The sequence below is a fragment of the Hyla sarda genome, chromosome 8 (assembly GCF_029499605.1).
Source record: "Hyla sarda isolate aHylSar1 chromosome 8, aHylSar1.hap1, whole genome shotgun sequence".
Taxonomy (NCBI): Eukaryota; Metazoa; Chordata; class Amphibia; order Anura; family Hylidae; genus Hyla; species Hyla sarda.
Genome location: NC_079196.1, coordinates 198634258 through 198706346, shown reverse-complemented (window position 1 = coordinate 198706346; position 72089 = coordinate 198634258). Strand labels below are relative to the sequence as shown.

The following is a 72089-nucleotide window of genomic DNA, read 5'->3' as shown; positions in this document are numbered from 1 at the left end:
ATCAGCTTCTTATCCCCTATCTTGTGGATAGGGGATAAGTTAGTTTTCGCTGCACAACCCCTTTAAGTCCCAGATGGCAAGGGCGTAGAGGTACACCCTGTGTCATCTAGGGGTTAAAATCTGCAGCAGATCTGCCGCGTGTGAATGTACCCTAATACTCTAACAGTAGCGATCTCCCCAATGCAGCGGCAGTAGCTAGACAGAATGTTATCACGTAACCCTCTATCTTTGTGAAGGAGCTGACTTGGATTCTTTCTTTCGTGATATGTTGATCTAGATGAGAGCGAATGCAAAACCCCTGTGAGCTACATGCCTCAAGATATGGAAAGAAAATCGTTCCTATTTCATATATCTCTTTGTGGTATTCTTGTAGTTAGTGGAATAAAACTGAAATGACTATTGGCACCAAACTTGTGTTATTCTTCGCGAGGTTGAGGGGTGTCCCTGAGCGGCACAATTATCATTACGTCAGTCGTGTTCTTGGAGCTTAGTTTTATATCAGAGACTAAGAACACCTCTTGAATTAGAACAATGGCTTCTGAAATCATTTCTTTTCAGTGAAATACGAGAATCTCAAGCACCTTGAATTTCCCCTGCTACTAAGCGAACAGAAATAGAAGACCATACGCCATCCTTACAGCGAGACAAGGTCCATATGGACATCTTTTTGAGGCATCTTTCTTCCTCTCTGACAGACTAAAACGGAAACAATGAATATGTTGATTCCTATGGTAACAAGAAGGTTCTATCAAGTAAGTGAAAACATCATGTTGCATGCACTCTGGTCAGTGAGGAGTTACAGGCCTGGACCAATCAGCTGCTGAGGAGGGGTATTTAGATGCCTCTTCAGCTTTCTGGCTGGGCTCTTCACTTGTTTGATTTTCCAGCTTGGCTTATTTTTTTGTCTTGTCTGTTTCACCTCCATCCACCCGGATGACCACCATTTTTTTTTTTACAGCCATCTTGCCTGAGCTGTTCTTAACATTATTTAGAGCTATACTTCACCACAGGTCCCACAGACATAGGCAAAAATAGTCAGAAGCTGCCCCATTGACTAGTGTTGAGCGGCATAGGGCATATTCGAATTCGCGAATATTCGCGAATATATGGACGAATATTCGCGTATTCGAAAAAAAATTAACATATCCAAAAATTTACATATACAAAAATTCGCATATACGAAAATTAGCATATGCAAATATTCGCATATGCGAAAATTCGCACGCCAGTCTCACACAGTAGTATTAGAGCCTTCTTTACACCACACAAGCTGGAAGCAGAGAGGGGTGATCACTGTGATGTTTACTGTGAAAAAAAAATACGAATATTCGTAATTACGAATATATAGTGCTATGTTCGCGAATATTCGCGAATATGCGATATTCGCGAATAAAATTCGTATTGCGAATATTCGCGAGCAACACTACCATTGACATTCATGGAAAAGGATATTCGTGTATATGTTTAAAAGTGAATAAAAGGGGGAAAAAGGGGGAAAAAGGGGCGAATAATAGTACATGAGGCCCAAAGTGTCCTCTAATTCTTGTTCCTGCTTCTTGACTGGACAGTAAACTGCAGCAAGATATGGGACGTGTTTGTTCCCTCTCAAAAACTATGTTAGTTGTCAGTTATTTTAATTCAGTGGTCCCCAAACTGTGGCCCTCCAGATGTTGCAAAACTACAACTCCCAGCATGCCTGGACAGCCAACGGCTGTCCAGGCATGCTGGGAATTGTAGTTTTGCAACATCTGGAGGGCTACAGTTTGGGGACCACTGTTTTAAATGGTAGTAAAGTGCAGCGGTATCCAGCTGTATCCTATCCCCTCCCTCATATCAGTATTTAACTCTTTCCTACATTCTCTGTAAATTAATTAAACACCTGAACTGGTCCCTCTAGCAGTAAGGCTGCATTCACACTGCATTTGTAATGGAGGTCAGAGGTGTATGATGGGATATACACTGTGAATGAAGAGGGAACATGGCCTAAGTGACATTTCTATCTGACCATAAAGTAACCAGAGGAATATACAAGAAAACGTGTAAACTGCTCCAACCAGATGAAGAGATTCTGTTTAATTTGTTTTTATTTTTAAGATGAAAGAAAAGAAGGTGAAAGGTTTCATGGATGACAACGGATTTTCTAAAATGCGTAACGTGACTTTTCAGCATTTCCAGCCCTGCCCCCCAGGACACATGACATGTATGTTAGAGGGTCACACACGGTCCAGCCCTGCCCCCAGGACACATGACATGTATGTTAGAGGGTCACACATGGTCCAGCCCGGCCCCCAGGACACATGACATGTATGTTAGAGGGTCACACATGGTCCAGCCCTGCCCCCAGGACACATGACATGGATGTTAGAGGGTCACACACAATCCAGCCCTGCCCCCAGGACACATGACATGTATGTTAGAGGGTCACACATGGTCCAGCCCTGCCCCCAGGACACATGACATGGATGTTAGAGGGTCACACACAATCCAGCCCTGCCCCCAGGACACATGACATGGATGTTAGAGGGTCACACATGGTCCAGCCCTGCCCCCAGGACACATGACATGGATGTTAGAGGGTCACACATGGTCCAGCCTTGCCCCCAGGACACATGACATGGATGTTAGAGGGTCACACATGGTCCAGCCCTGCCCCCAGGACACATGACATGTATGTTAGAGGGTCACACATGGTCCAGCCCTGCCCCCAGGACACATGACATGGATGTTAGAGGGTCACACACAGCCCTGCCCCCAGGACACATGACATGTATGTTAGAGGGTCACACACAGCCCTGCCCCCAGGACACATGACATGTATGTTAGAGGGTCACACACAGCCCTACCCCCAGAACACATGACATGTATGTTAGAGGGTCACACACAATCCAGCCCTGCCCCCAGGACACATAACATGTATGTTAGAGGGTCACACATGGTCCAGCCCTGCCCCCAGGACACATGACATGTATGTTAGAGGGTCACACATGGTCCAGCCCTGCCCCCAGGACACATGACATGTATGTTAGAGGGTCACACACAGCCCTGCCCCCAGGACACATGACATGTATGTTAGAGGGTCACACACAGCCCTGCCCCCAGGACACATGACATGTATGTTAGAGGGTCACACACCTCCTGCTCTGATCTCTACCAAAGACATTTCTTATATCCTGTAGATTTAGGATAGAAATACCTCTAAACAGCATTTCCTGTAAGAACAGGATTACTGTATATAAAGGATCTCATCATAATAAAATGATTAGATGTATGTGATATTTATATAATATTTTATCACACTATGCATAGAATGCAATAATTTTGGGTACATAACATGAATCTATTAGAACATAACATAACATGTTCCTTCCGTACATTCTGTAGGCAGCTTCTATACTGAGCCGGGTATGTGCAGGCTGACCAGCTGGCTGACTCCTCTGAGGTTTATAGATGGTGGCTGTTAATAAGTTTCAGTTGGCGCTGATCATCATTGTGGCCATTATGGCGGCATATTTTTTGGGATCTTATATTTGGTAAGTTATTGTCATCATTTATGTCTTCTAGTTGTCTTTTCTCTGTAATGTGAATCGGCCATTATGGACCCTGTGGTTCCTGTATAGTACAGAGTCTTCTTTATAACATCTTCTCCATTTCTTTATAGGCATAAAATTATGGCCTGACCCCGGTGAGTCTTGGTCCATGACCTAACAAGAATATACAGTATATATATATATATCACCCGTCTCATGTAGAATTGTGTCATTCAAACTATAGAATAATTTAATGACAACTTTTTCTTTTCTTCAGAGAATCCATCTTAAGTTCTATATAAAGATTCCTTTGATAATCCAGATTATGAAATAAAGGAAGATGAAATCATTGAATGGATTTACTCTCTTGCAGACTAAGAAGGAAAAATGTGATTATGATTATTGTAAAAACCAATAAAAAAATAAATAAATAAAATTGTCATTAAAAAAAATTATTTCCATCAATAATTTTAGTATAACATCAAGAACTTCACATGGGTGTACATGAAGGGAGCTCAGGAGCTGAGATTGCTTCAAAGCCAGGTAGTAATGGCAGCTATAAGCAGCTGGGACTCCCCACTAAGGCCAGACATCAGCAATCCCACTCATGTCCAACGTCAACCTTTATAGATCCCACAATCAAAGTCAATTGTGGGATCTAAAAACTGTAAAATACTAGTGCTGGTCCTTCAGGGAATATGATCAGCAGACATGATGGCCGGAGGGTCCTCACCTGCCTCCAAACCATCCGCTCATGGCTCTACTTCTCCAGGCTGCTTTGGCAGGATATAGGAGCAGAGCACAGATAACACTGATCAATAATATTCTATGGCACAACATTGAACAGTGTTTGCAAGCAAAACATTTCAGATAATAATCTCCTATGGAGAGTAAAATACAGTAAATAAAGTAATAAAAATTGTGTGAATGAATATAAATAAGCCCCTCCCCTAATAAAAGATTCACCCTCCTTTTCCCATTTTTCAAATAAAATAATTGTTACGCTGAGCGCTCCGGGTCCCTGCTCCTCCCCGGAGCGCTCACGGCGTCTCTCTCTCTGCAGCGCCCCGGTCAGACCCGCTGACCGGGAGCGCTGCACTGACATTGGCGGCGGGGATGCGATTCGCATAGCGGACCCGTCCCGGTCCCCGGCTGTCATGTGCTGGCGCGCGGCTCCGCTCTCTAGGGCGCGCACGCACCAGCTCTCTAAGATTTAAAGGGCCAGTGCACCAATGATTGATGCCTGGCCCAATCAGCCTAATTAGCTTCCACCTGCTCCCTGGCTATAATACCTCACTTCCCCTGCACTCCCTTGCCGGATCTTGTTGCCTTGTGCCAGTGAAAGCGTTTAGTGTTGTCCAAAGCCTGTGTTTCCAGATCTTCTGCTATCCATATTGACTACGAACCTTGCCGCCTGCCCCGACCTTCTGCTACGTCTGACCTTGCCTCTGCCTAGTCCTTCTGTCCCACGCCTTCTCAGCAGTCAGCGAGGTTGAGCCGTTGCCGGTGGATAAGACCTGGTTGCTACCACCGCAGCAAGACCATCCCGCTTTGCGGCGGGCTCTGGTGAATACCAGTAGCATCTTAGAACCGGTCCACCGACACGGTCCACGCCAATCCCTCGCTGACACAGAGGATCCACATCCAGCTAGCCGAATCGTGACAGTAGATCCGGCCATGGATCCCCACTGAGGTGCCGCTGCCAAGTCTCGCTGACCTATCCACGGTGGTCGCTCAGCAATCGCAGCAAATCGCCCAACAAGGGCAGCAGCTGTCGCAGTTGACTGCCACGTTACAGCAACTTCTGCCACTGCTACAGCAGCAACCATCTCCTCCGCCAGCTCCTGCACCTCCTCCGCAGCGAGTGGCCGCTCCCAGCCTCCGCTTGTCCCTGCCGGACAAATTTGATGGGGACTCTAGACTCTGCCGTGGCTTTCTGTGTCAATGTTCCCTACATATGGAGATGTTGTCGGACCAATTTCCCACAGAACGGTCTAAGGTGGCGTTCGTAGTGAGTCTTCTTTCTGGAAAGGCCTTGTCTTGGGCCACACCGCTCTGGGACCGCAATGATCCTGCCACAGCCACAGTCCAGTCCTTCTTCGCTGAAGTCCTTAGTGTCTTCGAGGAACCAGCCCGAGCTTCTTCTGCCGAGACTGCCCTGCTGAACCTGGTCCAGGGTAATTCTTCAGTAGGCGAGTACGCCATCCAATTTCGTACTCTCGCTTCCGAATTATCTTGGAATAACAAGGCTCTCTGCGCCACCTTTAAAAAAGGCCTATCCAGTAACATCAAGGATGTGCTGGCCGCACGAGAGATTCCTGCCAACCTGCATGAACTTATCCATTTGGCCACCCGCATTGACATGCGTTTTTCTGAGAGACACCAGGAGCTCTGCCAGGAAAAAGACCTTGATCTCTGGGCACCTCTCTCACAGTATCCTTTGCAATCTACCCCTGTGCCTCCCGCCGAGGAGGCTATGCAAGTGGATCGGTCTCGCCTGACCCATGAAGAGAGGACTCGCCGTAGGGAGAAAAATCTTTGTCTGTACTGTGCTAGTACCAAACATTTCTTGGTGGATTGCCCTATTCGTCCTCCACGTCTGGGAAACGCACGCACGCACCCAGCTCACGTGGGTGTGGCGTCTCTTGGTACGAAGTCTGCTTCTCCACGTCTCACGGTGCCCGTGCGGATTTCTCCTTCTGCCAACTCCTCCCTCTCAGCCGTGGCCTGCTTGGACTCTGGTGCCTCTGGAAATTTTATTCTGGACTCTTTGGTGAATAAGTTCTGCATCCCTGTGACCCGTCTCGTCAAGCCGCTCTACATTTCCTCGGTCAACGGAGTTAAATTGGACTGCACCGTGCGTTACCGCACAGAACCCCTCTTAATGTGCATTGGACCCCATCACGAAAAGATTGAATTGTTCGTCCCTCCCAATTGCACCTCTGAAGTCCTCCTTGGTCTGCCATGGCTCCAGCATCATTCTCCCACCCTTGACTGGACCACCGGGGAGATCAAGAATTGGGGCCCTGCTTGCCGTAAGAGATGCCTCACATCGGCTCCCAGTCCCGTCTGTCGGGCCTCAGTGTCTCCTCCTGTGCCTAACCTCCCCAAGGCCTATCTGGACTGTGCCGTGCCTCCTCATAGCCCCCGTCCTGGTGACACTCTGCCCCGTGACAAGCTTCACCCTCTGCCCCCCCTCCCCATTCCCACTTCTTCTGAACTACCTGCCGCTGGTATAGCTACCCAGAACTTCTTTTTTCAGAAGGAGACTCTAGAGGCGTCCCCTATGTTGTCGTCTCTTTTGAAGGGACAAGGAGACCAAAAGAGGGGGAGACCCAAGGGGGGGGTACTGTTATGCCGAGCGCTCCGGGTCCCTGCTCCTCCCCGGAGCGCTCACGGCGTCTCTCTCTCTGCAGCGCCCCGATCAGACCCGCTGATCGGGAGCGCTGCACTGACATTGGCGGCGGGGATGCGATTCACATAGCGGGACGCGCCCGCTCGCGAATCGCATCCCAAGTCACTTACCCGTCCCGGTCCCCGGCTGTCATGTGCTGGCGCGCGCGGCTCCGCTCTCTAGGGTGCGCGTGCGCCAGCTCTCTAAGATTTAAAGGGCCAGTGCACCAATGATTGGTGCCTGGCCCAATCAGCCTAATTAGCTTCCACCTGCTCCCTGGCTATAATACCTCACTTCCCCTGCACTCCCTTGCCGGATCTTGTTGCCTTGTGCCAGTGAAAGCGTTTAGTGTTGTCCAAAGCCTGTGTTTCCAGATTTCCTGCTATCCATATTGACTACGAACCTTGCCGCCTGCCCCGACCTTCTGCTACGTCTGACCTTGCCTCTGCCTAATCCTTCTGTCCCACGCCTTCTCAGCAGTCAGCGAGGTTGAGCCGTTGCCGGTGGATATGACCTGGTTGCTACCGCCGCAGCAAGACCATCCCGCTTTGCGGCGGGCTCTGGTGAATACCAGTAGCATCTTAGAACCGGTCCACAGACACGGTCCACGCCAATCCCTCGCTGACACAGAGGATCCACATCCAGCTAGCCGAATCGTGACAATAATGTTAACAAAAATAACCGTGAACATCATTCGTATCACTATGTACAGAAATGTCTGAACTATTAACCCCTTCTTACCCAAGGATGTATGGGTAAGTCCTTGTAGCAGGTACGTTCTCGGGTAGCGAACACATTACCCCTGTCACCCATCGGCAGTCAAAAAATGTTTTTTTTTTTACAATAAAAAAATTCATAAATAATGTTTAATAATAAATTAATAAATAAATGGCCCTTTCCCAATAAAACTTTATATATCACAAAAATAGAAAAAAAGAATGGAAAACCCAAACATAATTGGTATCACTACATTCAGCTATATGTTAAGTATCTAGCAGTGTAAAAAAAAAAGTGGAAGATTTTCTCATTTTGATCACCTTGCCTTAAAAAAAGCGGATTTATGATTGAAGAAAAAATTTAAAAAGGAAAAAGATAGAAAGACAGCACAACTCAATACTATCATTGTCCCACAAAAAATAATTTGCACAACTCAGTCGACCAAAATAAAAAAAAATATAGCTATCAGAATATGGCAACACAAAATATATATATATATATATATATATATATATATATATATATATATTTTTTTTTTTTACTATTTCCCGGCCAATTACATATATTTTTGTCATGGGTGGGATGAGGTTCATGCTGTTGGACATATATTTACGTCATGGATAGGATGAGGTTCGCAGACATATATTTACGTCATGGATAGGATGAGGTTCGCGGACATATATTTATGTCATGGATAGGATGAGGTTCGCGGACATATATTTACGTCATGGGTAGGATGAGGTTCACGCAGTCGGACATATATTTATGTCATGCATTGCGTGGTACCTCATGGTGACACTTTTGTGATCACTGCCACTATCAGTAGTACCCTATCACAGTAACACGCTGGGGGACCAATCAGAGATGATCGGCTCTGGTGATCGCTATGACGGTCAATCAGTGCTGACCGATCAATCTCAACATTTTTTACGTCGCCTGGCTCCATCCTGGCCTGTGATCACCCATCTTGTTGTCACCCTCCCTGTGATCACCCACCACATGGGTACATCAAGTACACCAAATAAATAAAAAGTACATACGTGTTAAAGCACCACATATGGAAAAATATGTCACAAAGTCGTGAGGTCCTGATAAGCTGAGAGGCCGGCAGGAGGGCCCTTACCTGCCAACGGTGGTGCTCCAATGCTCCAAGAAGCCATGACAGGCTGGAGCTATGGAGTGCCGATAACAATGATCAATGCTGTTCTATGGAACAGCATTGTTCAGTGTTTGCAATCTTAAGATGGCATGTAATATTCTTCTATGGGCACAAAAAAAAAAGTTATCTTCTCTAAAAGTTGTAATCACCCACTTTTTCCATTTTTTTAAATTATGTAAACAAAATTAAACCTCGAACATATGTGGTATCACCGCAAGCATAAATGTCCAAACTATAAAAATATAATGTTAATTAAACCAAACGGTCAATTGCATATAAGTAAAAAAAAATACAAAAATTCAAGAAAAGCATGTTTTTGTCACTTCATATATCAGAAAAAAATTATAAAAAGTGATCCCATCAAAAAGTACCATCAAAACAAATATGGTACATAAAAAAATATCTACAGATAAAAGCGCAAAAAATGAGCCCTCAGATTTCCTTGTATACGGAAAAGTCACAGGGGCCAGAAGAGGAAAATTTTAACCTGTTCAGGACCCAGGGCGTACGGGTACATCCTGATACCCTGGTACTTAAGGACCCAGGACGTACCTGTGCGCCCGTGGGAATTTCGGTCCCCACCGCACACCATGCGGGAACCAGACCGGGGTGACTGCTGATATCGATCAGTAGGCACCCCGTGCAAATGCCCGGGGGGGGGTCATCAGACCCTCCCATGTTGGCGATCACGGCAAATCGCAAGTGAATTCACACTTGCGATTTCCGTGATTCCGGGTCATTACGGGTCTATGGTCCAAGACACCGACGATCCCCCTGAAGGGATAGGAGTGAGGTGGCAGGGGTGCCACCCCTCCTATCCCTGCTATTGGTCATATAGAAGCGACGACCAATAGTAGATCGGGGGCGGGGGGTGTTACTTTTCGTTTCCCCACTCTGCCCACCCACAATAGGCGGGGCAGGACGGGGAAACTGACAGGGACCGGCACTGAAGGTGACTTACCGATCTGCGGAGGCTGCAGGCGACGGTGATCGGTGGGCAGTGATGTTGTGCGTCTGGCTCCCTGGATCCAACAGAAGCCGGTGAGTTGCCTAACAACATCTGGAGGGCTACAGTCTGAGACAACTATACAGTGGTCTCTATACTGTAGCCCTCCAGATGTTGCAAAACTACAACTACCAGCATGCCCAGACAGCTGTTTGGGCACGCTGGGAGTTGTAGTTTTGCAACAGCTGGAGGTCTACAATTTAGAGACCACTGCACAGTGATCTCCGAACTGTAGCCCTCTAGATCTTGCAAAACTACAACTCCTAGCAATCCCACACAGCAGTTTGCTGTCTATGCATGCTGGGATTTGTAGTTTTGCAACATCTGGAGGGCCACAGTTTGGAGATCACTGTGCACTGGTCTCTAAATTGTAGACCTTCAAATGTTGCAAAATTGCAAATCACAGCATGCCCAAACAGCAAACAGCTGTCTCGGCATGCTGGGAGTTGTAGTTGCGTACCTCCAGCTTTTGCATAACTACATCTCCCAGCATGCCCTTCGGCGATCAGTACATGCTGACAGTACAACTTGAACAACTTGAACAAACTTAACTTAAGTGCTTGCAGTACATCCAAAGAACAATGACAGTCTCAGGCAAAAAGTCTCTATAGATCTCAATGACTGACAATTGTTGCAGACCTTGAAATAGACTAAAGTCTCTGAATTTAGGGTAATTATTGCAGATCCGTCCGGATTTAGGGGATAGATAAGGTCCGGTGATCTTGCAGAGTGCGTGGGGATTGATGCACTCAGAATTTAGACGTTATCGGCCGTCGCCGCAAGGTTCAGGCCTAGACTCAGAGATCTCAGCAGCGCAGATGCTTCTTACTTGCTTGCCCAGGAACAAGAGCGATCCTTACAGCTTGGCTGCACAGGAACAAGAGAGCGAGAAGATGGCCACCGCTCCCTTATATGGGCAGGGGGCAGGGCTAATCTGATTGTCCCGAACACCTGTCACTCACTGTTACACAGTGTGATGGGATTGACTACGTCACAAGGACCTCCAAAGGTCCTCAAGCAGAAATACCACAGAGTTCACCTAATCACGTGACCCGCAGGTCCTACTACGCTATGGCCAGGTAATTAACTATTTAATTACATTTATACAATCGTATAGACACAAATCCCAAATGGTTACTGGATAGTTACTATCTGGATAAGAGGTGACTAGGGGTGAACTAGACAATAGGGACCCCGACGTCCTAGGGACTCTGGCTATGGGGACCCACAATAGAAGGTACCAGATATGATACGGTACCAGGACACCACACTGGGAATTGTAGTTTTGCAACAGCTGGAGACACACTGGTTGGAAAATACTGAGTTAGGTAACAGAACCTAACTGAAGGTTTTCCAACCAGTGTGCCTCCAGCTGTTGCAAAAGTACAACTCCCAGCATGCACGGTCTGTCAGTACATGCTGGGAGTTGTAAATTTGAAACAGCTGGAGGTTTGCCCCCCCATGTGAACGTACAAGGTACATTCACACGAGCAGGTTTACAGTAATTTTCCTGCTTGAAGTTTGAGCTGTGGCAAACATTCGCCAGTGCGAATGTACCCTAAAAACACTACACTAACACATAATAAAGGGTAAAACACTACATATACACCCCCCTTACACTGTCCCCCCCGCCAATAAAAATGAAAAATTTATTGTACGACAGTGTTTCCAAAACGGAGCCTCCAGCTGTTGCAAAACAACAACTCCCACTGTCAAGGCATGCTGGGAGTTTAGCAACAGCTGGACGCATCCTGTTAGGGGTATTCTATGCCAGTGATTCCCAATGTCCACCCCTATGCAATCCCTATGTAGTCCTCAAATGCGCATGGCGCTCTCTCACTTCAGGGCCCTGTCGTATTTCAAGGAAACAGTTTAGGGTTTCTCCATACTCAGGAGAAATTGCACTACAAATTTTGAGGGGCTTTTTCTCCTTTTACCCCTTATGAAAGGGAAAAGTTGGGGGCTACACCAACCTGTTAGTGTACTTTTTGTTTTCACAAGCGGTAAAAGCAAAAATAGACCCCAAAAATTTGTAACACAGTTTCTCCTGAATACGGAAATACCCCATATGTGGGCTTAAAATGCTCTGCGGGCGCACAACAAGGCTCAGGAGTGAGAGCGCACTATGTACATTTGAGGCCTAAATTGGTGATTTGCACAGGGGTGGCTGATTTTACAGCGGTTCTGACATAAACTCAAAAAAATAAATACCCACATGTGACCCCATTTTGGAAACTACACCCCTCACGGAATGTAACAAGGGGTATAGTGAGCCTGAACACCCCATAGGTGTTTGACGAATTTTCATTAAAGTTGGATGGGAAAATGAAAAAAAAAATTTTTTTTCACTAAAATGCTGGTGTTACCCTAAATTTTTCATTTTCACAAGGGAAAATAGGAAAAAAGCCCACCAAAATTTGTAACCCCATTTCTTCTTAGGAAGAACATACCCCATGTGTTGATTTAAAGTGCTCTGCGGGCGAACTACAATGCTCAGAAGAGAAGGAGCGCCATTGGGATTTTGAAGAGAAAATGTGTACGGAATTGAAGGCCACGTTTGTTTACAAAGCCCCATAGTGCCAAAAAAGTGGACCCGCCCCCCCCCACATGTTACCCCATTTTGGAAACTACACCCTTCACGTAATGTAATAAGGGGTATAGTGAGCATTTACGCCCCAGAGGTGTCTGACAGATTTTTGGAACAGTGATCTGTGAAAATGAAAAACTAGCATTTTAGTGAAAAAAAAAATCATTTGCACATCGAACTTTAACAAAAAATTGTCAAACACCTGTGGGATTCACTGGACCCCTTGTTACGTGCCTTGAGGGGTGTAGTTTCCAAAATAGTATGCCATGTGAATTATTATATATTTTTTTGCTGTTCTGGCACCATAGGGGCTTCCTAAATGGGACATGCCCCCCAAAAACCATTTCAGCAAGATTTGGTTTTCAAAAGCCAAATGGGACTCCTTCTCTTCTGAGCTTTGTAGTTCACCCACAGAGCATTTTATGTCCTAACATGGGGTATTTTCATACTCAGAAGAGATGGGGTTACAAATTTTGGGGGGCATTTTGTCCTATTATCTCTTGTAAAAAAAAAAATTATTTGAGGGAAAACTTGCATTTCTGTAAAAAAAAAATCATTTACACATACAACTTTAACGAAAAGTCGTCAAACACCTGAGGGGTGTTCAGGCTCACTGGATCCCTTTTTACGTGCCTTGAGGGGTGTAGTTTCCAAAATAGTATGCCATGTGGGGGGGGGGGTTGCTGTTCTGGCACCATAGGGGCTTCCTAAATGGGACATGCCCCCCCCAAAAAAATTCAGAAAAACTCACTCTCCAAAATCCCACTGTCGCTCCTTCCCTTCTGAGCCCTCTACTGCGCCCGCCGAACACTTGACATACACATATGTGGTGTGTTCTTACTCGAGAGAAATCGGGTTACATATTTTAGGAAGATTTCTATCCTTTTACCCCTTGTAAAATTCAATAACTGGGTCTACAAGAACATGCCAGTGTAAAAAATTAAGATTTTGAATTTTCTCCTTCAATTTGCTGCCATTCCTGTGAAACACCTAACCAAAATTGCTGCTATACTTTGAAGCCCTCTGATGTCTTCCAAAAGTAAAAACATGTCAACTTTATGATGCAAACATAAAGTAGACATATTGTGTATGTGAATCAATAATTTTCCTTATTAGCAGAAAGTTTCAAATTTTAAAAAATGCTAAATTTTCAATTTTTTCATCAAATTTTGGAATTTTTCACCAAGTAATCATGCAAGTATCGACAAAATTTTACCACTAACATAAAGTAGAATATGTCACGAAAAAACTATCTCGGAATCAGAATGAAAGGTAAAAGCATCCCAGAGTTATTAAAGGGGTACTACCGTGGAAAACTTTTTTTTAAATCAACTGGTGCCAGAAAGTTAAACAGATTTGTAAATCACTTCTATTAAAAAATCTTAATCCTTCCAGTACTTTTTAAGGGCTGTATACTAAAGAGAAATCCAAAAAAGAAATGCATTTCTTGTTATGTCCTGACCACAGTGCTCTCTGCTGACCTCTGCTGTCCATTATAGGAACTTGAGAAAATCCCCATAGCAAACATATGCTTCTCTGGACAGTTCCTAAAATGGACAGCAGAGGTCAGCAGAGAGCACTGTGGTCAGGACATCACAGGAAATGCATTTCTTTTTGGATTTCTCTTTAGTATACAGCCCCTAAAAAGTACTGGAAGGATTAAGATTTTTTTAATAGAAGTGATTTACAAATCTGTTTAACTTTCTGGCACCAGTTGATTTAAAAAAGAAAGTTTTCCACGGTAGTACCCCCTTTAATGCTTAAAGTGACAGTGATCAGATGTGCAAAAAATGGCCGGGTCCTAGAGTGAAAATTGGCTGGGTCCTTAAGGAGTTAAACATACTTATATTCATACAATTTAGTTATAATTTTTTTAACCTACAGAATAAAAAAAAAACATGTCATTTAAAAAAAAAAAAGTTGGACTGTATATAAATGGAAGCCCCCTTAAAGTTGCAAAATGGTGTTTTTCTTTTTCAATTTCACTACACTGACAATTTTATTTCTGTTTTACAGTAGATTTGGTGGTAAAGTGAGTGATGTCATTACAAAGTCCAATTGGTGGCGCAGAAAACAAGTCCTCTTATGGGTCTGTAGGTGGAAAATTGAAAGTGCAATAATTATTAGAAGGTGAGGAGGGAAAAAAAACAAAAGTGCAAAAATGAAAAATTACTAATTCATAGGAAGTAAGGTGCTCATTATATCAAAGTCAATTACCAAACATTAGGTTCTTTGTTAAAATTTACACGTATATAAATATATATATATTTTTTTTTTCTTTAATTATTATTATTATTATTAATAATATAAAATTGTTGTTATTTTTATTATAATTAGTATATTTATTCATTTATTTATTTACTTATTTAATTAATTATTATTATAATTTTTTTTTTTTTATTACAATCCAACAGACTCAGTCTAGATAGGAATAAAAAAAATAATCTTAGAAAGTTCTGGTGCGACATTTCCATCAGCACAATCCTGCCATAAATAAACATTAGAAATTTTCCATTTCTTTACCCCCATCGTGAGATATATCATTGTGTGAAACGAATGAATCCCCGCATGACAATAACAAGAACACAAGGCGGTCATGTATAGAGATTGAATTAAATTTTGATGAAGCATTCAGTGAAAAAAAAAATTATAATAATAATCACTTCTCTCTCCTGCAGTGTTTCCCAACTAGGGTGCCTCCAGCTGTTGCAAAACTACAAGTCCCAGCATGTCCGGACAGCCAAAGGCTGTCCGGCGCATGCTGGGAGTTGTAGTTTTGTAACAGCTGGAGGCACCCTATTTGGGAAAACGCTGCTCTACAGGAAGCCAAGACTGATGATGACACCTGGGAGGAGCACAGTGCAAGACCTGACAAGCCTATAGGGGAGTCCGAATGGGGCTGCATCCGAGCACCACACGTCCCACTATTGGTGACAGTAATGTTTCCATTCCAGACATAAGATCTGCACTTTGCTGCTCAGGAAGACACTAGAAAGAACCAAGAATTGGCTTCTCATGGACATTCTGGCACCTCAAGGGTGGAGATGAGGGACGACTGACATAGATTCGAGCTTCAGCAACTTGGTTACGTGCATCATTTTTTTTATTGCGGTTAAACTGAATGGACATAAATTATTGAGAAAAGAGAATTTGCACAGGGATTGTTCAGCTGAGAATCCTTCCTGACGTCAGGCGGAGGAGATGTATATACTCCAGTGTATTTATGGGCACTGCTGGATATAGTGGATGGTTCAGTGCTGCACAGAGGAGCTGGGTGAATGGTCCATACAGGCTGAGCAGGGCTCGCACTTGGTCTTATTCCTGGGACAGGTAAGGGTTGGTATCTTTTGCAAAACGTTCGTATGGCATTTCATAAGATCAGTGTTTTCTAAACAGTGTGTCTCCAGCTGTTGCTAAACTACAACTCCCAGCATGCCCGGACAGCCGTTGGCTGTCCGGGCATGCTGGGAGTTGTAGTTTAGCAACAGCTGGAGGCACACTGTTTGGAAAATACTGCGTTAGATCATGTGTCGTAGAAGCTTTGGGGGAATCTCATTACAGCCGTTGGCTGTCCGGGCATGCTGGGAGTTGTAGTTTAGCAACAGCTGGAGGCACACTGTTTGGAAAATACTGCGTTAGATCATTTGTCGTAGAAGCTTTGGGGGAATCTCATTACAGCCATTGGCTGTCTAGGCATGCTGGGAGTTGTAGTTTTGCAACAGCTGGAGGCACCCTGTTTGGAAAACACTGCATTAGATTATGTGTCATAGGGGATTTGGGCATCTCATTATAGCTGTGGGTGGTTTGGGGATGCTGGGAGTTGTAGCTTTGTAACAGCTGGAAGTATCCTGCTTGGGAAACTTCCTATTACCATCTCACAGCATGTCATGATTTGCTGGGGTTTGTAGTACTTAAAAACATAATATATTACAATCCCCAGCATGCCCTGAGAGCCTTCCATTATGGGGGTTGTGGTTTGAAAACAGCTGGAGGCACCCTGGTTGGGAAACACTGTACTGTATAGTATAGTATAGGAGATTTCAGCACCATGGACAGGGCACAGCTGGAGGCACCCTGTTTGGAAAACACTGCATTAGATTATGTGTCATAGGGGATTTGGGGCATGTCATTATAGCTGTGGGCGGTTTGGGCATGCTGGGAGTTGTAGTTTTGCAACAGCTGGAAGTATCCTGCTTGGGAAACATCCTATTACCATCTCACAGCATGTCATGATTTGCTGGGGTTTGTAGTACTTAAAAACATAATATTTTACAATCCCCAGCATGCCCTGAGAGCCTTCCATTCTGGGGGTTGTGGTTTGGAAACAGCTGGAGGCCCCCTTGTTGGGAAACACTGCACTGTATAGTATAGTATAGGAGATTTCAGCACCATGGACAGGGCACAGACTATTCACTTCTATTGTATAGTCAAGCACTGGGCAGTTGTAGTTTTGCTGGGAATTGTAGTTTTGCAACAGCTGGAGGAACGCTGATTGTAAAATTCTGCATTAGATTATGTGTCATAGGGGATTTGGGGCATCTCATTATAGCTGTTGGCGGTTTGGGCATGCTGGGAGTTGTAGTTTTGTAACAGCTGGAAGTATTCTGCTTGGGAAACTTCCTATTATCATCTCACAGCATGTCATGAGTTGCTGGGGTTTGTAGTACTTTAAAACATAATATATTACAATCCCCAGCATGCCCTGAGAGCCTTCCATTATGGGGGCTGTGGTTTGGCAACAGCTGGAGGTCCCCTGGTTGGGATAAAACTGCACTGTACAGTATAGGATATTTCAGCACCATGGACAGGGCACAGACTATTCACTTCTATTGTATAGTCAAACACTGGGCAGTTGCAGTTTTGCTGGGAGTTGTAGTTTTGCAACAGCTGGAGGCACCCTGATTGGGAAACACTGGGTTAATGCATATTGTCTCATATTCCCACATCCCCAGCATCCCCTGACAGCCTTCCATGCTGGGAGTTGATTAATGCATATTTTATCCTATTCCCATGGCAAAGCATGGCTTGCTGGGATTTGTAGTCCTATATAACATGAAATATTACTACTCCCCTGACAGCCTTCCATGCAGGGAGTTGTAGGCCTTCCATGCAGGGAGTTGTAGTTTTGCAACAGCTGGAGGCAACCTGGTTAGGAAGCACAGCACTATCGTAAAGCAGATTTCAGCACCATGGACAGAGCACAACCTTTTGCTTTTATTATGTAGTCATACAATGGGCATGATGCACTGTAAAGTAATACCAGGGTATAAGACACTGTTCTTCTGTGTCATAGTCCTTTATAACATGAAATACTACGACTCCCATCATGCTGTTACAGCCTTCCATGCTAGGAGCTGTAGTTTGGCAACAGCTGGAGGCACACTGGTTGGGAAACACTGTGAAGGGAATTCACTTGTATCATGGAAACATTTTTTTTTTTTAAATCAACTGGCGCCAGAATGTTAAACAGATTTGTAAATTACTTCTATTAAAAAAATCTTAATCCTTCCAGTACTTATCAGCTGCTGTATGCTCCAAAGAAAGTTATTTTCTTTTTGAATTTCCTTTCTCTGACCACAGTGCTCTCTGCTGACACCTTTGTCCATTTTAGGAGCAAATCCCCATAAAAACCTATCCTGCTCCGAACAGTTCCTAAAATGGATAGAGGTGTCAGCAGAGAGCACTGTGGTCAGACAGAAAAGAAATTCAAAAAGAAAAGAACTTCCTGTGGAGGAAACAACAGCTGATAAGTATAGGAAAGATTAATATTTTTTAATAGAAGTAATTTACAAATCTGTTTAACTTTCTGGTACCAGTTGATTAAAATTTTAAAGGGGTACTCCGGGGGAAAACTTCTTTTTTTTTTTTTTTTTTTAATGAACTGGTGCCAGAAATGTAAACAGATTTGTAAATTACTTCTATATAAAATTCTTTATCCCTCCAGTACTTTTTAGCAGCTGTATGCTACAGAGGAAATTCTTTGCTTTTTGAATTTCTTTTTTGTCTTGTCCACAGTGCTCTCTGCTGACACCTCTGTCCATGTCAGGAACTGTCCAGAGCAGCATAGGTTTGCTATGGGGATTTTCTCCTGCTCTGGACAGTTCCTGATACAGGCATCAGGTGTCAGCAGAGAGCACTGTGGACAAGACATAAAAATAAACTTAAAAAGCAAAGAATTTCCTTTGTAGCATACAGCTGCTAATAAGTACTGGAAGGATAAAGATTTTTTAATAGAAGTAATTTACAAATATGTTTAACTTTCTGGCACCAGTTGATTTAAAAAAAAAAATTGTATTCCACTGGAGTACCCCTTTAAGCAACGGCCCCAAAGTACTGTATAGTAGTAACAGATATAAGATACTGTTCTGTGTGGTTTTAATCATTGTATCTTAGTAACATTCATAGGATCTTTTTTTTAGTATATATATATATATATATATATATATATATATATATATATATATTTATATAACTGGAGTTGGAGCTGGTTGCAGGACACACTACCTGTATAGGGGATGTGGTGAGCTCATTTGAATTTTTTTTACCCAGGTGCCAGCGGAGTGCAAATGTCCTACTTAAATCTCCGTCTCACGTCAGGAGTGGCGTCCTCTCCCCGAGGAAAATACTGATCCCGCATATATATATATATATATATATATATATATATATATATGTATATAAAAAGCAAAATCATCGGTAGTTGCAGTATCTTGTAATACCTTTTTTATTGGACTAACAAGATTATGTAGAGAAGCTTTCGGGATTCCTCCCTTTATCAAGTCATAAGCATTTCTGAGCTCACAAGGAGAAAACACACGTTCTATCTCACAAAATATGCAGGGGTTAAAACAACATATGTGGAGAATGGACATTAAGTTGGGCCATAAATTGTATAGCTATAGGACGATAGATCCAGATAAGGATGAGGGGGGGGGGGGGCTGGAGAGCAGAGGTGAGAATGGTGGTTACACTGGATGGAGGAGAAAGGACAATTATACTACAGAACCATAGACTGAAGATAAGACTTAGACAGGGGAGGGGGAGCAGGGGTGTAATGGTGTTAGAGCAGGGAGAGGGAAGACAGTTTAGCAAAGGTTATAGGACACAATACAGACATCTGTATACAGAAAACCCACAGACCGATCCAGCTATCTACACAATTCAAGTTCCCATCCGTCCCACACCAAGAAAGGCATCATATACAGCCAAGCCATCAGGTACCACCGCATCTGCTCCAACCCTGAGGACAGAGACATCTACAAACACTAGCAGAGAAATTCAAACAAAAAGGTTACAAACCAAGGACCATCCATAAGAAAATCCACTCTGCTCTCCAAACACCACGTGAACACCTGCTGCAATACAGAGAGAAACAAACCTCATCACACATACCACTGGTAGCCACATACAATCCCACCCCTGAGGAAATACGCAAAATCATCAAGGATCTGCAGCCAATACTAGCAGAAGATGAGGTGTTAAAGCAAATCTTTCCTGAACCACCCATCTTGGCCTTCAGACAACCACCCAACTTAAAACAAAAGCTGGTCAATAGGAAACTACCCACAGACACCAGGGTGCCTCCAGCAGTTGCAAAAGTACAACTCCCAGCATGCCTGAACAGCTAAAAGGTAGTGTTTCCTAACCAGGGTGCCTCCAGCTGTTGCAAAACTACAACTCCCAGCATGCCTGGACAGCCATAGGGTAGTGTTTCCTAAGCAGGGTGCCTCCAGCTGTTGCAAAACTACAACTCCCAGCATGCCTGAACAGCTAAAGGGTAGTGTTTCCTAACCAGGGTACCTCCAGCTGTTGCAAAACTACAACTCCCAGCATGCCTGGACAGCCAAAGGGTAGTGTTTCCTAAGCAGGGTGCCTCCAGCTGTTGCAAAACCGCAACTCCCAGCATGCCTGGACAGCCAACGGCTGTCCGGGCATCCTGGGAGTTGTAGTTTTGCATATAAGAACCCAAGACTGATGATGACACCTGGGAGGAGCACAGTGCAAGACCTGACAAGCCTATAGGGGAGTCCGAATGGGGCTGCATCCGAGCACCACACGTCCCACTATTGGTGACAGTAATGTTTCCATTCCAGACATAAGATCTGCACTTTGCTGCTCAGGAAGACACTAGAAAGAACCAAGAATTGGCTTCTCATGGACATTCTGGCACCTCAAGGGTGGAGATGAGGGACGACTGACATAGATCCGAGCTTCAGCAACTTGGTTACATGCATCATTTTTTTTATTGCGGTGAAACCAAATGGACATAAATGACTGAGAAAAGAGAATTTGCACAGGGATTGTTCAGCTGAGAATCCTTCCTGACGTCAGGCGGAGGAGATGTATATACTCCAGTGTATTTATGGGCACTGCTGGATATAGTGGATGGTTCAGTGCTGCACAGAGGAGCTGGGTGAATGGTCCATACAGGCTGAGCAGGGCTCGCACTTGGTCTTATTCCTGGGACAGGTAAGGGTTGTTAGTTACAAAATGTCCTATGGCATTTTATTAGATCAGTGTTTTGCAAACAGTGTGCCTCCAGCTGTTGCAAAACTACAACTCCCAGCATGCCTGGACAGCCAACGGCTGTCCGGGCATGCTGGGAGTTGTAGTTTAGCAACAGCTGGAGGCAGACTGTTTGAAAATACTGCGTTAGATCATGTGTCGTAGGAGCTTTGGGGTTTCTCATTACAGCCATTGGCTGTCTAGGCATGCTGGGAGTTGTAGTTTTGCAACAGCTGGAGGCACACTGTTTAGAAAACACTGCATTAGATTATGTATCATAGGAGCTTCGGGGCATTTCACTATAGTCGCTGACTGTCTAGGCACCCCAGTCGGGAAACATTGGGTTAATTTGTGTTGTTTTCAATTACCGTGGCACAGCATGGTATGTAGTTAGGACAGTAATGCAGTTACTATAATAAGATCTTAACTTATCTAAAGCATTGGGTGCTTTATTAACCCTTCAAGACCCATCCGTCCTCCATAATATAAATAAAGCACATAACACATTAGATTAATGTTTCCCAACCAATGTTGCAAAACTACAACTCCCAGCATGCCCGGCCAGCTATTACATCGTGCCCAGTGCTTGACTACATAATAGAAGTGAATAGGCTGCGCTCTGTCAGTGGTGCTGAAATCTCCCATATAGTGGAATGTTTTCCAACCAGGGATCCTCCAGCTGTTGCCAAACTACAAGTCCCAGCAATAAAAAGCTGTCAGAGCATGCTGGGAGTTTTAATATTTCATGTTTTAAAGGGCTACAAATCCCAACAATGGCCATGCTGCGATATTTGAGATGAAGTAAGGATTTCCCAGACTTTCTATCATTCATTCTATGTCTACTTACAGGGCCTGTAGGTTATATTTGGTGACATAGTTGATTTATTGCTTACAAAGGACAATATCCTGCAGTGCTTTAATGTATAGTGCTCACTGATTCAGAGCTTCGCATTAGGTCAATTGCAGTTCTCTGCTCTGATGCCAGAACTAGAGATGAGCGAACTTACAGTAAATTTGATCCGTCACGAACTTCTCGGCTCGGCAGTTGATGACTTATCCTGCATAAATTAGTTCAGCTTTCAGGTGCTCCCGTGGGCTGGAAAAGGGGGATACAGTCCTAGGAGACTCTTTCCTAGGAGACACCTTTTCCAGCCCTCCGGAGCACCTGAAAGCTGAACTAATTTATGCAGGATAAGTCATCAACTGCCGAGCCGAGAAGTTCGTGACGAATCGAATTTACTGTAAGTTCGCTCATCTCTAGCCAGAACCTAATTATTTCAATGGGCTTCCAATGGGCACCATGCAAAGTAGCTGATTCAGGGTAAGAACCTTTTGACCCTAAACCAAAAGATTTCCGGTCATGCAGGTAGTTGTAGTTTTGAAACAGCTTAAAGGGGTACTCCACTGGCCAGCGTTCAGAATAGTGTCAGGCCACGCCCCCTCAATGCAAGTCTATGTGAGGGGGCATGGCCAACATCACGAGGGGGCATGGCTGACCCCCGCAGCTTGCACAAACTAAATGTTACGAACGCTGACCAATGGAGTACCCCTTTAAGGCACCCTGGTTGGGAAACACTAGGTTAATGCATATTGTATCCTATTCCAATGGCAAAGCATGACATGGCTTGCTGGGATTTCTAGTTCTTTATAACCTGAAGTATTACAACACCTATTAACCTAGTATGCCAAGACAGTCTTCCATGCTGGGAGTTGTGGTTTGGAAACAGATGAAGGCACTCTGTTTGGGAAACACTGGGTTAAAGAGTACTGTAGCCTACAGTAAAGTACAGTAAATTCGATTCGTCACGAACTTCTCGGCTCGGCAGTTGATGACTTTTCCTGCATAAATTAGTTCAGCCTTCAGGTGCTCCGGTGGGCAGGAAAAGGTGGATACAGTCCTAGGAGACTCTTTCCTAGGACTGTATCCACCTTTTCCAGCCCACCGGAGCACCTGAAAGCTGAACTAATTTATGCAGGAAAAGTCAGCAACTGCTGAGCTGAGAAGTTCGTGACGAGTCGAATTTACTGTAAGTTCGCTCATCTCTAATATATATATATTGTAGATACCTAACGTCCAGTGTAAAGTCAATGTAGATGTAGCAGTAACCAGTTCTCATGGGACACACTGCTGCCGGATTGTAGTAAAATAGCAAAATCTGCCAACAGGGGGCAGGCTTCTCCCTACTACCTGTGAATTTGTGTATAGACAAGCATGCAAGACGATAGAAGAGTCGGAGGTTAATGATTAGATGCGGCTTTACATTGGTTTAGATATATGCATATGGTGTTTCTGTGTAAGATTGGACACAGCACACAGTACACGTGTTTCCCAACCAGCGTGCCTCCAGCTGTTGCAAAACTACAACTTCCAGGATGCCCGGACAGCCAACGGCTGTCCGGGCATCCTGGAAGTTGTAGTTTTGCAACAGCTGGAGGCACACTGGTCCTAGACCATCTCAACTGGATCTGCTATGTAAGGCTTCAGGCCACATATATTTAACACTATCCCTGCCAGAATCGCCACCGCATCGGCGTGAAAATATGAGACGCCGATCTCCCCCCCCCCCCCCCCACCGGCAATGATTCACTAGAGTCAATGTCATTTTTTATTAATTGCAATTACAAAGCGATACACAGAGTTATTCCCGGATCCTATTAGCGGTAGCGATTCCCACGTATGACACATGTAAATAACGCCGGCGTTAACCCCTTCCCGGCACCCCATTCCCTCCCAGCCTTCCTAATGATGCATGGGTGACACTGACTAATGGCTGAAGTGAAGTTTTTTTCTTTAGTCTCCCGTCACGAGATGCCTTTGGGCGGCGCGGTTCAGCGCAAATCATCCATAATTCAGAGTATGTGTGATGTATAAAAGCGGAATTTGCATTAAACAAACCGCCATACGTCAAGAAATAGAAAAAATCGCCCTCTTTCATCCCCATAGCAGGGTGGGACAGAGCGCAACGCGTAATTCTCCTTCGGGGATGGATCACATGACCGGGCAGCTTTGCTGATTGACAGGCCATGGTGTGAGCGAGTTCTGTGAAGACCCAAGGCAAAAATAGAATTGGTATAATCGATGCAGATAGAAGCTTGGATACAATACATGAAGGGAGAACGTGTAAATGGCGTGAACGTGTAACGTCTGGTTTTCCGCTAGAATCCCCGGTGATCTGCTGTAATGGATTTATTTCATATATATACTTGGGTAAAATGACCGGGGTCGTGACACTGAGGTGATCAGATGGAGTTCTAATGCTAACTAAACTCAGTTGCAACAGGTGGTGAAGTTTGCTGCAGCGCCTCTGCAGGGGAAATTAAGTATTACACAATCTTCACAGAAACTCTGTAAGGCTGGGTTCACACTACAGTTTGTAACTACGGTTCCCGTATACGGTTGGGAGGAGGGGTGGGCGGGGCTTAATCACGGCACTCAGCCGTATTCGGGAACCGTAGTTAATGTATGTCTATGAGCCGACCGGAGTGAACCGCAGCCTCCGGTCGGAGGCTTTTTCGGCCGTATGCGGTTTCCCGACCGCAGGCAAAAACGTGGTTGACCACGTTTTTGCCTGCGGTCGGGAAACCGCATACGGCCGAAAACGCAGCAGACCGGAGGCTGCGGTTCACTCCGGTCGGCTCATAGACATACATTAACTACGGTTCCCGAATACGGCTGAGTGCCGTGATTAAGCCCCGCCCACCCCTCCTCCCAGCCGTATACGGGAACCGTAGTTACAAACAGTAGTGTGAACCCAGCCTAAGGCTGGTTTCACACCACGTTTTTGCAATACAGTTTTGTATCAGGTTTTTGATTTAAAAAACTGATTCCTCAAAACCTGACTAAACTGTATCAAAACGTGTGTACAAATTCTTATCTGTATACGGTTTGAAAAATGATGTCCGGTTGCATCCGTTTTTTAAGAAAAAAACGTATACGTTTTTAACTTTTCACTCCATTATGAATAAAGTTTTACTTGTTTGATTGAAATTCCAAGAAAACAAACTGAGCAAAGCCAAAAACCGTATGGTGAAAACCGTCTGGAACCGTACGCACATACAGTTCTGTACGGTTCCCATTGACTAAGTATACGGTTTAATACAATTTTTCACCCGGACCAAAAATCTACGGCTGCATTCACATCTCGTTTTTCTCATCTCGTTTCATTGAAAAAAACGTATCGAACCGTCTTGCAAACCGTATATATAGACATTTCATTGTAAACCGTATGCCAACCGTAGCATCAGGTTGTGTACGTTTTGCATCATTTACGGGTTTATACGGTTTTTAATGGTACATCAAACCGTAATCTACTACAGTTTTGTGTCCCGGTCAAAAACCATATCCAACCTGTATACGGTTATTTTAAAAGTGAGTTCTATGGTAACCGTATTGAATCGTATGTGCGTACGGTTACATCCGGTTTGCACAATACTGTTTTTCATTATTTTTAATTTTTTGGGGAAATTCAATTAAAAAAGAACTTTATTTCAAATGTTGACAAACATAAAACCGTATGCGCTTTTGTTTTTTTCAAGGAAAACGTATGAAAACATTTGCAAACGGACATCCGTTTTCAAACCGTATACGGTTTAAAAACGTGAGGGAGGAGGCACATACGGTTGCATACGTTTCGATCCGGTTTGGAGACATATGTTTGTACAGAAACGTGATACGGGACCCCTATTGCAAAAACGAGATGTGAATGCAGCCGTAGACCACGGTTTTCTGTCCAGAAAAAAAAAAGTTAAAAACCGTATGGTTTGAAAAACGGAGACAACCATATACATTATGGTGCATATGGTTTTGAATGAGAAGTCTATGGGCGCGGTTTTCTGTACGGTAGTGTTGAGCAGCATAGGCCATATTCGAATTCGCGAATATTCGCGAAAATATGGACGAATATTCGTCATATATTCACGAATATTCGCATATTCGTAATATCCTCGTTTTATTTTCGCATACGCGGAAAATCACGTATGCGAAAATTTGCATAAAAATTTGCATAAGCGAAACTTCGTATATGCGAAAATTCGCACGCCAGTTTCACACAATACTATTAGAGCCTTCTTTACACCACACAAGCTGGAAGGAGAGAGGGATGATCACTGTGATGTGTACTGTGAAAAAAATAAATAAAAAAAAAACCAAAAAAACAAACGAATATTCGTAATTACGAATATATAGTGCTATATTCGCGAATATTCGCGAATATGCTATATTCGCGAATAAAATTCGCTTTGCGAATATTCGCGAGCAACACTACTCTACGGTTGCATGTGTTTTTTTTTATTTATGAAACCGTATGCCGAAACCGTATGGTAAAATCGTGGTGTGAACACACCTTAACACAGTGTTTTCCGACAAATGTGCCTCCAGCTGTTGCAGAGCTACAACTGCCATCACGCCCCGACAGCTGTTGGCTGGCCGGGCATGCTGGGAGTTGTAGTTCTGCAACAGCTGAAGGCACACTAGTTTGGAAATACTGATGTGGAGGCAGTACAGCTGATCAGATGGAGCACTAATGCTAGGATTCAACTCAGTTGCGACAAGTGTTAAAGTTTGGTGCAGCGCCTCTGCAGGGGAAATGGAGTATTACACAATTTTCACTGAAACAGTGTAATGCAGAGTGTCCCAACCAGTGTGCCTCCAGCTGTTGCAAAACTACAACTCCCGTGCATGAAGGGAAAACATGTAAAATGGCGTGAACATGTTTTCCGCTGACATGAATTTGCTACGTATTTACTTGGGTAAAAAGACAGGGGGTGTCCACTTTGGACATTGAAGTGATCAGCTGATCAGATGGAATCCTAATGCCAGGAGTCAACTCAGTTTCAACATGTGTTAAAGTTTGGTGCAGCGCCTCTGCAGGGGAAATGGAGTATTACACAACCTTCACTGTAACTGTGTAACATGGTGTTTTCCGACCAGTGTGCCTCCAGCTGTTGCAGAACTACAACTCCCAGCATGCCCGGACAGCCGTTGGCTGTCCGGTCATGCTGGGAGTTGTAGTTCTGCAACAGCTGGAGGTACACTAGTTGAGAAATACTGACATAGAGGCATAAAATATTCAGTACAAAAATGTGTTTTCTATGTAATGAAATGTTCTACATAAAGAATCCCAGGGTCATATTGTGTCTTAACCTTGGACCCCTATACCCTATGGAAGGGATTTTCAACCGGTGGTACGCGTACCCCTAGGGGTACGCCATGGGTTGTGCGGGGGTACGCCAATGTGCTGACAAATACCCGCCATGCATCGGCCATTATTTGTCAGCACACAGCGGACAATGGCCACGGCAGCTCTCTGTATAGTATGGCGGCTGTAGCTGCGGCCTGTCTAGTGTATGGGAGCTGCGTGGTTGCTGGGGAGACGTGTGACCTCCCCTGATGTTGCGCGGAGGTGCCACACAGCGCAGGGGACGTCACAATGGGACTCTGGGACATGCTGTATACACGGACAGGCCACATGGGATGTGCTGTATACTCAAACAGGCAGGGTAATGTTAAAAAATAAGGATAAAATAAGTATATGGGAAGGGGGAAGGAGGAAGGGAGGGAGGATTTTTGTGTATATATATATATATATATATATATATATATATAATATTAGGCCAGGGGGAACGGAAAGGGGATGAGGGGGGATGGGGGGGGGGGGGGGAGAAATAATGCACAAGGGCATTAAGATGGAGGGGGGGGGGGGGGATAATGGCAAAAGGTGATTAATATGGGGGGGGGGGGGTGATTTCTCCTCCCCTCCATCTCAATCCCCTTGTGCCATTATTCCCCCCTCTCTCTTATCCCTGTTTGCCATTGGATAATAATGGCCCATGGGGATTAAGATGGAGGGGGGATGGCGCAAGGGATCAATATGGGGGGGGGCGGTGCGAGTAATGATTATCCCCACCCCCTCCATTTTAATCCCCTTGTGCCATTATTTCCCTTTATCCATGGCACAAGGGGATTAAGATCGCAAAACTGGATCAGAGAGAGAGGGGAATAATGGCGCAAGGGGATTAAGATGGAGGGGAAATAATAGCCCAAGGGGATTAAAATGGAGGGGGTGGGGATAATCATTACTCGCCCAGCCCCCCTCCATATCAATCTCCTTTTGCCATTATTCCCCCCCCCCCTCCCTCTGATCCCCTTTTGCCATACCGGATAATAATGGCAAAAGGGGAGCAGAGGGAGGGGGAATAATGGCACAAGGGGATTAAGTATGGCATTAGTATAAAGGTAAGCACACGCCATTATGGAAATAAGTAATTTTATGACTTATTTTGTCCACGGTACCCATCGCGGGTAAGTTCGGCATGAATATAGGCATGGGGGGTACCTGCGAACATACTTTCTCCTTTTGAGGGTACAGTAGCGAAAAAGGTTGAGAACCACTGCCCTATGGTAATTGTTATAAATGGGCACAGTAAATTACAAGATGTTCCTAATGGAAGGATTTATTGGCAATTGTCTGAGCTGTAATAGATATGTCTGTAGGTAATAGAGGAGATGGAGTCGAAGATTATATGACGACTGAGGAGGGTAGGGATGGGGTCCGCTGTGTATATGAGGAGCAAATAACTAGAGAGAAATAGGACAGGAGGAAGAGGCGTATAACTCGGGGTGTAATGTGACATCTACCTGACAGGGCATGATGGGAAATGTAGTTTAGCAGGAGGCGGAGCTAGAGAGCTACAGGTTGGGGATCATTGCTGTATGTAGATGATATATACATGTAACTATTTGCCAGTATACCTGTATGCGGATACTGTTGGAGTTACAACTATATTGATAACTGGACACAAATCAGCAAAAGTTCTTCTCTATTCACCCAACTGGATACAGATTGGCAGCGCTGTGTCTACAGCGGACTGTGATTCTGTTAATGTTTATTTTAAATTTTAGTTATTTTTTATGCATCTATATGTATCTTATTCTTGTTTTCTGTACAAGTGCGCTTGAAGAATTTTATGTGTATGATTTTTATTAATAAAATTCAGGTTATCCAATCCATCATATTTCAGATATTTAATTGATTCAAAGTATGGCATATTTTATATGTTATGGAGACTGGAGGAGTCTTATTTATTTATTTATTTATTTTTTAACATTAGGTAGATATGAGGTTTATTTTAGTTAAAAATAAACAAATAAATAAAAAAAAATATATATATATAAAGAGAACCTGTCCAATCCCCTTCCACTTCTCTTATCCCCTGTCAATTCTACAATCCCCCACCACATATCCAATCCCCTGTCACCTCTCTAATCCCCCACCACTTTTCTCATCACTTCACCTCTCCAACCCCCACAACCTCTCCAACCACCTGTCTCCTCTTTAATTCCCCATCACCTCTTCAATCCCCTGTCATCTCTCTGATCCCCATCATCTCTTCAATCCCCCACCACCTTTATGATCCCCTGTCCCCTCACCAATCACCTGTCACCTCTCCAATCCCCCACCACCTCTTTGATCCCCCACTACCTTTTTTTATCCCCTGTCAGCTCTCTGATCCCCTGTCCCTTCTCCAATACCCCATCACCTCTCCAATCCCATGTCACCTCCCTCTTGCATCCCCCATCACCTCTCCAATCCCATGTCACCTCCCTCTTGCATCCCCCATCACCTCTCCAATCCCATGTCACCTCCCTCTTGCATCCCCCATCACCTTTCTAATCCCATGTCAAATCCCTCTTGCATCCCCCATCACCTCTCCAATCCCATGTCACCTCCCTCTTGCATCCCCCATCACCTCTCCAATCCCATGTCACCTCCCTCTTGCATCCCCCATCACCTCTCCAATCCCATGTCACCTCCCTCTTGCATCCCCCATCACCTCTCCAATCCCATGTCACCTCCCTCTTGCATCCCCCATCACCTCTCCAATCCCATGTCACCTCCCTCTTGCATCCCCCATCACCTCTCAGATCCAACAGGTGTATCCTTAAGGTGTTAAAACATTGTTATCTACATTTATTTAAAGGGAGCACTAAATCTAGCTACATTTTATGGGAGGTGGGTGCCAAACTCAATCATTAGACAAAGCTTAGCTATAGCTCCGGTCACCAGTCTGACCTGGCAGCATTGTATCAGGGTGCTGCACCAATTCACTCACATCCTGAAGAGGAGACCATCAACATCTGATGGGTGGGGGTCTGCGGAACATGATTGAAGGGGTCACTAAGTTTGTATAAGTCTTGTGACCTGCCTACTTCTTCCAAAGCACAGCTCTGTACGCTGTGTAATGACTGTACTTGGCATTACAGACTGTTAGGTTGGCAGCCAGCAAGCAGTCACTGGTGAGAGGTAGGAGTAATGTCCTCTTATGAATACAGCTTACATAATAATAAATTAATACATAAATAATAAATATGCATCTGCTGTACATTTTTTTATAAAAATTTGTAAAATTTTAATTAAGGAGGAGACTGGGTATGCTTAATGAGGATTGGGTGGCATGGTTAGGGGCATGGCTTAACTCAGCGCACCACCTTCTGTGTTCCTCTTTCCTCTCTGCAAAAGTATTCAACTAAGCAGGTCTGAGAGGGTGACTGATCACAATGTTCAGATCACTGGTGCCAGGCAGCCTGGGCAGGAAGGAGATCTTGAACCATTTCCATGAAGTTTCTTGCGCTGCTCCCTTATACCGGGAAAGGTTTCAGACAGAATGATGTAAACAGCAGCCAGATTAATTACAGTTATTTTTTTTATTAATACTGACATTTTTTGGACATTTTTATTTTCATAGATAATTTTATTTAAGGAATTCTAGAATAATTGTGGAAGATCAAAGTCTGCTTGCTGGGGATTTCTCATACATAAAGGATCAATACCAATGGCGTCACCCCCTCAAAGATAAACCTGCCCTTTAATGCCTGCTTCCAGCATCTGCGTCCAGCATGTGTCTTACATTTCCTAATATCTTCTACATGCTTCTGAGCACGTTCTCAGTCCTGTTATCTGAGGAAGGAAGGTAAACCCTCCGAAAAGCGTGCTTTAAATTGGACTAAATAAATCTTAATTGCCTTTTGGCTCCTTGAGACACCATTTTTTTAAATTTTTTTCTGGCAAGCTTCAACTGGATGATGGTCCGTATACAAGACTACATGCAGGGGTGTTAGATAGTCCGGATAGTCAGACAAACCAGGTTGGTAACACATAGGCAGAGAAGGTTAAAAAATCACAAGACAGAAGACAGAGTCAAGAAAAGAAATGGGCCAAACTTAGAGAGCAACGTGGTACATAATCAGAAGGCAAAAACAATGTCAGGAAAACATGCACTGGGTGAAACCTAGACAGTGGCAAAGTACAGAAAAACTATTCAAAACATGTCAAAACAATAACTAGGCTAAGGGACAGGATTAACCTCGATCACAGGCACAGGTGAAGACACTAAACAGATTTAATTTACCCACTGCCAGGAAGTGTGAGCCCCAGTGCCACAGCTGCATAGCCTGATGCTCCTCTAAATCAGTGTTTCACGCCCACTGTGCCTCCAGCTTTTTACGCCGAGCGCTCCGGGTCCCCGCTCCTCCCCGGAGCGCTCGCTTCACTCTCCCCGCGGCAGCGCTCCGGTCACGTCCTCTGACCCGGGGCGCTGCGATTCCGCTGCCAGCCGGGATGCGATTCGCGATGCGGGTAGCGCCCGCTCGCGATGCGCACCCCGGCTCCCCTACCTGACTCGCTCTCCGTCTGTTCTGTCCCGGCGCGCGCGGCCCCGCTCCCTAGGGCGCGCGCGCGCCGGGTCTCTGCGATTTAAAGGGCCACTGCGCCGCTGATTGGCGCAGTGGTTCCTATTAGTGTGTTCACCTGTGCACTTCCCTATATCACCTCACTTCCCCTGCACTCCCTTGCCGGATCTTGTTGCCTTAGTGCCAGTGAAAGCGTTCCCTGTGTGTTCCTTGCCTGTGTTTCCAGACCTTCTGCCGTTGCCCCTGACTACGATCCTTGCTGCCTGCCCCGACCTTCTGCTACGTCTGACCTTGCTTTTGCCTACTCCCTTGTACCGCGCCTATCTTCAGCAGCCAGAGAGGTGAGCCGTTGCTAGTGGATACGACCTGGTCACTACCGCCGCAGCAAGACCATCCCGCTTTGCGGCGGGCTCTGGTGAAAACCAGTAGTGGCTTAGAACCGGTCCACTAGCACGGTCCACGCCAATCCCTCTCTGGCACAGAGGATCCACTACCTGCCAGCCGGCATCGTGACAGTAGATCCGGCCATGGATTCCGCTGAAGTTCCTCTGCCAGTTGTCGCTGACCTCACCACGGTGGTCGCCCAGCAGTCACAACAGATAGCGCAACAAGGCCAACAGCTGTCTCAACTGACCGTTATGCTACAACAGTTACTACCACAGCTTCAGCAGTCATCTCCTCCGCCAGCTCCTGCACCTCCTCCGCAGCGAGTGGCCGCTCCTGGGATACGCTTATCCTTGCCGGATAAATTTGATGGGGACTCTAAGTTTTGCCGTGGCTTTCTTTCCCAATGTTCCCTGCATCTGGAGATGATGTCGGACCTGTTTCCCACTGAAAGGTCTAAGGTGGCTTTCGTAGTCAGCCTTCTGTCCGGAAAAGCCCTGTCATGGGCCACACCGCTCTGGGACCGCAATGACCCCGTCACTGCCTCTGTACACTCCTTCTTCTCGGAAATCCGAAGTGTCTTTGAGGAACCTGCCCGAGCCTCTTCTGCTGAGACTGCCCTGTTGAACCTGGTCCAGGGTAATTCTTCCGTTGGCGAGTATGCCGTACAATTCCGTACTCTTGCTTCAGAATTGTCCTGGAATAATGAGGCCCTCTGCGCGACCTTCAAAAAAGGCCTATCCAGCAACATTAAAGATGTTCTGGCCGCACGAGAAATTCCTGCTAATCTACATGAACTTATTCACCTAGCCACTCGCATTGACATGCGTTTTTCCGAAAGGCGTCAGGAACTCCGCCAAGATATGGACTCTGTTCGCACGAGGCGTTTCTCCTCCTCGGCTCCTCTCTCCTCTGGTCCCCTGCAATCTGTTCCTGTGCCTCCCGCCGTGGAGGCTATGCAGGTCGACCGGTCTCGCCTGACACCTCAAGAGAGGACACGACGCCGTATGGAGAACCTCTGCCTGTACTGTGCTAGTACCGAACACTTCCTGAGAGATTGTCCTATCCGTCCTCCCCGCCTGGAAAGACGTACGCTGACTCCGCACAAAAGTGAGACAGTCCTTGATGTCTACTCTGCTTCTCCACGTCTTACTGTGCCTGTGCGGATGTCTGCCTCTGCCTTCTCCTTCTCTACAGTGGCCTTCTTGGACTCTGGATCTGCAGGAAATTTTATTTTGGCCTCTCTCGTCAACAGGTTCAACATCCCGGTGACCAGTCTCGCCAGACCCCTCTACATCAATTGTGTAAATAATGAAAGATTGGACTGTACCATACGTTTCCGCACGGAGCCCCTTCTTATGAGCATCGGATCTCATCATGAGAGGATTGAACTTTTGGTCCTCCCCAATTGCACCTCGGAAATTCTCCTTGGACTTCCCTGGCTTCAACTTCATTCCCCTACCCTGGATTGGTCCACTGGGGAGATCAAGAGTTGGGGGTCCTCTTGTTCCAAGAACTGTCTAAAACCGGTTCCCAGTAACCCTTGCCATAACTCTGTGGTTCCTCCAGTAACCGGTCTCCCTAAGGCCTATATGGACTTCGCGGATGTTTTCTGCAAAAAACAAGCTGAGACTCTACCTCCTCACAGGCCTTATGATTGCCCTATCGACCTCCTCCCGGGCACTACTCCACCCCGGGGCAGAATTTATCCTCTCTCTGCCCCAGAGACTCTTGCCATGTCCGAATACGTCCAGGAGAATCTAAAAAAGGGCTTTATCCGTAAATCCTCCTCTCCTGCCGGAGCCGGATTTTTCTTTGTGTCCAAAAAAGATGGCTCCTTACGTCCTTGCATTGACTACCGCGGTCTTAATAAAATCACGGTTAAGAACCGCTACCCCTTACCCCTCATCTCTGAACTCTTTGATCGCCTCCAAGGTGCCCACATCTTCACTAAATTGGACTTAAGAGGCGCCTATAACCTCATTCGCATCAGAGAGGGGGACGAGTGGAAAACGGCATTTAACACCAGAGATGGACACTTTGAGTATCTGGTCATGCCCTTTGGACTGTGCAACGCCCCTGCCGTCTTCCAAGACTTTGTCAATGAAATTTTTTGTGATCTGTTATACTCCTGTGTTGTTGTATATCTGGACGATATCCTAATTTTTTCTGCCAATCTAGAAGAACACCGCCAGCATGTCCGTATGGTTCTTCAGAGACTTCGTGACAACCAACTCTATGCCAAAATTGAGAAATGTCTGTTTGAATGCCAATCTCTTCCTTTTCTAGGATATTTGGTCTCTGGCCAGGGACTACAGATGGATCCAGACAAACTCTCTGCCGTCTTAGATTGGCCACGCCCCTCCGGACTCCGTGCTATCCAACGCTTTTTGGGGTTCGCCAATTATTACAGGCAATTTATTCCACATTTTTCTACCATTGTGGCTCCTATCGTGGCTTTAACCAAAAAAAATGCTGATCCCAAGTCCTGGCCTCCTCAAGCAGAAGACGCCTTTAAACGACTCAAGTCTGCCTTTTCTTCGGCTCCCGTCCTCTCCAGACCTGACCCTTCCAAACCCTTCCTATTGGAGGTTGATGCCTCCTCAGTGGGAGCTGGAGCTGTTCTTCTACAAAAAAATTCTTCCGGGCATGCTGTCACTTGTGGTTTTTTCTCTAGGACCTTCTCTCCAGCGGAGAGGAACTACTCCATCGGGGATCGAGAGCTTCTAGCCATTAAATTAGCACTTGAGGAATGGAGGCATCTGCTGGAGGGATCAAGTTCTCCTGTTATTATCTACACCGACCACAAGAACCTCTCCTACCTCCAGTCTGCCCAACGGCTGAATCCTCGCCAGGCCCGGTGGTCTCTGTTCTTTGCCCGATTTAATTTTGAGATTCACTTTCGTCCTGCCGATAAGAACATTAGGGCCGATGCTCTCTCTCGTTCCTCGGATGCCTCAGAAGTTGAACTCTCTCCGCAACACATCATTCCACCTGACTGCCTGATCTCCACTTCTCCTGCCTCCATCAGGCAGACTCCTCCAGGAAAGACCTTTGTTTCTCCTCGCCAACGCCTCGGAATCCTCAAATGGGGTCACTCCTCCCATCTCGCAGGTCATGCGGGTATCAAGAAATCTGTGCAACTCATCTCCCGCTTCTATTGGTGGCCGACTCTGGAGACGGATGTTGTGGACTTTGTGCGAGCCTGCACTATCTGTGCCCGGGATAAGACTCCTCGCCAGAAGCCCGCTGGTTTTCTTCATCCTCTGCCTGTCCCCGAACAGCCTTGGTCTCTGATTGGTATGGATTTTATTACTGATTTACCCCCTTCCCGTGGCAACACTGTTATTTGGGTGGTCGTTGATCGATTCTCCAAAATGGCACATTTCATCCCTCTTCCTGGTCTTCCTTCTGCGCCTCAGTTGGCTAAACAATTTTTTGTACACATTTTTCGTCTTCACGGGTTGCCTACGCAGATTGTCTCGGATAGAGGCGTCCAATTCGTGTCTAAATTCTGGAGGGCTCTCTGTAAACAACTCAAGATTAAATTAAATTTTTCTTCTGCATATCATCCTCAGTCCAATGGACAAGTAGAAAGGATTAACCAGATCTTGGGTGATTATTTGCGACATTTTGTTTCCTCCCGCCAGGATGACTGGGCAGATCTCCTCCCATGGGCCGAATTCTCGTATAACTTCAGGGTCTCTGAGTCTTCCTCCAAATCCCCATTTTTCGTGGTGTACGGCCGTCACCCTCTTCCCCCCCTCCCTACTCCCTTGCCCTCTGGTCTGCCCGCTGTGGATGAAATTTCTCGTGACCTTTCCATCATATGGAGAGAGACCCAAAATTCTCTCTTACAGGCTTCTTCACGCATGAAGAAGTTCGCGGATAAGAAAAGAAGAGCTCCCCCCGTTTTTTCCCCTGGAGACAAGGTATGGCTCTCCGCTAAATATGTCCGCTTCCGTGTCCCTAGCTACAAGTTGGGACCACGCTATCTTGGTCCTTTCAAAATTTTGTGTCAAATTAATCCTGTCTCTTATAAACTTCTTCTTCCTCCCTCTCTTCGTATCCCTAATGCCTTTCACGTCTCTCTTCTCAAACCACTCATCCTCAACCGTTTTTCTCCCAAATCTGTTCCTCCCACTCCTGTTTCCGGCTCCTCGGACATCTTCTCGGTCAAAGAAATTTTAGCTGCCAAAAAGGTCAGAGGGAAAAATTTTTTTTTAGTGGACTGGGAGGGTTGTGGTCCTGAAGAGAGATCCTGGGAACCTGAGGACAACATCCTAGACAAAAGTCTGCTCCTCAGGTTCTCAGGCTCCAAGAAGAGGGGGAGACCCAAGGGGGGGGGTACTGTTACGCCGAGCGCTCCGGGTCCCCGCTCCTCCCCGGAGCGCTCGCTTCACTCTCCCCGCGGCAGCGCTCCGGTCACGTCCTCTGACCCGGGGCGCTGCGATTCCGCTGCCAGCCGGGATGCGATTCGCGATGCGGGTAGCGCCCGCTCGCGATGCGCACCCCGGCTCCCCTACCTGACTCGCTCTCCGTCTGTTCTGTCCCGGCGCGCGCGGCCCCGCTCCCTAGGGCGCGCGCGCGCCGGGTCTCTGCGATTTAAAGGGCCACTGCGCCGCTGATTGGCGCAGTGGTTCCTATTAGTGTGTTCACCTGTGCACTTCCCTATATCACCTCACTTCCCCTGCACTCCCTTGCCGGATCTTGTTGCCTTAGTGCCAGTGAAAGCGTTCCCTGTGTGTTCCTTGCCTGTGTTTCCAGACCTTCTGCCGTTGCCCCTGACTACGATCCTTGCTGCCTGCCCCGACCTTCTGCTACGTCCGACCTTGCTTTTGCCTACTCCCTTGTACCGCGCCTATCTTCAGCAGCCAGAGAGGTGAGCCGTTGCTAGTGGATACGACCTGGTCACTACCGCCGCAGCAAGACCATCCCGCTTTGCGGCGGGCTCTGGTGAAAACCAGTAGTGGCTTAGAACCGGTCCACTAGCACGGTCCACGCCAATCCCTCTCTGGCACAGAGGATCCACTACCTGCCAGCCGGCATCGTGACACAGCTGTTTCACAACTAGAACTCCCAGCATGCCCTGGTAGCCTTTGGCTGTCCAGGAATGCTGGAAGGTGTAGTTTTGAAACAGTTGGGGAAACCCTGGTTGGAAAATACTGGTTAGCATCTAATTTCTGAAACATTTTTTCTCGTAAAAGTTGTTTTTAACAATTTTATAGAAACTCTATGTGTATAATAGGTGTCTAATGGATAACAGAAGCCCAAAGGAATAATATTTGCTACATCATAACATTATTTGACCTAGTCATTTTAAAAAGCTGTAAGCTATGCAAAGGGAAATGTTCCAATGGGAAAAGCAACATCTGGAATATTATTGACGCTCAGCCTTTTTCAAGTGATTGAGACTAAACTGCAATGCCAGGCAAATCCGTGAACAAGGAAGAGGGGCGCTGATAATTTTTTTTTATTAATATCTTACTTTGTCCTGCTTAATTTCCAGTCTCTCCCAGCTAAAATGATTCTGTTCAAGATACTTAGAGGGAATTTCAAAAACACACAAGAGACAAGGACATTTGAAGCAAAAATTATACTGTTTTTTTTTTTTTTTATATTCCAAAAACAGGGGACTCAATGTGGATTTGAGCTTCTTATGGCATTATCAAGACTTCCTATAACCTGTGCTGTACTGGATTCTCTTTTGCATCTCACCTTGCCCTGCTTAATTACAGACTCCCCCCTCCCTTACCCTTTTTCTCATCCTTATCTATTTAGTCTATGTTCCTATAGCAGGACAATTTATGGCCTATCTAAGGCTAAGTTTCTACTTGTTTTTTTGTCCTGCATTGTTTGGGTTGAAAAAAACGCCTGAAAAAATGCCAGTGCAATTTCCGGCATCTGGCGTTTTTTCTGGCATTTTTTTCATTTGTGTGGAAATTGCACCTTGGCAGTTTTTTGGTACCCATAATTTGTTGGGTACCAAAAGAAAAAAAAATGGATGTAGTAGTGATGGATACATTTTTATTTAACAAAATTTATATATTTTATGACAAAATTTTAAGAATTTTTTAATAAAGTGTGTGTTTCACTCTTTTTTAGGTAGTACTACTACTCCCAGCATGGAACAGAGTGTTCCATGATGGGAGTAGTAGTACCTATACTAATAGACATATCGCCCCAGGTGTCAGTCGTCACACCTGATGCGATCGTCCATAATATAGCAGAGATGTGGAGCGGCTCTATACAGCGCTCACATCTCTGCTATGTACTCCGGACAGTGATGTGAATAGAACATCACTCTTTCATATTTTCCACCCAGAGTGGTGATTGGCCGGATGGTTGCAGTCAATCACAGCTCTGAGGGAAATATGAATGAGTGAGTGGCCAGAGTATAGTGCAGAGATGCGAGCCCAGGAGAAAGCCGCTCCATCTCTGCAATAGACAGGACGATCGCATTGGGTGTCAGTAGTGATATCCGCTGTGATCTGTTCTTACCTGCAGGTACTACTACTCCCAACATGGAGCACACTCTGCTCCATGCTGGGAGCTGTAGTACCTGTATTAATAGAAAAATTGCAGCGAATGTAACTTCTGACACCCCTTGCGATCTGTCTATTAATGCAGGTACTACAGCTCCCAGCATGGAGCAGAGTGTGCTCCATGTTGGGAGTAGTAGTTCCTGCAGTTAAGGAAAGATCACAGCGGATGTCACTCCTGACACTCGCTGTGATCCTCCTGTATAATGTATAGATGCGGCCGCTCTTCTATGGTCCCCTGCACTGACGTATATATACACATATTCATATTTCCCGCAGAGCTGTGATTGGATGGAAACATCTGGCCAATCACAACTCTCTGCGGAAATATGAATATGTGTATGTATACGGAAGTGCAGGGGACCATAGAAGAGCGGTCGGCCGCATCTATACATTATACAGGAGGATCGCAATGGGCGATCTGTCTTAGTACAGGTACTCCTACTCCCATCACGGAACAGTGTGTTCCATGCTGGGAGTAGTTGTACTACATATAAAAATTCAAAAAATTAAGAAAAAAGTGAAAAACACACACACACACACACACACTACATTTTTATTATTTTCTGCTACATTTTTAGGTCCTCGCCTGCCCAAATAAATTGATCCCTGTTTTAAAAATTAATAAAAAATTTTATAAAAAAAGATACATTTCGTTAGATACAATTTTTTCCTTCACTACTGTATCTTTTATTATAATTTTTTTTTTATGGTACCCTACGAAATTTTATTTAAAAAAAGGTATCTCCATCACTTTTTTGGATCGCTAAATTCCAAATAAAAAAATAAAAAAAAAACGCCTGAAAAAACACCAAAGTTAAAACCCACATATTGTTTTCCTTTGCGTTTTTTCACTTCCATAGTCTTCTATGGGAGAAAAACGCCACGATTTTGACTACAAAATCGCCAGTGGCTCAACATGCTGTGATTTTGGAAAACCGCCAAGGAGCTGAAAAATGCCAAAAAAGAGTGAAAAAACGGCAAAAAGATTTAAAAAAAACGCCAAAGTGAAAAACACCAAGTGGAATAAGAATTTTGTGATTTCTTATTCATTTACAGCTAACATCTGGCCACAGCGTTTTTTGGGCCGAAAAACGCCATGCGGCAAAATAGGGTTTTTTCTTGGCGTTTTTCCCCCCCAAAAAAAAACAAGTAGAAACTTAGCCTTAATGTGAATTCTACACATCTATTGTCTTAACCCCTGCATATTTGTGAGATGTAAGGCTGGGTTCACACCACGTTTTTCAAATACGGTTACCGTATACGGTTTTCCGCTAAAAACATATGGCAAAAACCGTATGCAACCGTATACAGCCGTATGACTCCAAATTAAAACATATATGGTTTTTCCCCGTATACGGTTCCAAAACGTACGTACGGTTCTATCCGTTTGCATCAGTTTTTGCCAACGGTTTTGCTATTTTGTTGGAATTAGTTTTCCAGCAATTTAATAAAGTTACTATTGTTCTATTGAAATTCCAATCTGCGCATGTGTCAACTCCAAAAACGGATTAGAAAAACCGTGTGCAGCGGCATTCTGAAATTCTGTGTACGGTTCTCATAGACAACAATGTTAAAAGAACCGCATACGGTTTTCCAACCGGAGGCAAAAACATGGTCGACAGCGTTTTGGCCTACGGTTGAAAAATCGGCAAAACCATATCCAGGGCAAAACGGATGCAACCGTACACAACATTTGGAATACGGTTTACAATGCATTCTCTATGCATACGGTTTCGGATACGTTTTTTTGGCGGAAAACCGTATACGGTTACCGTATTTGAAAAACGTAGTGTGAACCCAGCCTAACCTGTGTCTTCTGTTTGTGATCTTAGATTTGCTTTGGACTTGATAAAGGGAGGAATCCCAAAAGCTTCTCTCCAAAATTCTGTTAGACAAATAAAAAAAAGGTATTACAAGATACGGCAATATTTTTGATTTGCATATATATATATATATATATATATATATATATATATATATATATTTCTCTCTCTCTCTCTCTCTCTCTCTCTCTCTCTCTCTCTCTCTCTCTCTCTCTATATATATATATATATATATATATATATATGAATTACAGGCAGATGTAGGGAGTACACAGGCATACAGTTGCTTACGTCTGGGGTTTATGATCAGCCGATTGGTTGCACCAAACAAAACTCCCGAGCATGGAGTGAACCTATCCTACTAATAATAGAAAGAAAAAAAGAGAAGAGGAAAAAAATTGCTTAAAAAAAAAATATAATCCTATAAATATTTTTCAAAAGGAATGGAGCTTCGGCGTCATTGCCTTTTATGTTGAGCTGAAAAGTAAAAGATTTCTTACAGCTGCGAAAATATCACTTATCTCCGGTGCTCAGAATGTGATGGAGAGAAGTAATTTGAGCTAAAAGGCCGGATCTTAAGGGTTCTCATCGGATGAATATCGCTTTAGAATATTCTACAAAAAAAAAAAAATAATGAAATTTCCAAAGGTTTTTCTGATCATTTAGAGATAAAAGAGCTGAATAGGGACCGGAGAATGATGGGGACTATAAGCTAATGCCTGCAGAAATACTGATAGGGAAGCATGTTAAAGTTGGATGGTTCTGGATTTTGTTACCGTAAATCAGCGTTTTTCAACCAACGTGCCTCCAGCTGTTGCAAAACTACAACTCCCAGCATGCCCGGACAGCCTTCGGCTGTCCGGGCATGCTGGGAGTTGTAGTTTTGCAACAGCTGGAGGCACGTTGGTTGATAAACACTGGCAAATATAACTGGTTATGTGTGTTCAGTACTGAAGAATGATCTTATTAGGACTTCTCACTATTCGACACACGAAGTCCCATTGACTGTACAGTGCCATAGGGACTTATTATTGGAAAAGGTCATAAACAGGGCAGGTTAAAGCATCATTTTTCAGCAGGAAAGCTATATTGAGAGAGGTCGCACGGGTGCAACATACTGATTCACTCACATAAATAACTGTGCGACCAGCACCCTATAGAAGCCCTATCTTTTTGCATGCGGAATAAGGAGCGTCCATCCCCCATCATGGATTTTGTATTTTTGTACCTCTGCTGACTCCCCCATATAACATTGTGACTTCTCCGCATCCTTCTGGGAACTGGTGTTTTAACCTGCCCTTGTATTAGTAAGTATGACCTTTATCAATGATATCAGGGGGCCATAGGGAGTCCCTGTGCCCCATACAGGCTTTGACAAGCCTTACTAAGAGGTTGAGTTAAAGGGTAAGGTTCTCTGCCTTTATTCCTCAATAAAATAAATAGAGAGGAGAGAAGCTCTCAAAATTCATTTCGGGTTGACATGCTTGAAATTCGAATCCATCTGAAAAAGGCCTGGGCAGGAGCAGGACTCCTGTCAAAAAGATTGGAGTCCCTGCTCATATGCACTGAATAGAGATGAGTGAACTTACAGTAAATTCGATTTGTCACGAACTTCTCTACTCGGCAGTTGATGACTTATCCTGCATAAATGAGTTCAGCTTTCAGGTGCTCCGGTGGGCTGGAAAAGGTGGATACAGTCCTAGAAAAGAGTCTCCTAGGACTGTATACATCTTTTCCAGCCCACGGGAGCACCGGAAAGCTGAACTAATTTATGCAGGATAAGCCATCAACTGGCGAGCCGAGAAGTTCGTGACGAATCGAATTTACTGTAAGTTCTCTCATCTCTAGCACTGAACAATGAAGCACAAACAAAATATAATAGGAAAGACTCTCCTAGGACTGTATCCACCTTTTCCAGCTCACCGGAGCACCTGAAAGCTGAACTAATTTATGCAGGAAAAGTCAGCGACTGCCGAGCCGAGAAGTTTGTGACGAATCGAATTTACTGTAAGTTCGCTCATCTCTACTCACAATCTAAATTCACCTATCAGTATGTTTTGGAGTGTGGGGGGAAACAAGGGGAGAACATACAAAGTCTTTGCAGATGTTGTCCATGGTGGGATTTGAACCCAGGACCCCAGTGCTATAGGGCAACATTGCAATCCAAAGGTAACATTCATTGTGCCTGGCTGCAGAGCAACTGGCCCAGCCAATGTAGTGAGCAAGCGACAATGCATACAGAATTATTGCTTACCCACAGGCACCCTGCCTAGAGAATGTTAACAGAGCGTGATGGCATACAGTATATGCTTCGTCATTGTGTTCAAAAGCAGAGACTCCTATCTTTAACAGTAGTCCCTGCACTGTACATACTTGCAAATCACCTGATAGAAATCCCCCAAAAATTGGATTGAAACCAATTCAGAGCAAATTTGATTTGTTTAGAATGGATCTGCCCCCCTGTAATAAGGTAATATAGAGTTACCTACTGAACTACAAAATAGTTTTGACATATTTGGCTTCTCTGTTTAAAGGGGAAATCCAACATTTAAAGACATAGGCCCACATTTATCATTGTCTTTAGACTGTTTTTTGTGTCTAAAAAAGGGGCAAAAAAGGCGCAAGCAGGGTTTTTTGTGCCATTTTTTGCCCCTTTTTGTTTACACATTTCTGCTGATTTTGAGTTGCAATCCACTGATTTTGAGTTGCAATCCACTGATTTTGGCAATAGACATGATAATGAAGGGATTTATCATTGCCCCTTTTTGTAAAAAGGAGCAAAAAAAAAAAAACTGCGCAAAGCCACTGAAAAGTCTCTAAAACTGCACCTGCCCAGACCTGGCGTAGCTTTTTGGTGTATGTGTAGACAGAAATTTCAGAAAATGTGTCCTGCACAAAATTTATCAAAGCTCTTTTGCCTTTTAATAAATTGGGTGCTCCTACACATTATCAGCACACAAAAAAAAAAAAACAGGCTCTGACTTTTCCAGCTTAAATGCTCAACTTTTATATGGTTTTAATGTGATTGAAAAAACGTCCACTAGGTGGCTCTGTTCTGTTGCCTGCCGCAAGTCAAACAGTTAGTTGTGTCTCCTCCCTGCCTGGCAGGAGACCAAACTCAGCAAGTGCGTGCGGGGCATGGCAAGGCACAGCTCTCGCAGGCTTCAGTGACGTTGCTGGGGAACGCCCACTTTTTCCTGATGGGAGCTCACACAATGTGAGCAAGGGGAAAGGTATGATACACAGCTTTTCAAACCTCGGAAGAAAATTTTTAAGGGTAGGAGGGGTGTTAGGAGTAGTTAGGGAATATAATCTGAGTTAGTTTAGAAAATATGGTTTGATGACAGGTACTCTTTAAGATATTTTTGCCACCTAGTGATAAAATATCATACTACATTCCATCAAGGTTATACGAATGTGCCATGAAGCCCTGTAGACGCCAAGATATCGAACTGGAATATCCCTGATGTAAAGACATCACCTGGGTCAGGTCCAGGATAGAAGGGGCTTCTAGACACAGAATTTGGTGGTAGTGGGGGAATCTTCAATATTATTGGTGTTATTTGGTAGCAGTCACTCTCCACCAATCCAAAATCCCATCTTTCTTAAGCTATTTCCCTAGTGGAGCTTCTTAAATAGATGCCCAAAGGATTGGGGGGGGGGGGGGGGGGGTAGATAATACCTTTCTAAGGCTTCTTTATTTCATGCAATGTAAAATATGACACTCTCTTATGTGGTTGGTGCTCAAGTAGGTTCCCAATCCATGACAAAATATACAAAAAACACCACTTGGCACTCTGAACCGAGGTTAAGGCAATTTTACTTTCAGCAATCCTTTTTAATACAATATAGAATGTTTCGGTCCCAGCGGGACCGAAACATTCTATATTGTATTAAAAAGGATTGCGGAAACTAAAATTGCCTTAACCTCGGTTCAGAGTGCCAAGTTGTTTTTTGCTTCTTTATTTCATGCCGTGGCAGCTTGGATAAGATTGTTGTAGGACATTAAAGGGGTATTCTAGAATTTATTTTTATTTGACTATGCTACAGGGGCTTTAAAGTTAGTGTAGTTTATAATATAATGTCTGTACCTGTATGTCATGGTGGTCTTGCAATTCTTATATAATTTTTGCCTCCAATGTTAATTTTTAACAAAATAACTGTTGTCTCAGGGTTTCCCAGGTTGCAGTGCTGCCCAAGACATTACATCACTAGTCAGGTGTTCAGAGGAAGCCTGTCTTTGCTTCAATGGGTGGAGCGACTACTGGGTGGGATCATTCTGCAGTGAATTGTAGGTTTGCAGCAGCTAGAGGTACCCTGGTTAGAAAACACTGGTCTATTGCATTGAAGGTAGCCTAGGTGTGTTTCAATGGGTGGGGTGGGTGATGTGTAGGAGGAAGAAAAGTGACCTCACACTTACAACCAGGGAATTAGGGACACGCAGTTCGAGGGAAGGAACTCCAACAGGAAATTGCCAGTTCATAAAAAGATAGCCACAGCGTTATGGTTTAGCTCCAAGACAAACATGGATTCTTCCTAAGCATGTCCAATACTGTCTGGCAGGTATGTACTAAAATCTCCTTATGGTGGATAACCCCTTTTAAGATGCCAGCCATGGTGCTGGAATTCTCATGTATGGCTGCAAAACTAGTTGGAGGAGACCCCTGGGCATTTTTTGCCCCCTTAAATTCTTGAGTTCAGCATTTCTTTTTCTAATCAATTAATCATCGTATATTTGGTTATTTCTTCAAAAACTTGGAATTCTTCTCAAAAAAGTATTCCTGAGGTTCCTGTTTTGACTGTGAAGAGTTAAAGGAGAACTCAGGTCATAACTAACTTATCCTCAATCCAAACAATAGGGGCTGATTTGCTGATCCAGGGTCCAACTGCTGAGACCCCCGTGATCTCTGGGAAGGGACCCCGGCTGTCAGTGGGGAGCGTGTGTTATCTACAGGTAGATGGCATGGGCATCATTCATTTCTATGGGAGTACTGATGATGGTCGAGTGCTGTACTTGGGTCATTTTGGCGCTCCCATAGGAATGAATGGAGCATGTGCCCTCTGCAGCACTCACTCCTCACTAAGAGCCGAGTCCTGTTCCAAAGATCGCAGGAGGGCCCAATTGTCGTGACATGCTACTTACCCTCTATCCTGTGGATAGGGGTTAAGTTGGCTTTGGCTGGAGTTTTCCTGTAATTTACCATGAATTTCATGGATACAGAGCCTTATGAATTATTGAAGTCATCAACAAGCGAGAAGATGGCAGCAGAATGGTAAACAAGCCTGAGGTGGTGCGACAGTGCGAGGTCATGACGGTGACAATGATTTATTTTTAATTACCATTCACTTGTGACACGGCAGCAACTTGTCTCCACTGACCTGGCTCTTGTTAATATTTATAAGCATCACTTCCCAATCTCACCTGTGAAAAATAGATATAATTTAATGCCTAACTAGTGCAAAATATCAAACTAAGGGCCCAATCACATCAGGTTTTGCCTAGATTTCAGCATATCGGCAAAAAGTGTGTTGTTCACTTGGTAGACCCATTGACCCATTGACCCATAGACCCAATAAAGAACAAAATGTAGCTTACTAGTGACTGCATTCAGCCCATTTCCCACCCAAGATGGGAAGAGGCCCCATATTGGGTCACTGCTCCGAGAAGTATACAGGTGAAGAGATCTTAGTGATCAGAGTCTAGGACGCTAAGTCACCTACTATCGGGTAAGTTTGTTGACCAGAAAGAAGACAGGAAAACTCGAAATTCTCCAGCAGCATCAAGTTATTGAAATATCTATTCAAAACAGAGGAAGTACATACACAAGTAACTTTTAGGTGTGCATCCTGTGGTTTTATAATAGATGCTTTAATAAAATATATATTTAATTTGATGGAGTTGTCTGAATAGGCTCATTGTTCTAGATTCGAAGATCTAGATTCATCAAGATCTCCCCACATACTTTAGAGAGTAGTAATCTTCTTGATACTTTGGGTCCATTGATATCATGTTCTAGAAAGGGACCGCACATAGTCATTGGTATGCTTTTAAATGGGGACTGTCAGAATCAAAAATGTTTTATATGTTGTACATCTTGGAAAACATTAACCTTTGTAATAAACGTCAAACGTCAAAATAAGATTGCTTTTTCATAAAAATCATGGCTTATAAAAAAGACTACTAGGGGTCCCCGTACCATCCAGAACATAATCCTGTCCAGCTGCAGCATCATCTGTGTCCCAGATGAAGCACAGGCAGGAACAAAGTCCAGTAAGTAAGGGCAGGACTAGCAATTCTCTGTGCTCACTCCTGTCCTATCAGACTGCAGCATGAAAACAGAGAGGAAGGGGTTAAAGAGCAGCCTGCAGTAATTGAAGGAAGAGACCCAGCACAGCACAGAAGACTCAGGAAGGAAGTGAATGCATGGTGAGTGAGGAGGGGCTCAGTGTTTGCCTTGGACACTGCCCTTTCTGATCAGTGGATGTCAGAATGAGTGAGCAGCAGAACAGAGGAATTTGTGAGCCAAATACAGAAGATAGACACCAAAAGACATGTAAAGCATCTGTATGACCTAGGGAGAAACATATAGAAGCATTGATTTTTCTGTAATGTGACACTTTAACTTGCTAGTGCAAATTTTTCAACTTCTGGTCTACATTACCAGCTTCTGTCCTACATGAATTTGTTGTGTACCAATACATAACACTTGTTGCTTAAAGGGGTACTCCGGTGAAAACCTTTTTTCTTTTAAATCAACTGGTGGTAGAAAGTTAAACATATTTGTAAATTACTTCTATTAAAAAATCTTAATCCTTCCTGTACTTATTAGCTGCTGAATACTACAGAGGAAATCATTTCTTTTTGGAATGCTCTCTGATGACATCACGAGCACAGTTCTATCTGCTGACGTCATTATAATAACAACAACGCTTTATTTATTGTTGTCCTTAGTGGGATTTGAACCCAAGGCCCCAGCACTGCAAGGCAGCAGTGCTAACCACTGAGCCACCATGCTGCACTTAGCACACATCTGCTATGCATGGTTGCTAAAATGGACAGAGATGTCAGCAGAGAGCACTGTGCTCGTGATGTCATCAGTGTTCCAAAAAGAAAGGAATTTCCTCTGTAGCATTCAGCAGCTAATAAGTACTGGAAGGATTAAGATTTTTTAATAGAAGTAATTTACAAATATGTTTAACTTTCTGCCACCAGTTGATTTACAAGAAAAAAGGTTTTCACCGGAGTACCCCTTTAAAGTATGTGTTGCATTCACAGTTTTCTACTGTACTGAGATAAGGTGCATTATACTTTGGGTAATATAATGTAAATGATCCATACATATGGGCCTTGTATCACTTAGTGCTATACTAGATATCTTCACATTTATTGTAAAGCTTATGGCTTATTACCTTTATTGCTGTGAAGACTTGGAAATAAGTGATATGATAGATTGGGTCATACTGTCTCTAAGAATCTCATTCCAATGTCTGGCTTTGGGTGGCCATTTTTGAGTGCCTACAGGTGTTGTCACCCAACATACCCATACATAAAGCCAAATTCTGGACTAATCCCGGCCAATCCCAATGACATTTGAATTATAACTTGTGTTACAAAATCTTTTTGTGTTTTCTTTTCTTTAGGATTTTTACAGATTGGCATCCTTAGACTCTCAACAGTTCTACGGAATCAAAATGTGATCACTAAATAATATGGCGGTTTAGTGGTGTTTTAGTAGAACTGAGGGCGGTCCAGTTTTTCAGGAGTGGTTAAAGTGAAGGTGTGATGGACAACAAGTCACTGTGGTGTTTTATTGACTGCCAACTGTTCTCCTAAGAGTGTGTGCTTTGTTTATAGCAGCTTGGCTTTTATTAAATGGTGAAGGTTTTGAGCCCCTTAACATGACCGATTCTTGGCTGAATGAGCATTTGCCACAAGAAAGTTGGACAAAAAGCATACGAACCACTCGCTCAGGCAGCAGCATGAGGAGGAGGTTTGTTACAGTGTGTCACCCCAGTAGTAAGCTAATTACATGAGGAGGGGGCTTGTTACAGTGTGTCACCCCAGTAGTAAGGTATTTACATGAGGAGGGGGCTTGTTACAGTGTGTCACCCCAGTAGTAAGGTGGGGCATCTCAAAGGGTGGAGCCAATGGGCAGAGTTAAGGAGGCAGCAAAATTAGCTTAGGGTGGCAAAATACCTTGCACCAGCCCTGCGTATCCTATATTGAAAGGATAGGGGATAAGATGTCTGATCACAGGGATCCCACCACTGGGAACCACCGTGATCTCCCTGCTGCACCCCGCATTCGTTTAGAGTGCTGGATGCAGTGCCGGAGGCTTGTGGCCTCACGGCCACGCCCTGCTCGTGATTTCACGGCAAAGCCCCTTCAATGCAAGTCTATGTGAGGGGGCGTGCCCGCATCATCAGTCATCCGGCACGGAGCGAAGTTCGCTCTGTGCACCGGATGTCTGGGGTGCTGCAGCCGAGATCGTGGGGGTCCCCAGTGGCAGGACCCAGGCGATAAGATGTCTAGGTGTGGAGTACCCCTTTAAGGGTCCAGTGATCAGACACCGAATAGGAAAAAGCTTGTTTGATGGATGATTGGATCTTTTGTTTAGGCCTAAAAATTATTGTTATCGGCCGAACATTGCCCCATGTAAACAGGGCTTGGGGTCTGGACTGCAAGATAATTGAGCAGCATTCTGCTGCTGATGGCATGGTCCTTACACAAGGTAAGACATTTTCTGTCTCTGGTGAAGGCTGGTGCTGATGTTATACAAAGAATCATAAAGCAGGAGAATGTGCGGGCCGATGCAGGACTTAAAGGGGTACTCCACTCCTAGACATCTTATCTCCTATGCAAAGGATAGGGAATAAGATGTCTGATTGCTGGGGACCTCTGCGATCTCGGCACCCCAAACATCTGGTGCACGGAGTGAACTTCGCTCCGTGCCGGATGACTGGTGATGCAGGGTGAAGTCTGGGAAGGGGTATGATGTCACAAACCTCGGAGGTCCCCGCGATCAGACATCTTATCCCCTATCCATAAGATGGCTAGCAGCAGAGTACCCCTTTAAGAGAAGCAGGAGCAACTTTCCTGCAGGTTACTAGCCACAAAGTTAGCTGTGAATACAAAGTGATAGTGGAAATGATCCAACTACCAACCGAGATTAGTTCTAGAGAAAAGAGCAAGAACATGAGACTAGGGGTCAAGAATCGGTAACACCAATAAGTAACATTTGGCTTCAAGGTACTGTGCTTCTGTGTAAGGGTGCATTCACACCACGTTTTGTACATACGGGTGCCGGATCCGACGGGGGGAGGGGCAAACCGGGCGCTCCCGTACCCAGGCCGCATCAGCCCGTGACTCCATTTACTTTAATGACCCGACCGGAGTCAAACGGTGACTCCGGTTGGCTCAGTTTTGACCCGTATGCGGTTTCCTGACCAGACCTAAAATCGTACTATACTACGGTTTTAGGTCCGGTCCAAAATCGCACACTGGTCAAAACTGAGCCGACCGGAGTCACCGTTTGACTCCGGTCGGGTCATTAAAGTAAATGGAGTCACGGGCTGATGCGGCCTGGGTACGGGAGTGCCCGGTTTGCCCCTCCCCTTGCCAGATCCGGCACCCGTATGTACAAAACGTGGTGTGAATGCACCCGAACATGTGAAACGATGAGCTTTAGCTACAACTACATGTGAGTCAAGGTTGTTCCCGGAGAGCAGGAAAAGCGTTTATTGTCAGGGCAAACCGTCTTATGCTTAAATAATGCAGACTGTGAAAATAAATCAGACTGTCTGATAAATCTGACGCATCTTTAAAGGAGTACTCCGGCGCTTAGACATCTTATCCCCTATCCAAAGTAGGCGTGACGTCACATGCCGCCTGCCCTGTGGTCGCCGGTAATCAGACCCGGAGCGAACATGCTCCGGGGACTGATTTTAACTGGGGTGCTACGTGCAAGATCACGGGGTCCCCAGCGGCGGGACCCCCGCGATCATGCATCTTATTCCCTATCCTTTGGATGGGGGATAAGATGTCTAAGCGCTGTAGTACCCCTTTAAGTTGTCTAGCCTTAGTTTAGACCAACTATATGTTGTTTTGGAATGGTAATAGTAGCCAGCAGTGGAACGTGTCTTCAAGTTCATTCGAGAATCAAATAAAGAGTCACATACAAGTGACAGATGCAGGTGAAAGTATACAAGTGAGCAGACACATGATGTGTTTCATGTCACATGACTCTTTGTCAGAATGATGACATCAGGGCATCCCAAATTCTATCCCACCTGACACCACATCAGGATGTGTCCCATGGGAATTTAACTATGATCACCTATGCAGTCCTCCTTGCTCTTGGACCAACCCATGAAGTGTAGGATATCCTGTAGGACCCCCTGAGTCCACTTGACTGTGACTGAGTGCAACCTGTAGGTTACTACATAAAGGGTCAACGAAAGATATGGGACCCTTGATCAATATATCATGTGCAAAAATGATGATTCTATTACTGATTTAAGCAGTCTAGTGGGCACCTCCCAAAGAACCAAATTGTCAGTCCACCAATAGTTCCTAGATAGATGTTAAAGAACTAATTATAAAAAAATGTATGTAATTGTAAATTATATATTGAAAAATAACAATGCTTACAGGAAGAATTTGGCTTAACATTAACAAAATTGCTAATTTATGAGCAACACTCAATTTTTGCGTAAAGCATCAGAAAAGTAGTAAATTTTTTAAAAAAACAAGGTTTGTGTACTAATGTGCTCCTTTTTTTATACCATAAAATTGGCATGTAAGCCTGGATACATTTCCCCATAGTCTCAGGATATCTGGTCAAGCTGCTTCCCTTAAGTTGCATTAGTCTTAGCCCCAAACTTTTTCGAGGTGGACTTCAATACCCATATAATATGGGACATTTACATTCACTTAGGCTGTGCTAACACTGTAGCTACAAGTTTCCCCAATCGATCCTGCAGAAATCACTGTTTGGATCTATCATACATTGAATCCCCCACAAGTCATGTCTTCCATTATAAACAGAAAAGTCATGACACCAGTGGGAACAGAGTCTAAAATTTAATTTTGTATATTTCCTATACAGAATACCCAAGCCCCACATTGGCAAATGGATGGGCATGCGTAGCTAAATTTCCTTAGCTATATCCCATTTTATAAATGATAATAATAGGATAGGCAGTCAGTATATTACAAGTACTAAAGCTCAAGGGGGTTTAGGTTTATAATTGTGTTATCCAGTTTTTAACCCGTGTTGACTCAATCTTAATTTTTATTTGCTTGTTATTTCTTTATTATCTTTCCAGCCAATTTCCTGGACCGTTTAGAGGTTTGATAAATACATAGCCTACAGAATACTTCTATATAACAGCCATGCAGATCACGTTTTTATGGTTTATTGAGACATTCTCTATGATCAGATATACACTGCTTTCTTCATTAATGTGCGGCACAAATATCATCCGTTAATCCATATTTATTGCGTTTTCTCTTTTAGAGCTGGACGTCTTTGCTCGCATCATGCAAAAACAATATAGAGAGGCTGAAGAGAGCAGAATAGCAGGAGGCGATGACAAATTCTACCAATTAAATCTCGAGCTAAAATTATCAACGTCCTGTTCACCCGCCTAGAGGGAGCAATGAATTCCTCTACACAGATGCCCATGTACAACTATTCTCTCCTAGACTTCACCATAAAGGGCAACCTGTCTCAGCCGATCTTCGGAAATGACAGCAGAGAAGTGGATATAAAGGAGCTTGAGAAAATGGTCTTTCGCTTCGACAAGGAACCTGTGACTATAACCCTTACCGCCATGTATATCCTGTCTTTCGTTGTGGGCATCATTGGCAATATCATGTCTATTAAAGTGTTGACTAGGAAACGCACTGGCAGGACATCCAGTTTGAGCGCCACCAGAAGTCTACTTATAAATTTGGCCATCTGTGACCTCATGGTGGTCTGTGTGTGTATGCCCATCACTGTCGGTAACTTGATCTACAAAGCCTGGGTATATGGCGATTTCCTTTGTAGAGCAGTGCCCTTCATTCAAGCTGTATCCGTTTCAGCAAGCGTACTAAGTCTTACAGTTATCAGTGTTAATAGGTATTATAATGTCCATAACCCATTGAATGCTAGATCTTTCTTCACCCAGAGGAAAATTCATTGCACAATTGTGGTGGTATGGCTCCTATCCTCAAGTATCTGTTTGCCTCTAATATTTATGAATAGAATGGATGAGATAGAGATCGCCCCAGGACTTTCTATCGTATTTCCGATCTGTACAGAGATTTGGCCTCATGTCATGTTCAAGCAGGCCTACAACTTCCTCCTGTTCTGTTGTTTGTATTGCTTACCAGTCCTATTCAATATGGTCATTTGCTTCCTCACCATACGTAAATTATGGAGCTCCTCGGGCAACTTCAAAGATTGCGACTCCAGGAATCAGTCCTTACCAGTGTCCCGACTGAAGGTCAGAAAGAAAATTGCCAAAATGGTGGTGTCCTTGGTGTCCCTTTTTGCAGTTTCTTGGCTTCCTGTGTACACGCTAGATATTTGGATTGATTTTTATATTCCGAAACCTTCTCAAGACGATACTCCATCCCCTTGGATTCTTCATCTCAGGCCTTTTGCTCAATGGCTCGGACTGACAAACTCTAGCCTTAATCCGATATGTTATTGTTTTGTTGGTGATCTCTACCGGTCGGCAAAGCACATGAAGAGCATGTACCACAACAGGATGGTCTCCCTCTTTAGCTTCTCATTTTCCGATGGATCTCCATCGGCAGTCCCTAAATTGTTGTCTTACAAGAACTCTTTACACTCCACCAAAAGGTCCAAACTCAACTGCCCGTTGTCAATGGGGGACAAATGTGAAAACTGCTATCCCGGGATCAGCATGAGCGAAACCTCTGATATAACCAGCCACTCTTTGTCTTAGGGAATGGTCTTATTGAACTGTGAGTGTCGATGATCATTTGCTTTTGTAGAGATAAATTGTTCAATAGATTCCACTAAAGAATACAATTTGCATTATAGATCCGCGAACAGAACTGTGAAATCTCATTGTCTGTACACCGGCTTCCCCCAATATTGTATTTCACTTACCGTGACTAATTTACCAAACCAGAAACTCTAAGTAGACGTAAATGACCCCTCGTAATAAGATGTATGAATCAGATTTAAGACTGGTCGAAGGAACATGTTGCATTATAATTGATCAAAGAAAGTAACCAATGCCGATATAATGGGTTTGATAGTCGACCAGTGTCAGCTCTCAGCATTGTTGACTTCTGACTGTCTCGGCCGGTGGTCTCCAAAGTGTGGCCATCCAAATGTTGTAAAACTACAACTCCCAGTATGCCCGGACAGCCAAAGGCTGTCCGAGCATACTGAGGGTTGTAGTTTTCCAACATCTGGAGGGTTAAACTTTGGAGACCAACTGGTCTACACTATTGAATTCAGTTTATTATGTGTTTTATACCCATGGTTTGCCTTATATGATGGGGGCATGGCTAATGATTAAAGGACATGGCAGGGGTATGACTATGGGCATCATTGGGGCACCATTTTGGTACAAATTAGGACAACCAATAGTTGGCCTCAGGCTAAAGATATGCCAAATTTATCATAGAGAAAGAGCCGTTTTGATACATTTAGCACATTTGACTGTTTAGTCTATGTTTAAACTTTCCAAGTTTTAGACAATTTTTGCAAATCTGCCCTATAGTATATCCTGCCTTAGTGTTGTTTACAATGAATGCACATTCTGTAGAATGAATAAAGTTACTATGGTCATAGAATTACGGTGAAATAACACAAACCTACACTTTGCATGGGAGGACTAAATAAGGGTTTGATGTTAAGCTTTCCATGGATAATTGTTCCATCCATTATACTTGAGCATTCATGGATGACCATTTGTCCAAGAGACAACCCAATAGACATGGCAGTCTGCATAAAGTGTTGAAGGATGTGCAATCTTAAGCATTGCTCAATATAGTGCATATCCTAATACTGTGTAATTCTTCATTTTAAAATGAAAGATTTTCCTTTAAAGACCCATCCTTACATTTTTTTATCCTATATAAAAGTTGCATTTTTTTTAAAGCTATTTTAAAATAATACATGCTTGACGTGTATCGGAGTTGGTTAAGTTTATGACTAAGGGGGAGATCACCCTGAAACACGTCAAGAACTTGTTCTTCTGTGACACCTGTTTTGTATTTTAAAATGGATATTAAATTAAATCAAGTTTTTTATGGACTTCTGTCTAAGTGCTAGATTTTTCCTTTTTTACTTGCATGTTTTGTTCTCTGACCCTGCGGGTATCTAAGGAGCCCTTATAAAGCGCAGCAGAGGGTGAGCGGACATTATCTTTTTTCATTTTGTTATCATCTGGCCCATTTGTAAATGATGCAAATAGCAATGCAGGTATTTTTTTTTTTTTTTTTTTACCAGTACCTTTATTCATGAGTTATCTGCTCCATTCTGGTCTTCCCCTGAGCCATATGACTGCCACACCGACAGCTATAATGTGTAGAGTGGATGTGAGTTTCTTTTTTCTTTTTTGTGATACTCTCAACTACACCCTCATAGGAGTGAATAGCTGTCAGATTCATTTTGATTTTAGATCCCAATTTGGATTTGTATGCGATTGCCCACACAAAGTATATACAGGAGCAGTGACCCCTATCAAGGACAAGAGTTAATGTTGCTGTACAGTACACTGAGCAGCTAAGTTCAGAACGCCCGGGACAGGGGATGTAGTGAGTGAAACCTGCGATGCATACAGAAACTGCTTTTGTCTTATTGCCCTATAATTGCCCTCCAAAGTATATTAAGGAGCAGGGACTTCTGTCAAAGACAGCAGTCCCTGCTCCTCTACAGTTCACTAAGTGGCGTGGCTAGTGTACTTAGTGGATTAAGATCCCAATATGGATTTCAATGTGTTTCAATTACCCCACAACTGCCCACACAAAGTACATACAGGAGCAGCAACTCCTGTCAAGGACAAGAGTCCCTGCTCCTGTAGAGAACACTAAGCAGCTAAGTTCAGAGCGCCCGGGCCAGATAATTTAGTGAGTGAAAGCTGCGATGGATACAGCATCCCCGCTTCTCTCTTATTGCCCTGTGATTGCTCACACAAAGTATATACAGGAGCGGTGACTATCAAAGACAAGAGTCCCTGCTCCTGTACAGTACATAAAAGCTGCAATGCATACACACCACGGCTTATCTCTAAGGGGGAGATTTATCAAAACCTGTGCAAAGGAAAAGTTGCCCAGTTGCCCGTAGCAACCAATCAGATCCCTTCTTTCATTTTGCAGAGGCCTTGTTAAAAATGAAAGAAGCAAGCTGATTGGTTGCCATGGGCAACTGGACAACATTTAAACAAATGTGACGCGTATCACAAAATATTTTAACAAATCGTGACCATTTTTGATTAAAGGAGGACTGAAAATTAACTTATCCCCTGTCCCTAGCGGTCGGACCCCCTGGGATCTCCAGGATGGGACCCCGGCGCTCCATTCATTTCTATGGGAGCTGTACTTTGATCTTTTCGGTGCTCCCATAGAAATGAATGATGGCTGCAGCACACGCTCCTCACTGAGAGCCGGGTCCTGTCCCAGTGATCGGGGGGCCCAGCGGTCAGACCTCCCACGATCATCTACTTATCCTGTGGATAGGGGATAAGTACATTTTCGCCGAAGATCTCCTTTAACTCTTTTCTTGTTTTCATTTCAATGAGTACTATAAAGGGCCAATAACTCACAAATAAAGGCATCAATAAGATGACCTGCCCTGCTATCCATGTCATGTACCTAACAAACAGTTACAATTTTAGGAGTGCTCTTTTACCTGGGCACTATTTTAATATTTTACATGAACCAGAAAGTTATTTATGTGGAAACCCCTCTTGATTTTTATACAATACATGGGGATATTTATCACTTTTATAAGAATATTTATTAAGATCTCATACACGGTAAAGTTAAATATATTAGTCGGAAGCAAGAAGAAGAAGTCAAGAGGAGACAATATTTTTTAAGATACAAAACTTTTTTATATCCATAATAATATTAATAATAAAAATGTGAAAAATTATATATATAATGTGACATCATGAGTACGATTGCGTAATGGTACAAAGAATATTTGATATAATATTAATATTTTTTACAGATTTTTGCTGGTATGGGAAAACCAAAAGATGTTAAAGGGATACTCCGGTGTTTAGACATCTTATCCCCTATCCAAAGGATAGGGGATAAGATGCCTAATCGTGGGGGTCCCACCGCTGGGGACCCCTGTGATCTTGCATGCAGCACCCCAGTTAAAATCAGTGTCACGCCCCCACCCATAGGCTTGCATTGAGGGGCGGAGGCGTGACGTCACACGCCACCGGCCCTGTGGTCACCGGTAATCAGACCCGGAGCGAACATGCTCCGGGCACTGATTTTAACTGGGGTGCTGCGTGCAAGATCACGGGGGGTCCCCAGCGGTGGGACCCCCACGATCAGGCATCTTATCCCCTATCCTTTGGATAGGGGATAAGATGTCTAAGCGCCGGAGTACACCTTTAAAGGGAATTAGAAAAACATCTCCAAAAACAGTGCCACACTTGTCCACATGTAGTGTCTGGTATTGCAGTTCAGCGCTATTCAATTCAGTGGAGCTAAGCTACAATACCATCCTAATCCAAAGGGCAAACTTCTTGTTACAGTATGGCTTCCCATTTTAAACAACAATTGGTTAAGATACAGAAAACTTTAAAATAAGGTTAATTGCCACTTTCTACAGCTTTAAATGGATACTCCACTGGGAACATTTTGTTCCGAAGGCTGGGTAGGACTACGGGGGTTGTGACATCATGGCCACGCCCCTTGTGTCATCATTCCCCCTCAATACAAATCTGTGGAAAGGGGCGTGGCGGCTGCCACAAAATGTTCCGAATGCTGGGACAGTGGAATACCCCTTTAAGCTGAAACAAAAAATAAGATGTCCCCCGTGATCTGTTTGCATTGGTATATTCCTATGATCAGCTTAAAGGAGATATATCACGCTGAAGAACTATCCCCTATCCAAAGGAAAGGTCTGACTCCTGGTACTCCCCACGATCTCCTGTATGGGGCCCTGGCTCTCCCCGTGAGCGGGGCGTTCCGACACTCCCCCTCCATGTATCTCTTAGGGAAAGTCATTTGGCTATCTTTGGTTCGCCCATAGAGATATATGGATGGGACCTGTCAGCCACCGCTTTGTGCGGGGGTCGTGACGCTCCGTTTCCAGGGCCCCGTACAGGAGATTCCCAGTGGTCGGACTCCCTGTGATCTAAAACTTATCCCCTATCCTTTCAATAGGGGATAGGTTTTTCAACATGATACTTCTCCTTTTAGTGTTTAAAGGAAAACGGGCATCCTGTTCACCCACAGTAAACCTGGTCCCACCTGGTCCCTCTGAAGATCGGTTTCTATTTGTGGTGAATTGCGCACTGGGGGCGGGCCCACCGGCTGGATTTGAATATTCAAAGTCGCTGGTCACGTGAGCGCTTGTGCCTACCGAGCGCTCACATGACCAGCACCCATGAATATTAAAATCCAGCTGGCAGGCCCGCCTTCAGCGCAATTCAGCACAGATAGACGCTGGACTGAGGGTATGTATATTAGTCAGAGACTAAGAACAAGAACAGACCACTTCACATAGATAAAGGGGGATTCTGATGATACAAAAGAGTAAACTCAATACCTTTTTCAGCTCTGTTTCTGCTATAGAATGTAAAGCATACAGTGGCAATAAATAAAATATATTCCGAAAACCACAGTGTGAAATCACCCATATGTTGCATAAAATATGAGTCAACACATGAAAGGGAATCTCTTAGCTTTATTTGCTGCTAAGAGACATTGTCGGATAGATGTTATGGTATTAAAGCAAACTGTGCCTTTCCTAGGGCTGATGGCAATTGCAAATTATTCATCAGCCAAGTGTCAAATAGGCGGAGCTAAGCTACCCAAGTGTCCCAACCTGGCACATTTATGTGGTGAGGGTGGGATGAGGGCAGATGGAATTACCCTAGGGGCAGGGGGCATTAACCCCTTGTGTTTGTGACGCCAGGGCATGGTTTATCTTCTACACCACCCAAAGGAATACCGCTGGATCTTGGGCTAGGGATGGGGGCAAATAATGACTCTGACGCCAAGTTACGGAACAACGGAAGCTTTACTGAGTCAGACAGATGTAACAGTCTATACAGCTTGGCTGGGCCCCAGGAGGTGACCAGTGACTTCAGAGACCTCAGGGCTTGCTGGGACTTATATTGGACTTGGACAATTTGGATGTCGGCCACGCTGACTGAAGACAGGATCACTTGGACTGACTTGGCTATGGCAGACTATGACTGACTTCACCCCTTCTGTAGCTTACCAGGCTTTGACTTGACCTGTGGGGCAATGGACTCCAGACACACACCTAGGACCTCACTGTAGTTCAGCAAAGAATCCAAGAGAGTGAGCTATCTCCACCCAGTTCTTATATAGGGGAGACTAGGAGGCGTCCCATAGGTCACCCTTATGTCACATGGTCACTGACACCTCACTGGATTACAATCACATGACATCAGGTTAATCACGTGTCAACTATTCTTAAAGCTTTAACACATTACAGGCATCATACAGAAGATAACACACATACAAATGAATATGCAAGGGGAACAAATGCAGGGGGGGCCCAGGGGACACTGTAGGGAGGCTGCCTGACGGGGCAGCAAGGGTACAGGGGTGTAACTACTGTACTGGGCCACCACATTTACACCTCCCAGCCCCTCCTCGATTGGCATACAGAGCCCTGTACATCAAGGAGGTGAAGACAAGCAAGTAGGTTGCCAGGTTGAGACACTTGAGCCACTCGGCTCCACCTCATTGACACTTGGATGAGAAAAACAAAGATTTTATAAGTTTGGCAACCACTATCAGCTCCATGAAAGGTCTAGATTGCTTTTATACCTTAACAGCTATCCAACGGTGTCTGGCAGCAAATACAGCTGACAGATTTCCATTGAAAAAAATTGTAAATATGGGACCCTAATGCAATGTAATCTATTCATTTGTATTTTTTCATAAGCATGAAATAAATTATTTTCTAAAAAAAATAAACGTTATTGTGTTATTTTATTCCAACTGATGTCACATCTAGGCTCTAGAGCAGTGGTCTCCAACCTGCGGACCTCCAGATGTTGCAAAACTACAACTCCCAGCATGCCCGGACAGCCGTTGGCTGTCCGGGCATGCTGGGAGTTGTAGTTTTGCAACATCTGGAGGTCCGCAGGTTGGAGACCACTGCTCTAGAGTCTCGGGTGCCTCACACACCCTTTCTCTCATAGGATGTTATTAGTATTATAAATGGGGGTCCTGTGACAGATAATCCAGTGCCAGTTTTTGAGGCCTAGCCTTAGGTTGGGAACCACTGTGATAGGCAGAATGACTGGATAAGACTTGGAATGATACATTTGTTCTGGGCCTTCCCTTAGAGCTTCTCCACACACCTCACACCTTTACCACACTGGAGCTCAGACTACACTAAACTGGAGTAACTCCACCCCCCCCCCCCCCCCACTACACTATATGGCCAAGAATTTAGGGGTTCCCATTGGGCATACAGGGTCTCATGGGCTTGCACTGCTCCACTCTTAAAGGTACAAAACGTATATAAATAACACATAACATAATACTTATGAAAAAAATATATTAACCATTTGATAGAGTGCATCAACATGATAACAGTGATGACCAGTCCTTTAGTGGGCCCAAAACCTGTGCCGCAGGTCCACCTGAGGAAGTTGGAAGCCAGCCGACAGCCTTTGGTGCTGGGACACCACATATACCTTGTGGAAGAGATGACGCTCTTGTTCTCATATTCTGTCCTCAAATCCCAAACTCACATCTAATCCTCATATCCTGTCCTCATATACCAAACTGATATCTCAACCTAATATCCCATCCTCATATCTCATCTTTAAATCCTGTCCTCATATCCCGACCTCAATTCGTGTCCTCATATCCCGTTCTCAAATCTCGACCTCATATTGTTTCCTCATATTGTTTCCTCAAATCCTGTCCTCATATCCCGACCTCATATCCTGTGCTTATATCCTGACCTCATATTCCAACCTCATATCCCGACTTATAGCCCGACCTCATATCCTGTTCTCATATCTCAACCTCATGTCCCAACCTTATACCCTGTCCTCATATTCTTTTCTAATATCCCAATCTCATATCCTCACCTCATATCCCAACCTCATATCCTGGCCTTATAGCCCAACCTCATATCCTGTTCTCAGATTTCAACCTCATATCCCGTCCTCATATCCTGTTCTCATATCCCGTCCTCATACCTCAACCTCATATCCTGTTCTCATATCCTGTTCTCATATCCCGTCCTCATATCCAGACCTCATATCTTGTCCTCATCATATCGTTTCCTCATATCTTGTCCTCATATCCTGACCTCATATCCCATCCTCATATCCCGTCCTCATATCCTGTTCTCATATCCCAACCTCATAACCCATCCTCATATCCTGTCCTCATATCCCGTCCTCATATCCTGTCCTCATATCCCGTCCTCATATCCCGTCCTCATATCCTGTTCTCATATCCCGTCCTCATATCCTGTCCTCATATCTCGTCCTCATATCCTGACCTCATACCCCGACCTCATACCCCGACCTCATATCCTGTCCTCATATCCAGACCTCATATCTTGTCCTCATCATATCCTTTCCTCATATCTTGACCTCATATCCTGTCCTCATATCCCGTCCCTATACTCCGACCTCATATCCTGTCCTCATATCCTGTCCTCATATCCAGACCTCATATCTTGTCCTCATCATATCCTTTCCTCATATCCTTTCCTCATTTCCTGACCTCATATCCCATCCTCATATCCCATCCTCATACCCTATCCTTAAACTTGAGCGTTTCACCTTATTTCTACAGTCAGCAGCTCAATCCCCAACTCCCACTGCCAAACTGGGATCGACCTCCTGGTAGGAACGAAGACAATATAATTATCCTCTCCAGCAGTTCCTGAGATGCATTCTTTATAATTATTATTTGTTACAGAAAGTTGCTTTTTATACTGTTCTTATTCTCCTGACTCTGGAGATAGGATTTCCTATGGAATCCATAGCAGGTGGAAGAACAGTGGGCGATTTATATTTGTTTCATTGTTCCAATTCCCATGTAACCACCTCGCAGGGGAAATGTAGTATTATATAATTCTAGTGAAATCAATGGGCTGTCCCTGTAATGAAGGGTCCTCCGTATAATGAAGGGTCCTCCGTATAATGAAGGGTCCTCCATATAATGAAGGGTCCTCCAGGAAAGGAGGCACTCTTTGAAGCCACTCACTATATTTGAAGCAGTCCCCAAATAAAGCAGCATCCAAATATTACTCTATAATACTGTTATATAAATAAATAAATATGTAAACAGTAACCCCCCGACCTACGATGGCCCCGACGTATGATCATTTCAACATACGATGGCCTCTTCTAAACGGCTGTTGGGGCCATCGCATAAACGGCTATCCGGAAGCGCAGACTGCTTCAGCTGCCACCGGATAGCTGTTTACGGTGCCCCGTGTGGTCCGCTGACGATCACTTACCTGTCCTCGGGGCTCCGGCGCGTCCTCTTCGGGATCCCCTGCATCGTCGGCGCTCTCCATCGACATCATCACGTCGCTGCGCACGCCGTCCCATCATCCAATAGGAGCGGCATGCGTAGCGACGTGATGGCGGCGACGGAGAGCGAGGATGTCGGGGAAGCAGAGGCCTTTCCGGAGCGTCGGGGACATCACGGGGACGCGGTGACAGCGATGGAAGGCGACATCCAGGGCAGCGGTGACGAGTGGTGACGGTCCGGAGCGGCGGGGACAGGTGAGTATAACCTCCAATACCAGTGGTCTTCAACCTGCGGACCTCCAGATGTTGCAAAACTACAACTCCCAGCATGCCCGGACAGCCAACGGCTGTCCGGGCATGCTGGGTTTTGTAGTTTTGCAACATCTGGAGGTCCGCAGGTTGTAGACCACTGTCCTATACTTTACATTGCACGGATCCCTCAACATACGATGGTTTCAACAAACGATGGTCCATTTGGAACGGATTACCATGGTATGTTGAGGGACCACTGTATTTATTCCAGTAAAGCTTAGTATAGGGGAAAAGTGTCTGATGGTGTCGGGGGCAGTCCCCAGGAAGGGTGCATGTTGACCCCCACATGAAGCTGCGGCCAACACATCTGCTCCATGTATCTCTATGGGCTTCATGCGGGGGTCAACATGCCCTGTTTCTGGGGACTGGCGGGGTGCTGTTCAGGACTGTGCTGGGACTTCCCACGATCAGACACTTATCCCCTATCCTCCATGATAGTTCTCCTTTAAGATAGGTTCTCTCCCTCATTCCTCCCACAGTTATCTTATACAAGCACTCATCACTCACTGTCTGGCAGAGCGGCTGCTGTTTCTGGCTCTTCAGTCTCCGGTTACGTTCACACGGCAGAAAGTCTGTGTGGAAGTTTGCCGGAATATTCAGCACGGACATTACACTGAAGAAGAGTCTCATTGATTTCTATGGGATTCTGCTGCCCTGTTCACACTGTGGAATTTCTGCTGCAGATATTTCTGCTGTGGTAATCCCAATTCCGGCGTCTGCAAAAAGAATATACTATTCTTTTAGCGGATTTCACTTTGAAATGCATTTCCATCTATGAGACAGTGCATTTCCAAGCGGTCTCAGCACTCACTGGATTGTTCAAATGTGCAGAATGTCCACCCATGGTTTAAATGGGGACATTCCGCACATTTTACGGTATGTGAACCCGGCCTCACTGCAACTGCTCGATCTCCTGGTCCTCCTCACAAAATGCAGGTTACACCGAGGAGAGGAGTAGGAGAGGGCAAGGGCCCGTCAGCAGTATTTTTTCTAGTCAGCTCTTTGCTGCCCCTCTTCTGACAGCAGGGGTTACTGCCTGAGGCTGCTAATACAACTGGCCTCATGGCCGAAGCGCCCCTGAGTCTATAAGACTTCCGGTACATCTCCTGACAACATTACTCTCAGGCTGCAGAGATTGCCCGGGACTTTTAAATGTCCTACTGACCTGTCCGCCAAGTAGGTACAGAGAATAGTTAGTGCTGGGCATGGTACATTAGAACCTCATATTTCCTCCTCATTTCCTGTCTTCATATCCTGGCCTCATATCCCCTTCCTTATATCCCCACCTCATATCACAACCTCATATCCTTCCTTATATCCCGCCCTCATATCTGGTCCGTATATCCCATCCTCATATCCTGTTCTCATATCCTGTCCTCATATCTTGTCCTTAAATCCCGACCTTATATCTTATCCTTATATCCTTACCTCATAGTCCGTCCTCATATCTCATTCTTATATATTGCCCTCATATCCAGTCCTAATATCCCATCCTCATATCCTGTCCTCATATCCCGTCTTCATATCTCACCCTCATATCTCAACCTCATATCCTGTCATCATATCCTTACCTCCTAGTCCATCCTCATATCTTGTCCTCATATCCAGTCCTAATATCTCATCCTCATATCCCGTCCTCATATCTCGTCCTTATATCCTGACCTTATATCTTGTCCTCATATCCTTACCTCATAGTCCGTCCTCACATCTCATTCTTATATCTTGCCCTATCCTGTCCTCATATCCTGTCCTCATATCTCATCCTCATATCTCGACCTCATATCCCGTCCTCATATCTCGTCCTTATATCCCGACCTTATATCTTGTCCTCATATCCTTACCTCATAGTCCGTCCTCATATCTCATTCTAATATCTTGCCCTCATATCCAGTCCTAATATCCCATCCTCATATCCTGTCCTTATATCCTGGCCTCATATCTCATCCTCATATCTCATCCTCATATCTCATCCTCATATCCCGTCCTCATATCTCATCCTCATATCTCGACCTCATATCCCGTCCTCATCCTCATATCTCGACCTCATATCCTGTCCTCATATCTCATCCTCATATCTCATCCTCATATCTCGACCTCATATCCCGTCCTCATCCTCATCCTCATATCTCGACCTCATATCCTGTTCTCATCCTCATATCTCATCCTCATATCTCGACCTCATATCCCGTCCTCATATCTCATCCTCATATCTTGCCCTCATATCCTGTCCTGATATCCCATCCTCATATCCTGTCCTCATATCCTGTCCTCATATCTCATCCTCATATCCTGTCCTCATATCCTGTCCTCATATCTCATACTCATATCTCGACCTCATATCCCGTCCACATATCCGAAGTGGACACCCCCTTTAACATCACCTTTTTTTTAATGAAACAAATATAAAATCTTCTAGTGTTCTTCCGCCTGCTATGGATCCTATAGGGAACTCTATCACTAAAGTCAGGAGAATAGGGAAAGTATAAAAAGCAATTTTCTGTAACAAATAATAATTATAAAGAATGCGTCTCAGTAACTGCTGCAGAGGATAATTATATTGTCTTCCTTCTTAGCGGGAGTTCGATCCTGGTTTGGCAGTGGGGGTTGGGGATTGAGCTGCTGAATGTAGAGTTAAGAGGAAATGCTCAAGTTTGAGAGAAAAAAATCTAGCTGCTATTGTCATGAAAAATGACTGTGGAGACCATAAAAGAAGTGTTAGATATACAACAGGATTATAGAAACGGCTTTGTGATTACCATTCCACAACAGTCAGCCTCCCACTATGTAGAGCCCCAATGTACCGGCCTGGACATGTTATGGATATGTGGGCAAATATTAATAAATCTGCTTGGAAAAAGATCTAATGGGATCCTCTGGAAGTCTAAAATGTTGACTTCCTGGGGTTCCGGAGGGGGGGATTGAAATGACACAGGGGGATCAGAGGGGGGAAATAAAAAAGATGGCATAGAAGGTTTGGAAGGGGAATAAAAATGGCACGGGGGGGGGGGGGGGGGTGAAATGAATCCTCCTGTGCCATTTTAATTGATTCCCCCCCCGATCTCCCAGTGCCATTTCAATTGATATACATTTTAATAGATCCCCCCCTCTCTGATCCCCCTGCCATATGCATGATTCTCCCCTCCCCCTGCCATATTGATGATCCCTGTGCCTTACCTGGCCTGTTTGTCTCCAAGCTCAGAGGCAGGCAGCTTCTCCTAGCGCCATTGGTCTTCTGGGCAGACAGGACTGACAAGTCACATCAAGGGCATCACTAGTCATAGCCGTCAGCCAAAGCCACAGCTCACTGAACCTACTGATTTAAAGTGGCAGTGGCCGTGGCTGTGGCTCTGTTGTGGCCACTTAAAACAGTGAGCTGCGGTGGCTTCTGCGCTGCAGCTTATCTGATTCTGGCAAGGCGGCGGGCGCTATTAACTGAAAAATACCAGCTATTGCATACAGAATTACCATACGGGACATAGAATTACCGGCTGGGTGGCAACCCTGCCCTATAACCCTTGTCCATACAGAGCAATGAACTGGTTGGTTGGGCGAGAGACTTTAGATGTAGCTCCTGGAGTCTCTTCCTGTTTTGGGACTATAGTCTCCTTCTGGAGAATCGTTTTGCCTAGCTTACATTCCCAATCATGTCCTAAGGCTTCTTATAAGAGTCTGACACTGACTTAAAGGAAAAGCTACCTCCAAAAGGTGAGATCAGAGAGCTGCTTTGCATATCTGTGGTGGCCCAGTACAGGCGTTGTACTCCTGTACCCTTGCACTGTCAGGCAGCCTCCCTGCAGTGTCCCCTGGGCCCCCTGCATCTGTTCCCCTTGTACAATTATTGTTATGCTATGTAATGTATATAAAATGTTGTAGCTTTAAGAACCAGTGTCATGTGATTGTAACCCAGTGAGGCATCAGTGACCATGTGACCTGAGGGTGACCTATGGGACCCCTCCTAGTCTCCCCCATAAAAGCCCTGGGAGGAGCTAGCTCTGTCTCTTGAGTTCCAGTTAAGTCTTTGCTGAACCACAGTGCAGTCAGGTCCTAGGTGTGGCTGGAGTCCAGAGGAGGCCTAAAGTCTGTCAACAGCCACAAGGCTACAAGTCCACTACCCCCAGGTCCAAGTCAGAGCTGGTAAGCTATAAACGGGTGTAGTCAGTCAAGTCAAAGTCAACCTGTCTTCAGTCAGCATGGCCTGCATCACAATTGTCCCAGTCCACTACAAGTCCCAGCAAGCCCTAAGGTCTCTGAAGTCACTGGTCACCTCCTTGGGACTGGCTAAGCTGTATAGACTATTCCATCTGTCTAATTCAGTAAAGCTGCCTTTTTTCCGTAACTTGGTGTTGGAGTCATTTTTACCCCCATGCCTAGCCCAGGATCCAGCGGTATACCTTAAGGTGGTATTGAGGATAAACCACACCCTGGCGTCACGAATACAAGGGGTTAATGCCATCTGCCCCTAGGGTAATTCCATCTGCCCTGCATCTCACACCCTCTACCACATATCCTTCTTCCTTCTTCAGTGGAACATGAATGGCCTAAAGGTCCCCGCACGTTCTTATGTAGTTCTGCTCAAGGAGAAACATTTTTCTTTTGGTCCCACAACAAAAGGCCTCCGCCATACTAATGAGGAACAATAACCCTGAAACAGTCGTCTACAGAAGGGTATACTCTTCTTCCAGAGAGTTGTCTGATTTGGCTTACATTCCCAGTCATGTCCTAAAGCTTCTTATCAAAGCTAGGCACTGACTTAAAGGAAAAACTACACCCAAAGATGCCATCAGAGAGCTGCTTTGTACATTCCTAAAATCCCCAAAATCCCCAGTGGGGTGTGATTTTTATGAAGTTTTGCTCGAGGAGAAAAAGTTTCTTTTGGCCCTACAACAAAGGGCCTCTCTGCAGCATTCAGCACCCTGCTCTGTACTGATGAGGGCCATTAACCCTGAAACAGCTGTCTACAGATGAATACACTCTCCTCCTAGAGCGTTATCTGGTTTGACTTACATTCCCAATCATGTCCCAAAGCTTAGTCAGACACTGACTACAAGCAAAAACGACATCCAAAAGGTGGAAACTGAGAGCTGCATATCCTTCTTTCTAGTAATGTTTAAAGGATCCATTAAGGAATGGACATTGTTTTGGGGGCACAATGGGGGAGATTTATCAAAACCTGTCCAGAGGAAAAGTTGCCAGTTGCCCATAGCAACCAATCAGATCGCTGCTTTCATTTTGCAGAGGCCTTGTTAAAAATGAAAGAAGGGATCTGATTGGTTGCTATGGGCAACTGGGCAACTTTTCCTTTGCACAGGTTTTGATAAATCTCCCCCAATATGTTTATAACAGACATAAAATAAGACAATCAATGCCTTGTTTAATTATGTAACGTTCTTAAATAACCCTAGGCTCCAGTCATGTGGATGACATTCCGGTTTTATGAACAAATCATATAAATACAGTGGTCCCTCAACATACGATGGTAATCCGTTCCAAATGGACCATCATTTGTTGAAACCATTGTGTGTTGAGGGATCCGTGCAATGTAAAGTATAGGACAGTGGTCTACAACCTGCGGACCTCCAGATGTTGCAAAACTACAACACCCAGCATGCCCGGACAGCCAACGGCTGTCCGGGCATGCTGGGAGTTGTAGTTTTGCAACATCTGGAGGTCCGCAGGTTGAAGACCACTGGTATAGGAAGTTGTACTCACCTGTCCCCGCCGCTCCGGACTGTCACCGCGCGTCACCGCTGCCCTGGATGTCGCCTTCCATCGCTGTCGCCACGTCCCCGGGGTGTCCCCGATGCTCCGGCAAGGCCTCTGCTTCCCCGGCATCCTCGCTCTCCGTCACCGCCATCACGTCGCTACGCACGCCGCTCCTATTGGATGACGGGACAGCGTGCGCAGCGACGTGATGACGACGATGGAGAGCGCCGGCGATGCAGGGGGATCCCGAAGAGTATGCGCCGGAGCCCCGAGGACAGGTAAGTGATCGTCAGCGGACCACACGGGGAACCGTAAACGGCTATCCGGTGGCAGCTGAAGAAGTCTGCGCTGCCGGATAGCCGTTTATGCGATGGCCCCGACATACAAAAGCATCGTATGTTGAAGTGATCGTATGTCGGGGCCATCGTAGGTCGGGGGGGTCACTGTATAGTTTTATGTCTCTAGGAGACAAAGGGATGATTGATTCGCTTATTTGGCGCCCCTACCCTATAGGTTTCCATTAAAAAAAGAATTCAGAATTTTCTTTGACAGTTAATAACTGAATAAATTGAGCTGAAATTAATATTAAAAGCAACGAGAACAAGTACTGACTACTGTGACCGAGCGCCGGCAAATAGAGGATGGCTTTGTTATATTATCTCTTCTTCCGCTGGGACTGGAGTTTCCCAATTCACATAAGAACAAAAGATTTGTCCGACGCGTCTGTTCCGAAGAATGATGGCTCCCGAGAGGACAATGAAACACAAAGGGTGGACTTCTAATATAGGAAGACTTCTTATTCTCTACATGCAATGCCTTCATTTCCCTCTCATCTATAAATCACAGAAATGTTCCGGGCTGTAGGATGACTACATTCTTAATGGATACTTCAGTTCAAATATTGAGGTCTTGTCAATAGGATGACAACATTTCACATGTTATCAAAACAGACTGGAGTTCATTCCAAGAGTAGTAGACAACGTAACAAGGCCCAGTCCAGAGGACTGTCGAGAAAACGTGAAGCATCGGGGACTTGGGAAAATTCTGTAGAACAAAGAAAACGAAAACTCCAGGAGGGAAGAGAGGGGAAGGAAAGGAATGGGAAGGAAGGAAGAGGAGGGGAAGGGAAGGAAGAGGAGGGGAAGGAAAGGAAGAGAGGGGAAGGAAAGGAATGGGAAGGAAGGAAGGAAGAGGAGGGGAAGGGAAGGAATGGGAAAGAAGGAAGAGGAGGGGAAGGGAAGGAAGAGAGGGGAAGGAAAGGAATGGGAAGGAAGGAAGAGGAGGGGAAGGAAGGAATGGGAAGGAAGGAAGAGGAGGGGAAGGAAAGGAATGGGAAAGAAGGAAGAGGAGGGGAAGGGAAGGAAGAGAGGGGAAGGAAAGGAATGGGAAGGAAGGAAGGAAGAGGAGGGGAAGGGAAGGAATGGGAAAGAAGGAAGAGGAGGGGAAGGGAAGGAAGAGAGGGGAAGGAAAGGAATGGGAAGGAAGGAAGGAAGAGGAGGGGAAGGGAAGGAAGAGAGGGGAAGGAAAGGAATGGGAAAGAAGGAAGAGGAGGGGAAGGGAAGGAAGAGAGGGGAAGGAAAGGAATGGGAAGGAAGGAAGGAAGAGGAGGGGAAGGAAAGGAATGGGAAAGAAGGAAGAGGAGGGGAAGGGAAGGAAGAGAGGGGAAGGAAAGGAATGGGAAGGAAGGAAGGAAGAGGAGGGGAAGGGAAGGAAGAGAGGGGAAGGAAAGGAATGGGAAAGAAGGAAGAGGAGGGGAAGGGAAGGAAGAGAGGGGAAGGAAAGGAATGGGAAGGAAGGAAGAGGAGGGGAAGGAAGGAATGGGAAGGAAGGAAGGAAGGAAGAGGAGGGGAAGGAAAGGAATGGGAAGGAAGGAAGAGGAGGGGAAGGGAAGGAAGAGAGGGGAAGGAAAGGAATGGGAAAGAAGGAAGAGGAGGGGAAGGGAAGGAAGAGAGGGGAAGGAAAGGAATGGGAAGGAAGGAAGAGGAGGGGAAGGAAGGAATGGAAAGGAAGGAAGGAAGGAAGAGGAGGGGAAGGAAAGGAATGGGAAGGAAGGAAGAGGAGGGGAAGGGAAGGAAGAGAGGGGAAGGAAAGGAATGGGAAAGAAGGAAGAGGAGGAGAAGGGAAGGAAGAGAGGGGAAGGAAAGGAATGGGAAGGAAGGAAGAGGAGGGGAAGGAAGGAAGGAAGGAAGAGGAGGGGAAGGAAAGGAATGGGAAAGAAGGAAGAGGAGGGGAAGGGAAGGAAGAGAGGGGAAGGAAAGGAATGGGAAAGAAGGAAGAGGAGGGGAAGGGAAGGAAGAGAGGGGAAGGAAAGGAATGGGAAGGAAGGAAGAGGAGGGGAAGGAAGGAAGAGGAGGGGAAGGGAAGGAATGGGAAGGAAGGAAGAGGAGGGGAAGGAAAAGGAGGGGAAGGGAAAATGAGAAATAAAGGAAGAGAAGGGTAAGGGAAGAATAGCAAAGGGAAGAGAAGAAAATTAAAGAAATGGAAAGTACATGGAGGGAAAGATAGTATAGAATGGGAAGGGAATGGTAAGAGAAAGAAAGAAAGAAATACAATTAAATGGGTCCTCTGGAAGTCTAAGATGTTGACAATCCTCACCCCCCCCCCCCACCCTCCCTTCCATATCTGTGCGGAGACAGCAGCCACATCTTAGCACTTACCCCAGTATTACAGCCGGACCCCAACAAGCGTTTGGAAAGAAAGCTTGAAGGCTCAGTCCAGATAAGTTTCTAGAAAACTGGAAGCATTGGGGACTTGGGAAAAAAATCTGTAGAAAAAGAAAACAAAAACTCCAACAGGAGGGAAGGTAATGGAAGAGAAGGGGATGAAAGGAATGGAATGGCTGGAAGGGAAAGGGAAGGAAAGAAACTTATAGGAAGAAAAGGAAAGGGCAGGATAAGATGGAAAGGAAGGAAATGGAATGGAGGGGAATGGAAAGGAAGGGGGAAAGGAATTAAATGAATCATACTCGTTATATTTAGATAGATAGATAGATAGATAGATATGAGATAGATAGATAGATATATATGAGATAGATATGAGATAAATAGATATGAGATAGATAGATAGATATGAGATAGATAGATATATATGAGATATAGATAGATATGAAATAGATAAATAATAGATAGATATGAGATAGATAGATATGAGATAGATAGATAGATATGAGATATAGATAGATATGAGATAAATAAATAATAGATAGATATGAGATAGATAGATAGATAGATAGATAAGTACCTCACTTTTTCATTTTTTTTCATTTTTTGCACTATAGCTGTATAGCATTTCATGTTTTATCTTTGTGCTGGCAGTGTGCTGCTGTATTCTCCTGTTGCTGTATATTTAGCCTAGCAGCGTGCACCTGTATGCCAGGTCCATGCAGTAGTTTGGGATCAGCATGTGCTGCCCAACGTATCCTTGTTTGTGTTATACATATGGGGGAGTGGCTGCCTCCATGTTGGCTCCTGCACCCCACCCACCTCTATTAGGTGTGTATAAACTGATCACACAGAGGCATATTCATAGTGTAGGGTTCGTCCCGATGAGGTCACCTTACCGTGGTGGGACGGTCCAAGCTATGTGGCCACCAAATTGTGAGCTAAGTACCTAACTTTTTCATTTTTTTATGCACTATAGCTGTATAGCATTTCATGTTTTATCTATATCTTTGTGCTAGCAGTGTGCTTCTGTATTCTCCTGTTGCTGTATATTTAGCCTAGCAGCGTGCACCTGTATGCCAGGTCCATATAATAGTTTGGGATCAGTATGTGCTGGCTAACTTATCCTTGTTTATATAGATAGATATGAGATAGATAGATAGATAGATATGAGATAGATATGAGATAGATAGATAGATAGATATGAGATAGATAGATATGAGATAGATAGACATGAGATAGATATGAGATAGATAGATAGATAATAGATAATAGATAGATATGAGATAGATATGAGATAGATATGAGATAGATAGATATGAGATAGATAGATATCTAGGAAGGATGCCGCAGCACACAAAAAGAGTTCAGGTGC

The 72089-nt window shown here is 44.7% G+C and overlaps 1 protein-coding gene and 1 long non-coding RNA gene across 2 annotated transcripts; both read left to right on the top strand.

Annotated features, from left to right (window-relative positions):
• The first annotated feature begins 457 nt into the window (after positions 1-457).
• Positions 458-3939, top strand: LOC130285151 (uncharacterized). The gene is made up of 4 exons (XR_008847271.1): positions 458-752; positions 3382-3530; positions 3659-3682; positions 3805-3939. It is a non-coding gene; the product is annotated as an uncharacterized LOC130285151 (long non-coding RNA).
• An 11319-nt stretch (positions 3940-15258) lies between these two features.
• Positions 15259-56593, top strand: LOC130284615 (QRFP-like peptide receptor). The gene is made up of 3 exons (XM_056535119.1): positions 15259-15720; positions 20484-20859; positions 51854-56593. The coding sequence occupies exon 3, from the start codon at positions 51996-51998 to the stop codon at positions 53292-53294; it is 1299 nt and encodes a 432-aa protein (XP_056391094.1). The 5' UTR covers positions 15259-15720; positions 20484-20859; positions 51854-51995; the 3' UTR covers positions 53295-56593.
• The last annotated feature ends 15496 nt before the right edge of the window (positions 56594-72089 follow it).

What these genes read in the sequence shown, in the direction of transcription:
- LOC130284615 (XM_056535119.1), top strand. Translation starts at nt 51,996, where the DNA reads ATGAATTCCTCTACACAGATGCCCATGTACAACTATTCTCTCCTAGAC.